The sequence below is a fragment of the Cetorhinus maximus genome, chromosome 16 (assembly GCF_964194155.1).
Source record: "Cetorhinus maximus chromosome 16, sCetMax3.hap1.1, whole genome shotgun sequence".
NCBI lineage: Eukaryota > Metazoa > Chordata > Chondrichthyes > Lamniformes > Cetorhinidae > Cetorhinus > Cetorhinus maximus.
The window spans coordinates 102998851-103070939 of NC_135894.1; the positions used below are offsets into that span (position 1 = coordinate 102998851).

General features: G+C 43.8%; 1 pseudogene; it reads right to left on the minus strand.

Moving 5' to 3' along the window:
- Positions 1–24657: 24657 nt before the first annotated feature.
- LOC144691855 (small ribosomal subunit protein uS15 pseudogene) lies at positions 24658–25187 on the minus strand (annotated as a pseudogene).
- Positions 25188–72089: the final 46902 nt, after the last annotated feature.

Below are 72089 nucleotides of genomic sequence, written 5' to 3' on the forward strand. Positions count from 1 at the left end.
GTGCGTCTGTCATTCGTAGCCAGAGGGCTGTCGGCCATGATTCCTTGTCCGAGAGGGGCCGTAACACTGGCTCACGTGTCCAATTTAAAGTTTGTGAGATGAGCATTAACCAAGATGTCCGCATTCCAGAATGAAAATCCCTGATCTTTGACCTCATCTAAAAAGCATGGCTGTGTTTCCTCTTGGTGTGGTACCTCAGCCTCATGAATCATCTTGGGATCATCTGTGTGCCTGGTCATTTTAGCTTTGCATTGTTTTCCGAAATGTCTGTTGCGATTGCAATTAAAACACTGTGCTAAGACTGACAGACATTGATTGTGCCTGTGGGATCGTTTGGCTCCACAGCTCTGGCATGGTTGTCCACCCTCAAGTGGTAATTAGGGTATTGGTTCCCTTGGCCTGGAGTGTCCACGATCCTCTGCTGTTTTACTAGCTAAGCAGTGGGGGTTGCTCTGTACCATGGTTTGGTTTTGCCTCTTCAGATGAATCTGTGCTGTAAATAGATTTTGGATTGCCTGACAATCTGGATGGCCTTTTCAAGAGTCAAATCTTCCTTAGCTTGAAGTATGACTGAGAGTTTTCTTTTATTCATTCAAGAGATGTGGGTTTCACTGGCTTGGCCAGCATTTATTGCTCATCCCTAATTGCCCTTGAGAAGGTGGTAGTGAGCTGCCTTCTTGAACCGCTGTTGTTTATATGGTGTAGGTACACCCACAGTGCTGTTAGGGAGGGAGTTCCAGGATTTGGACCCAGCAATAGTGAAGGAAAGGAAATATATTTCCAAGTCAGGATGTTGAGTGGCTTGGAGGGCAACTTCCAGGTGGTGGTATTCCCATGTATCTACTGCCCTTGTCCTTCTAGATGGTAGTGATCGTGGGTTTGAAAGGTGCTGTCTAAGGAGCCTTGGCGAGTTGCTCCAGTGCATCTTGTAGATGGAACACACTGCGGCTATTGTGCGTTGGTGGTGGAGGGAGTGAATGTTTGTGGATGGGGTGCCAATTAAGCAGGCTGCTTTGTCCTGGATGGTATCAAGCTCCTTGAGTGTTATGGGGCTGCACTCATCCAAGCAAGTGGGGAGTATTCCATCACATTCTTGACTTGTGCCTTGTAAATTGTTGACAGGCTTTGGGGAGTCAGGAAGTGAGTTACTCGCCACAGGATTCCTAGTCTCTGACCAACTCTTCTAGCCACAGTGTTTATATGGTTAGTCCCGTTCAGTTTCTGGTCAATGGTAACCCCCAGGATGTTGCTAGTGGGGGATTCAATGATGGTAATGCCATTGAATGTCAAGAGGTGATGGTTAGATTCTCTCTTGTTGGAGATGGTCATTGCCTGCCTCTTGTGTGGTGTGAATGTTACTTGCCACTTGTCAGCCCAGCCTGAATATTGTCCAGGTCTTGCTGCATTTGGACATGGGCTGCTTCAGTATCTGAGGAGTTGTGAATGGTGCTGAAGATTGTGCAATCATCAGTGAACATCCCCACTTCTGACTTATGATGGAAGGAAGGTCATTGATGAAGCAGCTGAAGATGGTTGAGAGTGCGTCGTCCACCACTCTGACATTTTGACAACCATTCTGTCCCTGATTAGCCCTGATTTCAGGTCACCATAGTCACAGCCTTCAGCCATTCTATAAGCTCACTAATGAAGGAGTCAACAGGTTCTGCTGGCTGTTAGACATGTTTGTTAAACTTTGCTCTTTCAAGTATCTTGTTACTGTTCAAATTAAAACATGTGTCAAATGATTTTAAAACTTGGTCAAATTTTGCTGAGGATTCATTGATTCCTTGTCTAGCTATTATATCATTGGCTATTGGACCGCAGTATGTTAACCTGTTCAGCTTTTGTCTTTTTGTCTGGACCTGAAGTAATCATGTATCTAAGGAATCTCTTTCCCCAACATCACTAAATTTGTGACTGGTCTGGGCCTTGGATGAATCTAAACTGGTCTGGTTATGTAGATTTTTGATCCATGGTCATTTAAAATTATGTGTGTTTTGCTTTTAAATGCTGTTTGGAAATCCAAGATGGTGCTGCAGTACCCCTCTTCTCAATGAGGTTTCCTGTGTTGTCGGTTTTGGTGGGTTCCTGAAGTAATGGCAATTGCAGTTTCTGTGTTTTAAATTCTCAGCAGCAACTTCCTGGATAGCCCTTTCTGAGTCTTTCTCGTAGTAGCTAAGTATTTTTGGGTTGTGAAACCATCAATTCTGAGTTTTTTAACTGCCAAATGTTTTTTTTAAATTATATTATTTTTCGATCAGAGTGAGCTCAGCTGCCTTGTGTTCAGGTGCTAACTCAGGTCTCAGGCTGTTCGCGCTGCTTTTTTAAACAGCAATCCTGACTGCTGCCGACTTAAAAGCTTTCTTAAACTCATTTTAGCCAAGAGCTTAAGTTTTTTCTTAGCTCATACCCATGCTAGGTCTTCTAACTCTGCACTCTTTGCGTATTGAAACTGGACTTCCATGGGATTCAATGGAGTCTTCTGCTGCAGTGCGGAGTTTTATTTCTACCTTCTGCTTCCAATCCTGCTTCCGAGCTTTTCTCTGGCAATCTCCTTCTGTGCCTTCGCTTCTGGTGCTTTCTGTCAGGTCTGAAAGTTGCTTTTTAAATCTTGCGGGTTTTAAATTTCTTCTCCAGCTTATATGAGGTTCTGGGTTGTTCCGATAGCTGCCACCGTGTTGTAAGATGTTGTGGGTATCAATATATATGATGAAGAGGATATGAGTCTGGTATAGTTTAATTGTGAGTGGTTATTAACTACTCAAAACTATATACATGTATACAGTATGAGATCTAAATTAGGAGATTCCTCCATACTTGCCTCTACACTCGTCTCTGTCCATTACAAGACTGCTCTCTAGACTGGGGCCAGGTGTTTCTTTACATCACAGTGTGGGTGGTACTGTGTGTAGTCCAATGTTAACCCTTTCTATGCCAGACCTTTATACTACAGTGACCACAGTGGGTGGTTTAAAAAAATTATATTTGGAAATTGAAAAATTTCAGTTAGAGAAAATGAACAATTGCATATTCACCCTCCATAAATTCGTTAGACCAGCCCCTACTTTCCCCATATCCCTTAATACCCTAATGTTCCAAGTAAGCATCTATGTCCCTTTTAAACATCTTAACTGTTTTTGTATCGATGGCCGAGCACAATCTCACAACCATTGTTGCAATTTCTTTCTGGATAGTTTTTAGCTCAAGTTCTAAGCTATCTCCCTTACTCAGGCCTTTGAGAGGGACAATTCCATTTGCTAAGAAAAAAAGGAATAAAATGAAAGACACATTTCCAAGGGCGGGATTTTCTGCCTCCGGCCTATGATTCAATTTCTAAGGCACCATACATAACCACAAGAGGTTCCAAGCACTTTAAAACCAATGAAGCATTTTTAAAGTGAATCACCTGTCAATTTCCTTCATTATTTTTAAACATCAGTCTGATCTCCGCTTAACCACCACATGTCAAGTGCACATTACACAAGTGTACATTACACAGGTTTACCCAGTCTCACATCATAGCTCATTCCATATATCCCAGATGCTGGCATGGTGAATTGCATTTAACAAGGGCATTATGTCCTTCCTAGGTTGTGATTCCAAAAGCCAAACATGTTATCCCAAGTAATACTTCAAGGCCAGCAATTTCCGGGGGCGAGGCCCACTCGCCGACAGGTAAAATGACGCAGGGTGACGTCAGGCGTGTGTCCCGACGTCACCCCATGTCATTTAGATTCTCAGTTTGGTGGGCACGCAGCTGAGTCAGCTGCATGCCCACCAAACTGTCAGTGGCCACTTAAGGCTGTATAAAAAGTAATTTACCTAATTAATGGGCCTACCCATCCAACCTTACGGTTGGCAGACAGACGAAGAGTCAGTGTTGGTACCACAACTTTTCACTTTATACATTAATGATCTAGATGAAGGAATTGAGAGCATCCTGGCTAAGTTTGCAGATGATACAAAGATAGGTGGAGGGACAGGTGTATTGAGGAGGCGGGGAGGCTGCAGAAGGATTTGGACAGGTTAGGAGAATGGGCAAAGAAGTGGCAGATGGAATACAATATGGGGAAGTGTGAGGTCATGCACTTTGGTAGGAAGAATAGAGGCATAGACTATTTTCTAAATGGGGAGAGAATCAGAAATCTGGAGTGCAAAGGGACTTGGGAGTCCTAGTCCAGGATTCTCTTAAGGTTAACTTGCAGGTTGAGTTGGTAGTTAGGAAGGCAAATGCAATGTTGGCATTTATTTCGAGAGGACTAGAATATAAAAGCAGGGATGTGCTGCTGAGGCTTTATAAGGCTCTGGTAAGACCACATTTATAATATTGTGAGCAATTTTGGGCCCCGTATCTCAGGAAGGATGTGCTGGCCCTGGAGAGGGTCCAGAGGAGGTTCACGAGAACGATCCCAGGAATGAAAGGCTTAACATATGAGGAACATTGGTAAGGCGATCAAAGGTTATGGGGAGAAGGCTGGAGAATGGAGTTGAGAAACATATCAGCCATGATTGAATGGCGGAGCAGACTCGATGGGCCGAATGGCCTAACTTCTGCTCCTATGTCTTATGGTCTTATGTCTAAAAGCCCAGGTGGCCTCCCGAAAAAGCATGAAACCTCATCCACGGGCAGGATAAGGTTTCATGAGGGATTTATACTGTTTGGAAAATTTTTAAATAAAAGTAATGGACATGTCCCAGCTCATATGACAGTGTCACATGAGGGGACATGTGTCAGGAATATTTTTTTCTGCCTTTAATAACGTCTTCACACTTGAGCCCATCTCCGAGGCAGCACTTTTCAGGGAGATCTGTGCACTCATCCGCACGCATGCGCGAAAGAGCACACTCCCGTCTCAGGGAATCCCCCCCCCCCCAGCCTGCACAGGGAGCACACAGCGCTTCTGGGTGGACATCACGCTGAGCGGACCTTAATTGGCCTGCTCACGTAAAATGGCGGTGCACCCCCAACTGGGGGCACCGATTGGTAACCTGCCCGCCCACGCCCGCTCCCGCACAACTCCCCCGACAGGAGGAAAATGCTGCCCCAAGAATTGTATTCAGTCCAGATATTTTACTCGCATGTTATGGTACTTCAGATTGCAAAGTTTGGAAGATTTTGGTCGTGGAGCATGAAGTGCTTCATTCTTCAGCAGTGTACTTTTGGGAAGCATTAACAGTAACAGTTAGTTTGCCGTTAGGAATTGGAATATGGTATCATCAATCAACATACATTAAGAGAAAGAGTGCTATTCTGTCCTCCCCTCGGTTCCCCTCACCCCCAGAATGAAACACCAATTATCAAAGATGAAGTAACTGCAGCTCAGGAGAAACTCCCTCTTCCACAAATCAAATTTTCCTTTTACTGGAACAGAAGTAAAGTACCGCAGATGTTGAAAACCTGAAATAAAAACAGAAAATGGTCTGGCAGCATCTATAAGGAGAGAAACAGAGTTAATGTTTCAGCTCACCTTATGAAACCAACCAGAAACATTCATTCTTGTTTCTTCCTTTTACTGGATTTATTAATGCTATTTTCCTCTTCTACTTAGCTGGTGACTGCAATTTCAATATTTTGACCCCATTGATTATCTGATATTTCCTTTTGTTGCTTCATCACACCACTTACGAAGCTGATTCTATTTCACATGGGAATCCCACAGATTCACTTCAATTCTCTGAACAATCACATACAAATTTCTCTTAGTCAATGGTGTGCTCTGTAATTCACAGCTTATCTAAAGCCCATAAAGAATTGGGCTTCAAAGGTAAAGATGAATGAATCTTGTAGGTGCCCATTAATAGGCATGCAATAATTGCAGTGTATGAAGTGGCACTAGGGGCAAAGGCACAAGTCAGGGAGAGCTGCCAAGCTATAGAATTAAACATTGTTTGAGGTAATGAAAATAGTAGCAAGATATAATGTGATCTTCAACACCTGTGTTTTTGCAGAATATTACTGCAGTGACCTTGACTGGAACATGTTGAAATGATAGTAGCAGGTTGCATGCTATTTTTAGCCTTGACTTGATACTGAGAACGTGAGGGGACTATATCCTCAGTACAATAAAAGTCAAATTGTGAAAACCTCAGGCAGGTATGCAATCAGACTTGCATGTGGTATAATTATGTTAATCTCAAATGTATAGAATTAGAGGTTAGGCTTTTTTTAATGTGGAAATTTAATAACCTGAAAGACCTTGTGGGTAAATTCTAAACACACACCAGGGGCAATTTGTTGTTTAGGGCTAGTTTTAAAATTAGACAATCTATGGCTCATTTCATAGATGTGTCTTGTTTAGATTGTTCTTAAACAACTGTTGAAATGACCAACTTGGAATTCTGTTTTGGAAGATAATTTTATCACCAGAAAAAATGCAATTGCATTGCCCTTGTACTTATCATTTGTCACATTAGCTGCATGACACCTGACGTACGGTGTAAGAGACTCAGAGCTTTTGCCTGGATTGTAAATGCTCCAACGAATTTCAGGGGGCTTTTTCTACATTAATGCCAGGCATGTAAATTCAGTTAAGTACCAAAATGGTCAAAATACCATTTGAAATGTTTGTTTTCAAATAGATTTATTTATTTAAACTTGGTTTTGATCCAAAAGAACAAGCTGTGCAGTGTTTCAATTTCCAAAGCATGTCCTTACCATTTTAATGACTGGATGCAGCCTCTGAATTTCCAGGGGTACTCCCCACTTACTGAACTGGAAGTATTATTGGATCAGCCCAGAGATACAAGCACTTCAAGTATGTGGCTTTAAATGGATAAGGATGAAAAATATTACAACAAATATTTGTATTTATTTATAATCACACATTGCATGCATCTTTGGAACAGAATTAGCATTTTCACAGAAGTACTTTTCCAGGTTAAGTCCTATTTGCACTTATTGATGCGATCAAATTGAGGCGTAAAGCAATTCAATCAGTTTTATTTATTTTTTTACACTGAAAGTAATTTTAAGACAATTGAGAAATACTAATCAGGGATAATTATCCAAGTTTGTATTGCCCACTACAAGTATGATGTTACATTTACCTTACAGTGACCAACTTGTATTCTGAAACTACAACATCAAGCTTTCAGGTAAACATTAACACATGAAATGGATTTTATTGCCCCAGTTGTGGTCCCTTTGCTTTTTCCTGAATATATTCAATCTTCAGAATTTACATTTTTGTGTGCAGTTCAGGCAAAAACCACTAGACCCATACATGGTGCTGAATTTTCTCTCTGGAGGCAGGAAACAGGAGTCAGGACTGTTTCTGGGCCCTGAACCTGCCTTCATGGGCAAACAGCCACTCTTTGGGGTTTTCACAGAGGGGCCCTCTTAGCTGGCATGCAGACAGGCTCCCTATCAATTTAAGGGTGACAGGCAGGCTCTGGAAGCTGGAGGGCCAATCAGAGGGTGAGTAACTGAGTGGGTGTTTCAACATTTTTTAAAACTTTAAATAAAAAACAGAAAACCATCTTTGACCAAGTTTTTGTTCAGCTGCCCTAATATCTCCTTATATTATACTTATGTTTATAATGCCTCTGTGAAGCGCCTTGGGAAATTTATCACATTAGAGGTGCTATATAAATTCAAGTAGTTGCCATTGTTAAGGTGGTTCATTTCCCAGAAAATAGTTGACCTCTGTATTCTGCCAGATTTACTCAGCTTCACACCTCATTATTGCCTTGGTTCCAGAGCTGAAGTGAAAGTGACTGCTCTTGACATCAAGGCAGAATTTGACTCTCACGAAATAGATGTCAGCATGAATAAGGGGGAAAGCTGTACACTAGCTTGAGTCAGAGCTAGAACATAGGCTGTGATTGTTGGAGGCCAAATTGTTGGAGGCCAAATATCTCATCCCCAGGCCATCACTCATCAGGCTTTCCTCAGGGCAGTGTCCTAAGCCTAACTATCTTCAGCTGCTTCATCAGTGACCTTCCTTCCGTTATAAGCTCAGAAGTGGGGATTATTACTGGTGATTGCACCATGTTTGGTTCCATCTGCAAATTCTCAGATAACAAAGCACTCCATGTCCATATGCAGCAAGACTTGGACAACATTCAGGCTTGGGCTGATAAGTGACAAGTAACATTCACAACACACAAGTGCCAGACAATGACCATCCCCAACAAGAGAGACTAACCATCTGTCCTTGACGTTCAATGGTAGGATTGCTGAATCACGCCACCATCTACATCGTGGGGTAACTATTGAATACAAGAACTTGAGAAATAGGAGCAGGAGTAGACCATATGGCCCGCCAAGCCTGCTCCAACATTCAACATGTTCATGGCTGATCTTTGGCTTCAACTCCAATTTCCTGCCTGCTCCCCACACGCCTTGATTTCCTGAGAGACCAAAAATCTGTCTATCGCAGTCTCAAATGTATTCAACATTGGAGCTTGCACAACCCTCTGGGTAGAGAATTCCAAAGATTCGCACCCTTTAAATGAAGCAATTTCTCCTCATCTCAGCCCTAAATGGTTGGCCCCTTATCTTGAGACTGTGCCCCTGTGTGATAGAATCTCTGACCAGCAGAAACAATCTCTCAATGTTTACGCTATCAAGCCCCTTCAGAAACTTGTATGTTTTAATGAGAGCGACTCTCATTCTTCTAATTTCCAGAGAATATAAGCCCAATTAACTCAGTCTCTCATCATAGGACAGCTCCCTCATCCCAGGGACCAATTTCGTGAACCTTCGCTATACCGCCTCCAATGCAAGTATGTCCTTTCTTAAATGTGGAGACCAAAAATGACCACAGTATTCCAGATGAAGTCTCACCACTACATTTGTATCAAAATGTATTTTATTACTGTACTCCAATCCCTTTGCACTGTGACTACAAGAGCAGATCAGGGATTGGGTACTTTGAGGGGATATTTCACTTCCTTACTCCCCAAAACCTGTCCACCATCTACATGGCACAATTCAGGGCTGAATAATATGCTCCACGATCAGGAGCATTTCCCGCTTCATGGAGCATATTATGGGGCGTGATGATGCCATCACACTGATTTATACAATAATATCGTACACGAGCAGGTCAAAAAGTTGGGAACCATCCACATGAATTAAATGGTGATTTAAAACCCAATTGAGTCAATTACCTACCTATCTCACTGGAATGATACAGCCAGAAGGCAATAAAATGCCTTCCGGGTGAGATTTACAACAGTTGGGAATCCATTTTTTTTAAGGGCAAGCTTGTCTGGGCGGGTTTTTAAACTGCAGCTGAGAGCAGAACCTCAGCTTTGCGGTTCAAAACCCATTGACTGCAGGTACTGCTCATTTCAGTGGGCAGAGTTGCATTTTGGATATTTTCTCATTAGGACTCTCATCTCATTCAGAGAGCTCTTTTGATTGTTCATTGAATATTCTCCTGTTCATAACCCGGGGTGAGGGGTGAAAACTCTTGGAGACAGATGGGGATTGTGGTCTCTGTTGGAGACACAACCTCCAGTGAGGAGGAGAGGAAGATGAGGAGGAGGAGGAGGAGAAGAGTAAGAGGAATAAGGGATCACAGGGAGGCTGAAGATGTTGTGAGTCCTGAGGAAGGGGACAGAGCAGCAACAGATGGTCAGAAGGAACCTAGAAATTCTAAACGGAGGCATAGGTGACCTTCTGCTGCACCAAGTGTATACAGGCAGCGATTCAACTACCTGCAACTGAGTGAGATTCAATGCATAAGATGACTCAGGCTTTCATGGACAACAACGGGTTCAGTGAAATATTTTCATTCCATCTCCCAGTTGCAATGAGAGTCCTGAAGCCCTTACATCCAAATCTCCTCCATCAACCCACATGTTTACACTATTCCTCCTGCCCTCCCTCAATGTTTGATTTCCCACCTCAACCTTCAGACACAAGTCATACAGCCACAGCTATCAATAAGAACATAAGCATGAGGGAATGTGAGTTTTGTGTTCATCCACAAGCCTTCAAGGCATAACAACGTCATCAAAGAAAAATGTCACCCATTTGTGACTAATGTGGATATTTACATACACGCTTAAGAGTGCTCCAGCGCAGTGATTTCCCCCCTTGCTTGCAGCTGCACTGGAGAGAGGTGTCTGATCTGCCACCTCCCTTGCCCTGGATGACTTTGATGGGTGTCCTCTGTGAGGCTGTGGTCTTGAATGGCTGGCCACTCCAGGGAATCTTGCTGAGATGTATGTGAGTCCTGAGTCGATGCGGGAATGGTCAAGTCCTGTGTCAATGGCTGATGAATGGAGGAGATGCCGAGGCTACTCACCTGCTGAGGAGGCCGACGGGCACGGCAGCTGGGCACCCCACAAGAAGGGCCTGGCATGCGTCCAGAGTTGCCACTGGTCTGGAGGGTGGCGCCTCGTCCAGCCGCAGCACGTGCCTAGCCCTGCTTCGCACCCGAGCCTGACCGAACCAGCCCTTAGAGCCAGTCCTTATCCCAAAGTTACAGATCTGACTTGCCAACTTCCTTTACCTACATTGTTCTGACAAAGCAGAGGCTATTTGCCTTGGAGACCTGCTGCAGATATGGGTATGACCCAGCGCAAGATTTACACCGTCTCCCACAGACTTTCAAAGGCCAGAGAGAGCTCATCGGATGCTGCTGGAACCACAACGTTTTCCAAAGCATGGGCCCCTCTCTCAGGTCGAACCAATTCCAGGGTGCCATGCCCTTCACAAAAAAAAGAGAACTCTCCCCAGGGCTCCCACCGGCTTCTCTGGGAACGTTTGTGTTACCGCACTGGACGCCATAAGGCGCCCATCTCTGCCATTCTGGACGCTTGATAAAATAAACAGTTTTTCCCTATTTAATCTAAACTCATAATAAAGCCCTCATAATTTTGAACACCTCTATTAGGTGCTTTCTGCATCTTCTCTGGTGTCTCCCAAGGATTTATCCTTGATCCCATACTATTTCTCATCTACATGCTGCCCTTGGCAAAGCCATTCAAAAACACATCAGGTTTACATGGATGCTGACATGGAGATCTACCTAATCACCACCTCTCTTGACCCCTCTACTGACTCCAAATTGTGAGACTGCTTGTCCAACATGCAGTACTAGGAAGACCAAAGCTATTGTCTTCAGTACTTGCCACAAACACTGCTCCCTAGCCACCAACTCCATCCCTCTCCCTGGGAATTGTCTGAGGCTGAACCAGACCGACCTTCTTCTATGCCACAACCATTCTATAATCCTATGATATATTTTGGCCAGAACACCAGATAACTCCACCGCTCTTCTTTGAAATAATCCCATGGGATTTTTAAAACATTTGCTCCTGGGATGTGAGTGTCACTGATAAGACCAGAATTTATTGTCCATCCCTTCTCTTGAGAAGATAATGGTGATCCACCTCCAAATCTACCTGAGAAGTCAGATTTAATGTCTCCAATGAAAGCACCTCCAACAATGCAGCACTCCCACAGTACTGCACTGGTGTCAGCCTAGTTTATTGTGTTTAAGTCCTGGAGTGCCATTTGAACCCACAACCTTGCAACTCAAAGGTGAAAATGCTACCAACTAAGCCATGACTGACACCAAGTGGATAAGGTGAATTTTATGATATTCAAAATTATTTGGCGTTTTGATAAAGTGGTAGGAAACTGTGGCACCCCACTAATTACAGCTTGCCATCCAGAAAAAGACCCATTTATCCTGACTCTCTGCTTTCTGTTGGTTAGCCAATCCTCTATCCAAGCTAATATATTACCCCTAACTCCGTGTGATCTTATCTTGTGTATTAATCTTTTGTTGCGCACCTTATCAGAGGCCTTCTGGAAATACTACATCTACAGGATCCCCATTATCCACTTTGCTTGTCACATCTTCAAAGAACTCTAGCAAATTACTCAAACATGATTTACTCTTCATAAAGCCATGCTGACTCTGATGGTTTGCATTTTGACTTTCCAAATGCCCCATTACTACGTCATTAATAATGGATTCCAACAATTTCCCAACAACAGACGTTAAACTAACTGGTCTATAGTTTCCTACTTTCTGCCTTCCCACCCCCCCTTTTGAATAAGGGCATTATATTAGCATTTTTCTAATCCACTGGAACCTTTCCAGAATCCAGGGAATTTTGGAATATTATAGCCAATGCATCCACTATCTTTGCTGCCACTTCCTTTAAGACCCTTGGATGTAGGCCATCAGGTCCTGGGGACTTGTCACCCTTTAATCCCAATAGTTTGCTCAGTATTTTTTCTCTAGCGATAGTGATTGTTCTAAGTTCCTCTTTCTCTATACCCTCTGCACTACCTGTTACTATTGGGGTGGTAGTGTCCTCCAATATGAAAACTGAGGCAAAATATTGATTAAGCGCTTTTGCCATTTCTGTGTTCCCCACTATTAACTCCCCAGTCTCACCCTCCAAGGGACCAAAATTCACTTTAGCTACTCTCTCTCCTTTTATATATTTTTAGAAGCTTTTGCTATCAGTTTTTATATTTTGCGCTAGTTTTCTTTCCTAATTTACCTTTGCTCTTTTTATTTTTTTTTAGTAACCCTTTGTTGACCTTTAAAAGTTTCCCAATCTTCCAGCCTGCCACTGACCTTTGCAATTTGGTATGCCTTAATTTTTGCCTTTATGTTATCTTTAGCTTCCTTGCTTAGCCATGGATGCTTTTTCACCCTCTTACCATCTTTCTTCCTCTTTGGAATATATTTTAATTGGGAGGAATTGAATATCTCCTTAAATATCTGTCACTGTTCATCAACTGTCCTCCCTTGTAGTCTTCCTGCCCAGTCCACTAGGGCCAAATCTGCCCTCATGCCTATGTAGTTACCTTTGTTTAACTCCAGAATACTAGTGTGGGACTCAAGTTTCTTGCTCTCAAACTGAACTTGAAATTCTAGCATGCTATGATCACTCTTCCCTAGAGGATCCTCTACTATGAGATCATTAATTAATCCCATCTCATTACACAAAACCAAATCCAGAATAGCCTGCTCCCTGGTTGGTTCCACAACATATTGCTCCAAGAAACAATCTCTAATACACTCTATGAACTCTCCCTCGAGGCTACCTTTGCCAATTTGATTAGTCCAGTCTATATGCATATTAAAATCACCCATGATTATTGCCTTGCCTTTCTTACATGCTCCCAGTATTTCCCGGTTTATACTGTGCCCTACTGCTGAACTACTGTTTGGGGACCTATAGATCACTCCCACCAGGGACTTCTTTCCCTTGCTATTTCTTATTTCTACCCAGACTGACTCTACGTCTTGTTCTCCAGTGCCTATATCATTCCTCACTATAGCACTGATCTCTTCCTTTACTAACAAAGCTACACCACCTCCTTTTCCTTCCTGCCTGTCCTTCCGAAACACTGAATACCCTTGGATATTCAACTCCCAAACCTGTTCTCCCTGTAACCACGTCTCAGTAGTTGCCACCAAATCATATCTATTTATCTCTATTTGCGCTGTTAACTCATTAGTTTTAATCCAAATGCTACGCGCATTCAGATACAAAGCCTTTAAATTTGCCCTATTGTCAATTTTCCCCACTCTTATATGATTCTTTGGTGCAATATGGCATCCACACACTCTGTCCCTTTCTTTCACTTTTTGGTAACAATCAGCCTCGTCACTAACCTGCACTCTTAACCTCTCCTTAAACTTTGATTTTTTATATTTCCATGCAACTGAACCCTCTCCCCCACTATTTAGTTTAACGCCCTATCTACAACCCTAGTTATGCGATTTGCCAGGACACTGGTCCCAGCATGACTCAAGTGGAGCCCGTCCGAACGGAATAGCTCCCTCTTTCCCCAGTACTTGTGCCAATGTCCTATGAATTCGAACCCATTTCTCCCACACCAATCTTTGAGCTACGTGCTTAACTCTTTAATCTTATTGACCCTGTGCCAATTAGCTCGTGGCTCAGGTAGTAATCTGGAGATTATTACCTTTTTGGTTCTATCTTTTAATTTAGCCGCTAGCTGTTTGTATTCCCTCAGCAGAACCTCTTTCCTCGTTCTACCTATATCGTTGGTACCTACGTGGACCACGACAACTGGATCTTTTTCCTCCCACTCCAAGTTCCTCTGCAGCACAGATAAGATATCCTTAATCCTGGCACCAGGTAGGCAACACAGCCTTCGGGACTCTTGATCCTGTCTACAGAGTATCTATTCCCCTAACTATACTACCCTCGATTACAACTACATTTCTCTTTTCTCCCCCCACTTGAATGGCTCCCTGTACCAAGGTGCTGTGGTCAGTTTGCTCATCCTCCCTACAGTCCCCGCTCTCGTCCACACACGGAGCAAGAATCTCGAATCTGTTGGATAAGGGCAAGGGCTGAGGCTCCTGCAGTGCTACTTCCTGGATCCCTCTACCTGCCTCATTCATAGTCACACCCTCCTGTCCCTGACCATTGGCCGAATTTAAGGTAGTTAATCTAAGGGGTGTGACTGTCTCCTGAAACACAGCATCCAGGTAACTCTCCCCCTCCCTGATGTGTTGCAGTGTCCGAAGCTCATATTCCAGCTCATCAACTCTGAGCCGGAGTTCGTCGAGCAACCAACGTTTGCTACAGATGTGGTCACTAGGAACCACAATGGGGTCCACCAGCTCCCACATCATGCAGCTACAACGCATCACCTGGCCCTGCATCTCTATTTTATTTAATTGGTTTTTCAATTTGTTTTTAAATTTCCTACTGGTCTTTAGTTTATCAATCTGTAAAATATTTCCCCTATTTACCTTTAATCTGAAAGCAAATTAGAATAGAGATTCAAAATCAACTGGAACTCGCTCTCTCTGCTGAGTTGAAGCTGAAGTGTTAGGCCTCCGATCCTGGGCCCCAGTAGTCACCTTTAATTTGAAATCAACTTAGAATAGGTAGTTCAAACTAGCAGTTACTTACCAACCAATGAACTTATGATTTTCCTGTGATGTCACTCTTTTTTTTCACTTGGTGACAGTGACTGCAGGGGACACTCTTCCCAGACTGCTTCCTGGCGACGGTACTGCAGAGGACACTCTTCCCAGACTGCTTCCCGGCGACGGTGACTGCAGAGGACACTCTTCCCAGACTGCTTCCCGGCGATGGTGACGGCAGAGGACACTCTTCCCAGACTGCCGGCGACGATGATGGCAGAGGACACTCTTCCCAGACTGCCAGTGACGGTGATGGCAGAGGGCACTCTTCCCAGACTGCTTCATGGTCAGGGTGACTGCAGAGGACACTCTTCCCAGACTGAGGGAATAACATTTGATTTTATAACATTTATAAAATCTTTATTTTTTTTAAAAATCTATCCATCTCCCTGAGGTAGCTCTGTGCCTCAGGGAGATCTGCAAGTGCACACTCATGCGCATGTGCAAAGTTCACGTTTGCCCCGCTTGCACTCTCCTCCCACCCACACAGGCAGCGCTGAGCACTGAAGCTCGTGTTTCACGCTGGGCAGCTTCCCGTTGGGCACCCCTGCCTGCCCCCGCTGAGCCCACCCAACAAGGGCAAGATTCTACCCATTGATGTCAGTTACGGAACTTGTAACGTTAATGGCAAAATGAGTGGTTTTGAGTGCAATTGATGTTAAATGATAGCTAAATGATTGCTTTTGAGCACAGCTGATATCAAATGAGTGCTATTGAACGCAAATTATGTCAAACTTTTCAGGTAGGCTATGCTTTGGTGTCATAAGGTGAACCTGCCAACCACCCGCTATTTAATTAGGCTATTGCTTGGAATGCACAATGGCATGATCTAGGAAAGCTGTACTCTTGTGGAAACATGCAACTTTTGATGAGCAGCCAATCTCAAACACCTACTGCATTCGCTTGTGAGACCTGTATCACAATGAGCCCATACTGATGCCATACTCGCCCTTGCTGACCTCATGAGGTCATTGAGCTTTTGTGGTGCTGGGACAATGTCCTTATCACAACGGCAACACTGTTGACCTTGTCGGCCACCTTCTCCCATGCAGCATGGATCTGCCTAGGCTTCCTCTCCTTCCCAGTGCTCGGAATTAGCTGATCACACCTGTTCTCAACTGCACGCAGGAGGACACCAAGGGCAGTGTCAATGAATCTGGGGGCAGCTTTGCCCCTTTTGGGCCACCTCTCCTCATGCTCCAATGACACAGACATCTATGCATGGAAAATGTCATTAATATACAACTCCTCAATGTCTAAAGGTGGGAGACTTGCTGATTTATGAAAATGTTGCCACCTATGAAGATTGAAATGGTTGGCAGGCATAAGCTCAAATTAAAATAGACTTAGCTGGATAGACTGCAAAATCTTCACAGTTAGCAGTTTCTCCTCTTCAATGGGCATATGATGGGTCACTTGACACTGACCCATGCCAGTGCGCCCCTTTAAAGATCTAGCTGTGACCTTGTTCTAGGTCTTGACCTGCAGCCTCCGAGATTGTACATCCCACTATCCAGCACACATTGGGCAGGATGATGGTCTGTAACCCGCCCTTGCCACTAATTGGTGGCAATTAGCATATTATTGGGCACGAGACTACGGCGGGTCCAGAAGTCGAGAGGCTGCCAACTTCCAGGCGCGGAACCTGCTGTCGGCGTGGGACCATTTTATTCAGTGCCAGGAGTGTGATTGAATACTCCTCATTTGCTTGGATAGTGAAGCTCCAACAATAGTCATGAAGCATCCAGGACAAAGTAGCCCACTTGATCAACAACCCACTGCTTCTTCGACAGCACCTTCAAACCCTGTGATTTCTACTACCTAGAAGGACAAGGATAGCAGGCACATGGGGACACCACCATGTGCAAATTCCCCACCAAGTTACACATCACCCTGACTTGGAACTATGTCGCCATTCCTTTAGTGTTGCTGGGTCAAAATCCTGGAACTCCCTTCCTAACAGCACTGTAGGTGCACTTGGACTGCAGTGATTCAAGAAGGCAGTTCACCACCACCTTCTCAAGGACAATTAGGGGTGGGCCAGCAATGCAAACATCCCATAAAATAATAAAGGATAATTCTTCTTCTTTTCTACTTCTATATGCTAGTGCCCATTCTCCAGCCAATTTACTTCAAGTCACCCTCAACCACACCAGTGAAATTCCCCATGAGGACATTGGCCCCAGTCCAGTTGAGGTGCAACCTGTCACTTTTGAATAGATACCTTTTTCCCCAGAACTGGTTCCAGTGCCCCAAGAATCTGAAGCCCTCCTTTCTGCACCATGCCTCAAGGCACGCATTGATCCTCCCTATCTTTTTATTTCTAGTCTCACTAATGTGTAACTTTGGGAGTAATTTGGAGATTACTACTTTCAATGTCATGTAATTTCATGCAGCTGTTTGTGGAAATTGAATTGAAATGTCTGTAAGCAGATGCAGATCTACAATATAGTGCAGAGATTGTTAAATTATGAGGTACACCTCCACATGGTGAGGTGTGGGGCAGTCCAAAGTAGATGAAGACTTGGGGTAGACACACCCCATGTCACTGCATGTCATTTTACGCGTTGGTGTGCGGGGCCCGTCCCTGCACGCTGAACAGAAGATTTTGGCCTTGATTTTTAATCATGTTTACCAGGCAAAACCATCTAACAGAATCTTCTCCAGCGTGCTTCCATCTGACTAAGTCGTGCCCCTCTATCTAGCCCTCTTCCATCATCTGATTTGAGCCTTACCTGCCTTGTTGGACATCTTCTGGGCATCGCTGGCTAGGCCAGCATTTACTGCCCATTCCTAATTGCCCTTGAGAAGGCGGTGGTGAGCTGTCTTTTTGTACCACTGGAGTCCATGTGGTGTCGGCACCCACAGTGCTGTTAGGGAGGAAGTTCCAGGATTTTGACCCAGCGACAGTGAAGGAATGGCGATATATTTCCAAGTCAGAATGGTGAGTGGCTTGGGGGGGGATCTTACAATATTTATATTGGAAATGCTTTCTCCAGGCTTCCCACCTGCTTGTTGAGTTTCAGAACACTCTAAGCAAGGAACTGTGGGAATAAACTCACCTCCTGCCTCTGTGGGGCCACCCAGGCTGTCAACTCCAATACAAACAACTTTTCACACATTAGCACATAAATAACCTTAGAAACCCAATTCATATCTGACTGAAAAATACATGAATTTTATCTGGTAAATAAGTGACCATATTTTAGCCTAAGCAATCCATTGCATGAAATGGTTATTACTTATAAAGGGTTTTATTGACTGGAACGGCATATAATTTTTTTTCTCCTGATGTTCAAAGCTGAACACCACTACTTTAATCATTACCTTTTAAACAGCAGACCAAAACATCTTCTCTAACATTGAATGTTAAATAAAAATCACACTCTATGATCATAAAAAATTTACAAATCATTGTCGTCTGTGCACATAAATTTCAAAGCAGCAGCAGTTTTCTCAGTGCAGACAGTATTCAAATGCCTCGCATAAAGAAAAATCACGTTGAGGAATTTTCATTAATTCTTTAGGCATCTTCATTGAGTTCAAGAAAAAATTAGTCTTCTAAGCTGGCTCAACGGAAGTTCAAAACCTATTTAATGACATAAATTTATAGCATTTCAATTCAATTTCCACAAACAGCTGCATGACATTACATGAACTGATGGAAAGGTGCCCAATTTACCAGGTTAATGGAAAAGAGACTGTTCATATCATTGTTTTCCATTGAGTACAGTAGGATTCCTATAAACTTAGAAAGCAAGCACCCGTAAGTAAATGCAGATCTACAATATGGTACAGAGATTGTTAAATTATGAGGCACACCCCCATGGTGAGGTGTGGGACAATCTGTGGTAGATGAAGGCTTGATTTTTAATCATATTTACCAGGCAAAACCATCCAACAGAATCTTCTCCTGTGTGCTTCCATCTAACTAAGCCTTGCCTCTCTATCTAGCCCTCTTCCATCACCTGGTTTGGGCCTTGCCTGCCTTGCTGGGCGTCTTCAGTCTTCTGGATTGGTCAGCAAAAGTCAGCTGAGAGGAAAATAATCTTGGGAGCAAAGCAGAAAGTTGCAAGCCAGGTTGTCAGGTCCTGGATTGTACTTCCCATCCATGCAAAAGCTAGGAACACAATAATAGGACTTAGACCATGAGGCAATAAGACATAGGTGTAGAAGTAGGCCATTCAGCCCATTGAGTCTGCTCTGCCATTCATTGAGATCATAGCTGATCTGATAATCCTCAATTCCACTTTCCTGCCTTTTCCCCATAACCTTTGATTCCCTTACTGATTAAAAATCTGTCTATCTCGGCCTTGAATATACTTAACGACACAGCCTCTATAGCCCTCTGCGGTAAAGAATTCCACTGATTCACTACCCTCCGAAAGAAGAAATTCCTCCTCATCTCTGTCTTAACTGGGCCACCTTTTACTCTGAGATTATGCCCTTTGGTCCTAGACTCTCCCACAAGGGAAACAGCCTCTCAGCATCTACCCTGTCAAGCCCCCTAAGAATCTTATATGTTTCAATAAGGTCACTTCTCATTCTTCTAAACTCCAATGAGTACAGGCCCAACCTACTCAACCTCTCCTCATAAGAAAATCCCTCCATGCCCGGGATCAACCTAAGGAACCTTCTCTGGACTGCCTCCAATGCCTGTACATCTTTCCTTTGATAAGGGGACCAAAATTGTTCACAGTGTTCTAGGGGCAGAATTTAGCCCTTTTCGGGCGGGCTCGGCAGGGGTGGGCGGAGGCACCCGGGAAACTGACTGCCGCCCATGATCGGGGCTGGAAGACGATTTCACGCTGGTGGGCCAATTAAGGCCTGCCCAGCGTGAAACATGAGCGGCAATGCTCACTGCCGCCTGTGCAGGCGGGGGGAGGACGGTGAGCGGGGCGAGCGGGAACTTCACGCATTCGCACGAGTGCACACTTCAGAATCTCCCTGAGACACAGAGCTGCCATTAACCTTGTTAATGGATTTAACAGGCCAAAATATTGCGCGATTGCGCATTGACATTGGGACTCTTGCCCGATGTCAACGCGCGTCATTTTATGCTCAAGTGGTACAGGTGTGTGCCTGCCCGCCGAGCTAAAACTTTTGCCTTAGGTGTGGTCTAACTAGTGCCTTGTATAGTTTTAGCAAGACTTCCTTATTTTTATACTCCATTGCCTTTCAAATAAAGGCCAACATTTCATTTGCCTTCCCTGCTACCTGCTGAACTATCTGCTAGCTTTTTGGGATTCATGCACAAGGGTGCCCAAATCCCTCAGTGCTGCAGCTTTCTGCAGTCTTTCTCCATTTAAATAATATTCAGCTCCTCTATTCTTCCTGCCAAAGTGCACAACCTCACATTTTCCCACATTATATTCCATCTGCCAAGTTTTTTGCCCACTCATTTAACCTGTCTATATCCCTCCGTAGACTCTTTGCGTCATCCTCACCGCATGTCTTCCCACCTATTTTTCTGTCATCCACAAACTTGGCAATAGTATCCACTAGTTACAGGTTGCCATCCTGAAAATGCCTCCCTTATCCATCTCTCTGTCTTCTATTAGTTAGCCAATCCTCTATCTATGCTAATATACTACCCCCAACATCATGGCCTCTTATCTTATTAAGTAGCCTTATGTGTGGTACCTTATCGAACGCCTTTTGGAAATCCAAAGATACTACATCTGGTTCCCCTTCATCTACCCTGCTTGTCACCTCCTCAAAGAATTCTAATAAATTTGTCAGCATGATTTCCCCTTAATGACGCCAGGCTGACTCTGCTTGATTATATTATATATTTCTAAATGCTCCGTTATTACATCCTTCATAATAGATGCTAACATTTTCCTAATGACAGATGTTAAGCTAAATGACCTATTTTTACCTGTCTTTTGTCTCCTTCCATCCCTTGATACGACTTCTTTCAGAGTGCAGTATTATGCCTAATATTGATTCCCTACCTTCCTCAGAAAAGCTATTCTTATTCTGAAAGGTGCAGAGAAGGGTAACACGGAAAGGCAATGTCCAACTAAAGTTGATGGAGTGTCTTTCCTCTCTTTCCTCCATTGCTAACTTTTCCCTCTGGAGGTTGAGTTTTTGCATTTCCACTTCTCTTTGAAATACTCTCTCTTTTTCCTTTTCTGTTTCTTTTGCCTCTAATTCAAGTTTTTTTCAGTTCCTTTGCTTGTTCAAGTTCAAGCTTCTTCATTTGTAACTGAAGTCTCACTGCCTCCAGCAGTGACTTACTAGTGTCGGGTATCACTTCCAATTTTAAATGCTGTGCTATCACTTTAAGTATATCTGCTTTCTTTGACCTTACAGGTGATTCTAACCCCAGTTTATCCGCCAATTCCATCAGCTTACTCTTGGTTAATTTTTGTAAACCAGTCAGGGTTACATTTTCCATCTGTAAAAAAGCCTTAGCAACCTCCAAAGCCATTTTGGATTCCAACCCATATAATACCTCACAGCAACTCCAATTCCTATGTCCAGTACCTCTTTATCTCCATGCATTCATTTAAAAGAATTCACAAATCCCATTGTCAAAGATTTCCAATCCCACCTTATAATGATACTCCTGAACCAATTATTATCCTGTGTCCCACCACCCGCTGTCTGCATTTCAAATTCTGGATGAGCCCCCACTTTGTTATGATCCTCGCTGAGGTTATCCCTGGACAAGCCTGATCCCAGAGTGGAACCCAGCTTGATAGATCCTAACATTTAATTTGTTTGTTTAGATATGTGGAGGGTAGCTACTGAACAGACTCACAGGAGTCAGCTGATGAATTTTTAACAAAAAAACAAAACATTTATTCAACAAGAAAAAATGAACTATATTACAATACCCCTTCACCCACAATCATACCTTTACAGATATTTACAGATTTGCAAGGATAACACAAGTTACAAAAGCTATCTTATACTTTGATGTTCACAGTAAGTACACAGTCCATGTATCAATGGGCACCCTGTGGTCAGACACACCACGATCTGGAACCAAGTAACAGATGCAACCTCAACCAGATGCCATGGATCACTCCTCAACTCCCCCCAGACACTTGTCACACCGTGAGCCAACCAGTCTCACAGAACTCCGTCCTTCACATGAGGGTTTCCAACCTCCACTTTCCAAAAACTCACTTTGGAATCTTCTCCCAAACCAATGCTTTCTCTTAGATGCCTTCTGCAAGGATTCACCTTCAGGGTTCCGAACTCTCCTTCTGATGTTACTCTTCCCTGGGTCACCGCATGCATTCATACTCTGTCTTCCACGCATTCTCTCTCACCAACTCAGCCATCAACAATACCATCACATCACATGCCCATAGCAAAGAGTTACAGGCCATTAGTTGTCTCTTTGGACTTTCTTGCCTCTTCTGAAGCCTTTAGCTCTTTAAGCTTGGAGCTTTAAACCTGAAGCTTGGAGCCTTTCTCTGCCCCTCACTCTTAACTTCACTTAACAGAACCTTTTCCAGGTTCCTGTCCTTCCTTTGACTAGAAGGTCTGCTTGGGACTTTCTCTTTTTCCACTCCCCTGGATTGGGGTGTTTTCTTTAGCTTGAGGCTGGCTTTTTGACTCCTTTGCTCCAATCTCTCTCTGGCAGTTGCTTTCAACCAACTTTAGCTTGGAGCTGACTATCTGCCCCTTCAAGGCTGCTCCTGCTTGGCAGGTATCTTCAAAACCTGCTGAACTCCAACAGTTTCCAAAACAAACTACTTTTTCTGTGTGTCTGTGGGAGGGGCCTGCCTCACTGGGCCCCTGTTGCTAGGCAACAGCCCAATTATTCTACTCTTGTTTGTTTAACTTAGCTTACAGTCATAAAAGACCTCATTAGAAATGTAGGCACCTTTTTAAAGTGAAACTAAAACTCGATTTGAACTTTCTTAACATACTAGATATCTATATAAGATGTAGAAATACAAACCAAACTTAAATATTAAAGCTAAAACTCATTCCTAACACCCGTAAAATACAAATATAACTTACTTAAACTCTCTCTATTTCCTAACACCCACCCAAGGCCACAGTATAGTTTCCCAATGTTTTAGCATTTAGACCTCATTTATGAATTTACGAATAATGATGGACAGATGAAGACCTCTGGTCCAACGAACCTTGCACACAATTGTAATACCTTGTGTATCACAATATATACAACCCACCTAAAGCCATGGGCAGAATTTTTCCCTTGGTGGGTGGGCGGGCCCCACCAGCTCGGCAGTGGGTGGGCAGCCAAACCCCGCCGCTGAAACGGGGCCCGCTGCCATTTTGAGTGGGCGGGTCAATTAAGGCCTGCCCAACGGGAAGCACTATGTGCTTCCTGTGCGGTGGGCGGGGGGTGGGGGAGTCCCCAACTGTCAAAGTGCGCTCTTTCGCACATGCCCGTGAAAGAGCGCACTGCTCCTTGAGACCAAGTGCTGTCTCAGGGAGATTAGTGACAGGTTAAAAAACTTTAAAAATAGAAAAATAAAAACATTATTAACATGTCCTCCTCGTGTGACAATGTCATACGAGATGGGACATGTTAATAAGAAGCACTGAAACTTTATTAAAGTTTTTAAACACGAACATGAAACTTCATCCTGCCAGTGGATGAGGTTTCATGTTTTATCAGAAGCCTGCTGGGGCTCCTGGCCTGCCCGCCAGCCTTAAGGTTGGATGGGCAGGGTCTTTAATGATCTTAATTATCCTGTCAATGACCTCAATTGGCCATTGACAGGTCGGCGGGGAGACAGCTGATTTCGCTGTCTGCCCGCCTTCCTTAAAATTTAAATGGACCGGGATGACGTTGGGGGTTCCTCCCGACATCATCCCGCGTCATTTTCCCGTCGGCCTAAATTTCTGGAAAATTCTGGCCTAAGTGATCTCTAGGGAGAGATTAAAAAAACGATAAAAACCTCAGTTCAATTTGTCAAAAAATATCTGGGAAATACCTTTACAATCCATCAAAATGATCAAAACTAGTTCAGGAGATCATTCTGGTCTGGAATGGGCATCACATCTTTTTAAAGATAGGTACTGCTGAGAATTCACTCAGCAGTACCTATCTCTTAAAAAGATGTGATGTCCATCCCAGTTATAAACAGTTCCAGATCTTGCTTGAAAGATTCAATGAATTGACGTCAGCTGCACAAATTGTTATTGACAAGGCCAGCATTAATTACTCATCCTTAATTGCCAATGTATGTCGGTGGTGGAGGGAGTGCTGTGGCTCAGTTCATAGCACCCTCGCCTTTGAATCAGAGGGTTGTGGGTTCATGTCCCACTCCTGTAAAACCAAGAACTGTGATTGTACTCGAAAGAGTTGCAATCTGTGACTGTTGATAACTCGAAAGAGTTTGTTGATGGGGGGGTTAAGCAGTGTCAGCTGTGGCTCAGTCCATAGCACCCTCGCCTTTGAATCAGAGGGTTGTGGGTTCATGTCCCACTCCCGGAAACCAAGAACTGTGATTGTACTCGAAAGAGTTGCAATCTGTGACTGTTGATAACTCGAAAGAATTTTTGTTGATGGGGTGCCAATCAAATGGGCTGCTTTGTTCTGAATGGTGTCGTGCTTCTTGAGTGTTTTCTTTTACTGTAACAACATACACATTTTATTTTTCAGGTCCAATAAAGTCTAAATGAAGAAACTTGAAATAAAAACAGTGCTGGAAAAATTCAGCAGACCCAGCAGCATCCGTAGAGAGAAAAACAGTCAATCTTTGATAATTGATTCAAAAGGTTAACAATTTCTTTCTCCACAGATGCTGCCAGACCCGCCGAGTTCCTCCAGCACTTCTTTTTTCGGATTTCTGGCATCAGCTGTACACTGCTTTTATTTCAATAAAGAAACTTCTTAAGCTACCAGTGCTGAAGCTGTGGAGGATTCATACTTCCAGTTGGGAGGAAGTACCCTCTTGGACTTGTAGTAATGAGCCAGCCTGTGGATTCTGCTTTCAATAAGAATCAAACGGAATTTGGCATCTTTATCCTTCCTGTTCCTCTCCAAGTGTTTGCGGACAGCCACAGCAGTCTTGATCAAGTGATACAAATCCTCTAGAAGGTCTGGAGCAAGTCCCTTAGACTTCAGGATCCTGAGAATCTTGTTCCCAGTCACAAAACGCACCTGGGCAACACTTGGGAATCCCTAAGGATCACACCAATCTGTGATGGGGTCAGGTCCTTCTTTGCCAGTTTGTAAATTTGTTCTTTAACATCATCAGATGTTAGTTTGAGCCATGTAGGCACACTCCGTCGGTAGAGTAAAGCTGACTGGGACAAGCCCTTGCCAGGAGCGTGCATGCGACCCATGGTGGCGACAGATACGCTCATCCAGGCAAGTGGAGAGTATTCCATCGCACTCCTGATTTGTGCCTTGGAGATGGTGGACAAGCTTTGGGGAGTCAGGAAGCAAGTTGTTCACTTCAGAATTCGCAGCCCCTGACCTGCTCTTGTAGCCACAGTATTCATATGGCTAGTCCAGTTGAGTTTCTGGTCAGTGGTAACCCCGAGGATGTTGTTAGTGGGGGATTCAGTGATGGCAATGCTATTGAATGTGAAGAGGAGATACTTAGATTCGCTCTTTTAACTAAAATTAATAGCTTTCAGCTTCTCTCCCATTCTAATTCCTTTATACACCCCAACCCTTTTTCAAGCTCTTTTCCTATTTCTCTTTCTGGCTCTGCTTCCTTATATCTACTTTTGTTTCTGTTCTAAAAATGTTTTCTTTATTGATTTATTGAATTGGTATCTTTTATCTTTTTGGAAAGTCAAGAAATGCAGCAAGATGCTGTCATTGTGTGCTGGCTTAATGATATGTGCCAGAGTCAGTCAGGAAGAGACAATCACAAAAATAAAATACTGCAGGTGCTGGAAACCTGAAAAAAATAGAAAATGCTCAACATACTCTGCAGATCTGACAGCATCTGCAAAGAGAGAAAAACAGGGCTAATGTTTCAAGTCAATGATCTTTCACCTGAACTCTCAGTTCTGTCAGTTTGTGTCAGAATTGAATTCCGTGGAAAGGTCATCAACTGGAAACATTAACTGCTTCTGTCTATAAAAATGCAGTCACAGCTGCTGAGTATGTCCAACATTTTCTTTTATTTTGAGAAAGACCGTCCAATGAAACACACAGAGATGAGAGAGCAACTGAGGGCGGGAGGGAGTGAAGATCTTCAGCAGAAGAGAACTTAGATCAGGAGGGAGAGAGAAACTGTGAATGCAGAGTTTTGCATCTTGCTTCAGTAAATGTGTTTATTTTAAGGAATGTATTCCAATTGGGAAAATGCCCTGGAGATTTTTTTGCAAACTAAGGAATACTTCTAATAGAACAGCTATGAACAGATTGCAGGCAGTAGAGAAATAATTGGTCAGGAAGACTTACATTTTCAAACAGCTGTGGTACACCATTTTACAGCTGGGAAAAGTTGATACTGGACAGACATTTCCAGATGTTATTTATTTTCAGTTATGCTGATGAATATTATTCAAGACTCATTTCTACAGATTTCCTGTGAAAAAATAATAAATAGATAAATGAATCACTGATACAGTCTTTGAAAAAGACTTTCAAAAGGAGCAGAGGCTGGGGTATTTACATAGCAGAATAGTATCTCTATCCTTGAGTCCACACTCCCCACCACCACCACCACCACCCACCCCCTTGCTAAAAGTACAAAATCAATGAATTTGCTCAATGGAATACCATCCATCAAGGATCTTGGTTTTCTTCTTTAGAGACGTAATGAATAAGAGGTGGTATCCACCTTTCCCATTCATGGTTCCTCTCTAGTGAATGCTGGCAGGTAATTCGACTGTGGTTTTCTAGATTGTGGTCAAAAGCAATACATTGCATATTTATAGAGCCTGTAATGTGATAAAATATCCCAAGGCTTTTCACAGGAATATAATCAGACAACATTTGAGATGGATCCGCATAAAGAGATATTTGGATTGCTGACTTAGTCAAAGAGGCAGATTTTGAGCAATGACTTGGAGGAAGTAGAGAGCTGGAGAGGTTTAAGCAGGAAATTCTTGAGTTGACGACCGATGCAGCTGAAGGCACAGCCATTAATGTGGAGCCAATGAAAATGGGGTATTGGTGAGAGGCAAGAATTGGAGAAACTTAGAAATCAGAAGTGAAACCCTGCCTGATTTACTTCTCCCTTGATCTAGTCAATCTATGATTAGGTCAGCTAACTCAGTACAGACCAAAACTCAAACATAAGACCATATGATCTGAATGACTTGATTTCAAGCTGACTTTGCCAACTGAGTTAACTGAGCAGCTGTAATGCCGTTATTCCTTAATTTGCATGACACCTGCTGCTAACTTAATCTGGCGCAATGCGTCATGACCCTACCAGCAGGATAGAAAAATAATATTTCCCATTTCTCTGAGCGTGAGCAGATGGATGACATGTCTTTCATTCTTCCTTTCCATGCAAACTCCATTATAGCTTAAATGTAGCTGTATTTTTCAAAGTAAATTCTACCCTACCTTACTGCCTTTTGCATGGACTGTCTGACCATGAACATAATATTAATATTGCATGACCTAATTTCTGCTGACATTGAACGGACTTTGCAGGGGGAGGAGTAGAGAATGCTTCAATGATCTCTGAGCCAGAAGGATCATTCATGGGATCATCAAGTGTTGCACACACGCCATGTTTTAATTATATAGTTGTAATTAATGTAATGAGAGCCTTCTGTCAGCGATAGTACTTCAACATACTGATTCTTTGCTAGTTGGAAACTTGTAATAATACCTAACAACAGGGAAACAGAGTCTACCAGCTCACTATTGACAGCAGTCTCTAAAATAATTACAGCTCATTTCCAATACAGTCAACATATTAAATGAAAAAGGCTAATGTAGCAATAAACATCTAACAAATGTTGTGGGTTTGTGATGATCTGAACGAGGATTTTGCTGTTCAGTGCATGTATGAGCATTGGCTGAAAGGGCACAAGTTGAGCATTACCATTATATGTCATTGCCATTAATATTAACAGATTAGAGAGGTGCTAACGTTGCTATATGTTTTTAAATGTGATTTTTTTTTCATTTGTTCTTGGGATGTGGGCATCACTGGCTAGGCCAGCATTTATTTCCCATCCCTGATTGCCCTTGAGGGCATTTAAGGGTCAACCTCATGGCTGTGGGTCTGGAGTCACATGTAGGCCAGACTAGGTAAGGATGGCAAATGTCCTTCCCTAAAGGACATTAGTGAACCAGGTGGGTTTTTACAGCAATTGACAATGGTTATCATTAGACTTTTAATTGCAGATTTTTATTGAATTCAAATTCTACCATCTGGTGGGATTCAAACCCAGGTCCCCAGAGCATTGTATTGGGTTGCTGGATTACCAACCTAGTGATAATACCACTACCCCACCAACCCACCACCTCCCCAGCAATTGACAAATTGCTGCTTTGACAATAACCCTCAGTTTTGATTCAAATGTCAGAGTTAAAGATGTCTTTCCTACTTTTTCCTTTTTTTATGCAGAGTCGCCAGCATCTCCTTGATACCTCTTCCAAATGGCCACCTTTCATATCTAAGTTTTGACAATGAGTGCAGGCAAGATAGTGGCTTATCTCACCCAATGTCCTTATATGCACAATTTCCAGTAGGAGTCATTAGACAGTGCTGTCTGGGAAGGTTTAAACTGGAATGGCAGGGGGACTGGAACCTGAGCAGAGGGACAGAGGAGGGGGAAACAAGGATAGAAACGAAAGACAGAAAAGTAAGAAGCAAAAGTGGAAGGCAGAAAAAGCAAATGGGGCCATAGTGCAAAATAAAAAGCTAAGGTGACTAACAAGGTAAAAAAGACAAGTCTAAAGGCATTGTATCCTAATACATGGGGCATTTGCAATAAGGTAGATGAATTAATAGCGCAAATAGATATAAACAGTTTTGATATAGTTGCAATTACAGAGACATGGCTGCAGGGTGATCAAAGATGGGAACTGAACATCCAGGGGTATTCAATATTTAGGAAGGACAGACAAATAGGGAAAGTAGGTGGGGTAGCATTGTTATTAAAGAAGGAAATCAATGCAATAGTGAGGAAGGATATTGGCTTGGAAAATCATGATGTGGAATCTGTTTGGGTGGAGATAAGAAACACCAAGGGACAGAAAACATTGGTGGGGGTTGTCTATAGGCCCCCAAACAGTAATGTAGATGTAAGAGAAGTCATTAAACAGAAAATTAGAGATGTATGCTATAAGGGTACAACTGTAATCATGGACGACTTTAATCTACATATAGATTGGACAAGCCAAACAAGCAATAACACTGTGGAGGGGGATTTCCTGGAGTGTGTACGTGATGGTTTTTTGGACCAATACGTTGAGGAACCAACTAGAGAGCAGGCTATCCTAAACTGGGTATTGTGCAATGAGAAAGGATTGGTTAACAATCTTGTTGTGCAGGGTCCCTTGGGGAAGAGCGACCATAAAATGATAGAATTGTTCATTAAAATGGAGAGTGAAGAAGTTGAATCCGAAACTAAGGTCCTGAATCTAAATAAAGGGAACCACGAGAGTATGAGGCTCGAGTTGGCAATGATGGATTGGGGAACCTTACTGAAAGGGTTGATAGTGGATAGGCAATGGCTAATATTTAAGGAGCATGTGCATGAATTACAACAATTATTCATTCCTGCCTGGCGCAAAAACAAAGCAGGAAAGGTGGCTCAACCATGGATTATAAAAGAAATTAGGGATAGTATTAGATCCAAAGAGGAGACATTTAAAATTGCCAGAAAAGCAGCAAGCCTGAGGATTGGGAGCAGTTTAGAATTCAGCAAAAGTGGACAAAAAGATTGATCAAGAAGGGGAAAATGGAGCATGAGAGTGAACTTACAGGGAACATAAAAACTGACTGTAAAAGCTGCGATAAACATGTGTGGAGAAAAAGGTTAGTGAAAACAAATGTAGGTCCCCTACAGGCAGAAACGGGGGAAATTATAATGAGGAACAAAGAAACGGCAGAGGAATTGAACACATATTTTGGTTCTGTCATCACAAAAGAGGACACAAATAATTTCTCAGAAATGTTAGGGAACCAAGGGTCTAGTGAGAGGGAGGAACTGAAGAAAATCAGCATTAGTAAAAAAATGGTGCTAGAGAAATTAATGGGGTTAGAGGCTGAAAAATCCCCAGGGCCTGCTAATCTACATCCCAGAGTACTAAAGGAAGTAGCCCTGGAAATATTAGATGCTTTGTTGGTCATCTTCCAAAATTCTATAGACTCTGGAGCAGTCCCTTCAGATTGGAGATTGGCAAATATAACCCCAATATTTAAAAAAGGAGGGAGGGAAAAAACAGAAAATTACAGACAAGATAGCCTAACATCAGTAGTGGGGAAAATGCTATAGTCTATTATAAAAGATGTGGTAACAGAACACTTGGAAAGCATTAACGGGATTAGACAAAGTCAGCATGGGTTTATGAAAGGGAAATCATGCTTAACCAATCTACTGGAGCTTTTTGAGGATGTAACTAGTAGAATAGATAAGGGAGAACCAGCAGATGTGGTGTATTTGGATTTCAAGAGGGCTTTTGATAAGGTCCCACATAAGAGGCTAGTGGGCAAAACGATAGCACATGGGGATTGGGGATAATATACTGGCATGGATTGAGAATTGGTTGACAGACCGGAAATAGAGAGTGGGAATAAATGGGTCTTTTTCCGGGTGGCAGGCGGTGACTAGTAGGGTACCATAGGGATCAGTGCTTGAGCCCCAGCTGTTCAAGATATATATAAATGATTTGGATGAGGGAGCCCAAATGCAATGGGCGGGATTTTCTGCACCCGCCTGCTGCCGTGATCTTCCAGTCCCGCCGCAAGTCAATGAACTTCTGGCTGGAGTGCCGCCTTGCCCGCGTCATGTACCACCCGCGACAGGGCCGGAAAATCCCGACCAATATTTCCAAGTTTGCTGATTACAAAAAACTGGGCGGGTTTGTGAAGAATGTGCAAGGAGGCTTCAGGGCGATTTAGACAAGTGTGTGTGGGCAAACATGGCAGATGCAATATAACGTGGATAAATGTGAAGTTATATGCTTCGATGTGAAAAACAGATATGCAGAATATTATTTAAAAGGTGATATATTGGGAAATATGGATGTATAAAGGGATATGGGTGTCCTTGTACACCAGTCAATGAAAGTAAACAGGCAAGTGCAGCAAGCAATTAGGAAGGCAAATGGCATCCTGACCTTCATTGCAAGAGGATTTGTGTTCAGAAGTAGAGATGTCTTACTGCAGTTATGCAGGGCCTTGGTGAAACTACACCTGGAGTATTGCATGCAGTTTTGGTCCCCCTACCTAAGAAAGGATACACTTGCCATAGAGGGAATGCAGCGAAGGTTCACTAGGCTGATACCGGGGATGGCAGGACTGCTGTATGAGGACAGATTGGCTCGACTGGGCCTGTATTCACTGGAGTTTAGAAGAATGAGAAGGGACCTGATTGAAACGTATAAAATTCTAACAGGGCTAGACAGACTAGATGCAGGGAGGTTGTTTTCCCAGGTTGGGGAATCTAGAACCAGGGGCCACAGTCTCAAGGTACGGGGCAGGACATTTACGACTGAGGTGAGGAAAAATTTCTTCAATCAGAGGGTGGTCAACCCATGGAAATCTCTACCACAGAAGGCTGTGGAGGCTGGGTCACTGAGTATATTCAAGAAAGAAATTGATACATTTTGGATATTAGGGGTATCAAGGGGTATGGAGAGAAAGCAGGAATATGGCATTGAGATAGAGGATCAGCCATGATCATATTGAATGGTGCAGCAGGCTCAAAGGGCCAAATGGCCTACTCCTACTCCTAGTTGCTATGTTTCTAAACAGAACCAAGAATCCTGGTTAACTTTTTCCTTTATTAAATCTGGAATATGCGAACCAATTGGCTGAGGACAGGTAACTCAGAGATTCGAATTCTACACGTCATGCCATCCAATTGCCCATGAGTCATTCCACTTTGCTTTTTTTAGTGTCTGGATGATGGAAGTTAGTGCTCAGGACTTAGCACATACATCAAGCATTCCCATTGGACTGTGTCCATTCATTCTGTACCAACCTCACAAGACCATCCTTCACACCAGTGTAGTACTTATTCCTAACCAACTAGTGTTAGACTTGAGTGACATTATGAGGCAGAGGTAGTGGTATTGTCACTGTCTAGCATTCCAAACTCCAGAGACCCATGGCAGATGGTGAAATTTGAATTCAATAGAAATCTGGAATTCAAAGTCTGATGGCGACCATGAAACCATTGCTGATTGTCATAAAAAAAAACATCTGGTTCACTGATGCCCTTTAGGGAAGGAAACCTGCTGTCCTTACCTTGTCTGGCCTACATGTTACTCTAGACCCACAACAATGTGGTTGACTCTTAGAAATGCTCTCTCCCAAGGGCAATGAGGGATGGACAATAAATGCTGGACTAGCCAGCGATGCCCACATCTCATGAACAAATATTTTTTTTAAATTAGCAGGTAAAGCCAAAGAGCAATTTGGGTGGGATTTTTCTGGCCTTGACACCAGCAGGCATTGTCACGGGCAGGAGGGGAAAATTTGGAGAGCCACAATGGCTGTCCAAATTTTCCCATCCTGCCCATGATGATGTCCTCTGGTGGCGGGGCCAGAAAATCCCAACCTTTGTGTTTTAAACCTATGTGGAATTGAAAATGGACCGAGACTCATTTCACATTGGGTCCTTTGCACCAAAATACTGAGGAGACTTATCTATTCATTTAGGGCTGGATTTGAATTCAAATCCTAAAAGTGAATTGCCAGTGCCTAACCTAATTCACTATCCAGTTTCCTACCACCCTGAAATCTTATGCACTTTGTATAATTTTGATAGTTTTTTTAGCATAAAGTACACAGTCTTAGGAAGCTGCAATAACAATGCCATACTGGAGCTGTTACCTATTTCATGCGCAAGTAATGACATCACCCACCAATCCATTACAACAAAAGTGATGATATACAGAGCAATTGTCCTTCCCACTCTTTTGTATGCTTGTGAGATGTGGGCAGTTTATTCCAGGCACACAAACAAGCTACATTATTTTCTCATGATCCACTTGCAGAGACCACGCAAGATCAGATGGCAAGGCAAGGTTCTTCATATGAGATTCTCTCCCTGCCTGACATGCCTAACATCCACATAAAGCTGAAGAGAGCTCAGATAAAAATGGGCAGAACATGTTGCCAGAGTACCTCATGGCACTTGTCAAAAAATCTCTTCTATGCCAAGCTAATTGAAGGGAAGTGTTCACATGGAGGCCAGAAAAAGTGCTTCAAGGGCACCCTGAAGGTCATAGTGAAGAGTTTGCCCTGAGACATGGGAGAACCTTGCACAGGATTGATCCAAATAGTGTGATCTCATCAACAAAGGTGCTACCTCCTATGAATAGATCAGAGGCATACTTGTCAACAGGAAGCATGAACTTCATAAATCCAGAGCCACAAGTACTTCTTCCTCACCAACAATACATGTGTGCCCAACAGACAACTGATATTTTTATGCTCAAATTGGGCAGGATAGTCATCATTGAACACATCCAACTTGAAGCTTAACTCAATGGATTCTTGCTGATGTCATGGTCATCTTCAACAATGAAGAACGAATATGATGACGAGATGTACCTACAGAAAATCTCATGCTTACTCTTTTGATAGAAAAGCTGTCACACATATCCATAATATTTAAACGTTGCTGAGTTTCTGTCACTGCAAATGAATTTCAGCAAAATTCCCCAACAAAGAGGCATACAATTGCTGATACCATAAAATGACACACACTCTAATCAGCCTTTTGAAAATAGCATGCAATTGTGAAATATATGCCATTTACACAATTGTTACCCGCATTGACCTGAAATGTTTAAAATTCAAGCCTAAGTTAGTAAGAATTTTCAAAAATAAGGTCTTTCATTTCTATGTTCCTTAATATACAAAAATGATGATTTGCCATAGATGTATTTGAGATTATGGGTATTTGATTGGTACAAATTTTAACCCTGCAAATGAGTTTAAATGCTGAGTGGGAGGTGATCTATAAATGCTTTACAGTTGTCATGTGAGTTGGAACATTCTTAAAGAGTTGAAATTATCTTGTCAATTTCACAGTATTAGGAGTTTCAGCAGGTAGAAACTACACTTTTTCCTGTGTTAAATTTTCATCTATTATTTATTCTGAAGCTGACAGCATACATTAAGCAGCAATGAAGGCTTTTAGTAAATTCACAATCCAAATGTATTTCCCAGAGCCTGTGCAAGACTCTGCAGTATCAGTTAGCATTACAATTGCTCAGTTATATGAGATACTAAGTGAACCTTTTTGGAAAGAATTGTAGCATGAAAATTTGTAGAAAGTTTGAGGATGGAATCGTCCCAGATTTGCACTAAGTGCAGTAGCGGGCGGGAAAAAGGACGTGTTACCCGTTGGCTGCAATGGTGGCTTTTAATGCCATATCATCCCATTCCCAACTCATCAATTATGTACTTCCGGGAAACACACCAGCTCACTGGCGGGGCAGCCTCTGATTGACCAGCCACGCTGTCAATTCGCTGCTTCTTCACGCTGGGCGCCATATTTGAGCTGCAGCTGCGCACACAGCTCTCAATGCTTGCAGTCCAGGATTGCTGCACAGAAGACATGGCCCTGAAAGGCAAGCAGACTGCAGCCCACCATTTTTTTGACGTGTCCCTGGAACACCTTTTGGATGCTGTGGAGGACTGCCGCAATGTCCAGTATTCCCATTCTGGCTGCAGGAGGCCCATCAGTGTCACCACTCTGGCTTGGGAGGCGGTGGCAATGATGGTCAGTGCCAATGCTGCACAGACAAGGTTCGCCATCCAATGCAGAAAGAAAATGAATGATTTCAGCAGTGCTGCCAGGGTAAGGCAACTGTCTCATCACTCTAAACTCACATACTCACAAGCCATCACACATTCACTGACATCCTACACACTGCCAGCTCAAGGGACATCACCACTCACTCTTTCACACACACCCTCACATCTCCATCTGGCCTCATTTCCTCTGGAGACTTCCTCCTCAGCCCCCACCCTCTTGAGGCCACTTGCACAGATCAACATATGTCCCCACACATACCCTGGGATACCCCCCTTCCCCAGTACTGCTCTCATCCCACAGCCTCTTCCTTTGCCTAAGGCCACTGCTCCCCCTTCCCCAAGCAAGCCCTAGCCCTGTAGCTGTTGAAAAGCCACCCCCGCCTTACGGTTGGTCTGGTAAGTAGAGACCTGCCCATGAACCCCCCCCCCCCACTAAAAGTGGTGCGGTGCTGCATGTGAAGCCTGGTACTGATGACCACAAGTGCTGCCCGAAGCAAGGTAGGCAAACAAACCTCAAAGTCCTGAGTGAAAAGCAGCTCGCCAGCTGCACGTCGCTTTTGTTCAGTTGTGAAACATGTTGGCGTGCAATCATGCCAACATGCAAGAATGATCCAGCTTGGAGGGATTATTCTGGCAGGCAGGCAATTTGATGAAATGCAAATGCATTGTGGGAATGTATGTTTTTGTTTTAACTCTTGTGGAATATTGTGTTATTCAGTAAAGAAGGCTGGGAGTGTTTGTGTGCGTGTGTGTGTTTAAATGAATTAATTAATCTGGGCAAAGGTTATTGGAGACAAATTGTTAGGGATTTAAAACATGAAAAAGATAGTGGTGTAAGGTTTCAGATACAAGTGAAGTGTTTGTTTGAAAATCAAAGAGAAGTCAGAGGTATCAAGAAACATGTTTGCATGTTACATAGAAACATCGAAAATAGGAGCAGGGGTAGGACATTCAGCCCTTCGAGCCTGCTCCGCCATTGATTATGATCATGGCTGATCATTCAACTCAATAGCCTGCTCCCGCTTTCTCCCCATATCCTTTGCTCCCTTTCGCCCCAAGAGCGATGTTTAACTCCTTCTTGAAACCATACAATGTTTTGGCCTCAACTACTTTCTGTGGTAGCGAATTCCACAGGCTCACTACTCTCTGGGTGAAGAAATTTCTTCTCATCTCAGTTGCATGAGTTCCATAGATAAATAGAAGAGGGGATATTATATTTTATTGACCCGAAAACAAAGACAAAACAGAGACATGAAAGATTTTATGTTGGGTTTGAGTTTCAAAGGGGTGTGAGAACAATGGAAACTGAGATGAAAGGGGGAAAAAAAGTATTTTAGAGTTACCGTGAAGAGTTTAGGGTAACTGTGAACTAGAGCTGAGCTGTGAGATGTAGCTATTAGCTGGAGTTGAGCTGGGGAGCTGCTGGAGCTGGTAGCTCTTGGCTGGGAGAAGATGCAGTTTGAATCAGCCATCCTGTCAAGCCAGAAAAGTCTTGGGTTGCAACAAGTAGTTTTGTCCCAAAGTCTTGGATTTCCACAACAGAGTGGAAGCGAGTTGGCAGTCATGTAGTATGCCTTTATTAAAGCTACAGCAGTTTGCCTTGGGTAATATTACTGGATTTTTATAATTAAACATCAATAAGGGAATGTTGCTTGGAAGGTGTTTACTTATGGGTCTAACCAAGTGGAGTCTTTTGGGGCAATGTTTCATAAGACTAATTTTTAACTATGTAAGTGTAATCTTGTGTGCTTAAGTTTTCCTTTCTTCTTGTTCATAATACTTTTACTTTTTATTTTTAAAATCCCAAAAGTGTTACTGGACTTCTTGCTGCTGAGATCAGTATGTCTTCTTCTCATTTTCAGAATACAAAAAAAAGGTATGGCCCATAAGCCAAGTTTCTCGCTGGGATTTGTTTTTCACAGCAATTAACATCGCATGTGGTCATATAATGCATATAATGGGCAGAGTGGACGATCGCAAACTGGTTTCACGATGATGTAAAACTGATTTTTGGCCTTCTCATCATATTGTCCGCTCACATCTGCCATGCCGCCCAATGGGGGCAGAAAATTCCCACCTGATATTGTGTAGCTAAAATCTTCCACAGATGTGGCCATTAATTTTTATCTACATGGGTTTAGGTTACTCTATGAGGAGATGTCATTCTAAAGTAATTTGCTTGAGATTTATTTACTGTAATCAAAAAAACATTATTCTAGTAATTCAACTCCATAATCTGTAAATTCAAAGGCAGGATTTTGCCTTCTGGATCAGGACTTTGACATCGGGACCAAATGGGTGTCCCGACTCAGTGCTGTGTGAGAAGTAGTCACCCAACAATGATTTTCCCTGATTTGGCCAATGTGGTCCAGGGGCACTCTCACTATCCAAGAGCAGCAGGTGTGTTTTGGAAGCTAGAGGGCCAATAGGTGACCCTTCAGCATGGAAGAAGTTGTAGCCTGCCATCACAGGTAAGGGACAGAGTGAGCACGTACATCTTTAGGCACCTTCTCAACATCTTTAAAAATATTTAACATTTAAAAAATGGCCACAGTAGCCAGGCCACCATTGTGGATGGGGAGACCCTCCACAGGGCAGCCTGTGTTCCCAGTTGTGACCAGGTAAAAAGGAAGGTCTCATAGGCTTCCTAGAGCTCCTGATCCACAGTCTGCCACTGGGACCCACCCCCATGCAGCCAGCCTGTTCCCTACACCTTGGTTGGTCTGCAGTTCAACTGGAAAATTCCAGTCAGCCTCTGATAACTGGCCTTAATTTGCCATTAACCTACCTGAATTGGGTTACCCGCCACTGGCGGCATGCCAGCTGGCATTTTTGTGCCTGCTCGCCTTTGTTCTCATCCATATATGATGTGAAAATTCTGCCCATTGACAGTTAGAATATATAAAGTATAGAATAATAAAATGTTACTCAGTCCATCATTGCTATAGGATGCCTGAAATGTACACCAATGCAGATGATGAAATTTGAATTCAATAAAATTCTGGAATTAATAGTCTGGTGATAACCATGAAACCATTGCCGATTATTGTGAAAACCCACCTGGTTCACTAATGTCCTTTAGGGAAGCAAATCTGTTGTCCTTACCTGGTCTGGCCTACAAGTGACTCTAGACACACAGCAATGTGGTTGACTCTTAAATGCCCTGTGAGCAAGAGCAATTAGGAATGGGCAATAAATGCTGGCCGAGCCAGTGACACTCAGATCCCATAAATGAATTAAAAAAACTTAATTTTTTGATGGAGTTAAGTAAAATGAAGTAATACTTCCTTATCTCCAGAAGTAATTAGACAAATAGAATTTGTATCTATGGATGACATTCTTATTACACGAGAATGATTGAGCTCTTCAGGCTATTTATTTACCTATATTTATATTTGCTTCTCTGTGGGGGTCAGTTAGTTCAGTCGGCTATATGGGTAGTGTGATTTATAATCATATCAATGGTATGGGCTTCATTCCGGTATTGGCTGTGGTAATTCATGGAGGCGCTGCCCCATGCTTGTGGAGTGGTGCCCCTCAGGCTATGAGTAGCCATATTGAGCCGTAACTTAAGAGCTCCCCAGCGTCAGATTTAGGGTTATCCCAAAGATACACTGGGGAATCCCTCTGGAAAGTTCCTAGGTAAGGGTTTGCACGGCAATTGCCCAGAATGTACACTTCCTCTGAACAATTGCGCTGCGCTGGGAACCATCCGAAAATGTGGTTTAAATCGCAAACTTCGGATGGTTCCAACAGGGTTACACCAAAGGCAGAATTCTTAGGTTGGCATGTGGGTGTGCGCCCAACCGCTTGAGCATAAAATCCCGACGTCATCCCATGCTCGCACAATATTTTGGTCAGCGGGTGCGTGGAAAAGTCAGAAGCACACCCACTGATAATTAAGAGGGCAATTAAGCCCATTAAAGTTGTAATTGTCCCCGATCTTTCGTGGTCCATCCAACCTGATTGGTTGGTGGACGGGCGAATCTGCCAGGCGAACTTTGCATTTTTGATGAAACCTCATCCAAGGGCGAGGTGAGATTTCCGTCATTAAATAAAATAAAAATAAAAATGTATGGACAGAATTTTCATTCTGTTTATGTTCAGACGACTGATTCTGATGCGTGGACATTTTTTTCCAGATTTTAAAGTCTTTATATATTGGTTTTAAACTCTTCAGCTCCCTGAGGCAGCTCTCTGCCTTCAGGGAGCTTTCACTCCGTGCTCCCCCATGCCTGTGCTTACATCAGTGCCCGCCCTTCTCCTGCTCCCACCCTGGCAGCACTGAGCATTTCAGCACGCACTTCACGCCGGCTGGCCGTTAATTGGCCAGCTAGCGTGAAATCGCAGTCGGGAGCCACTCGTGGGCGGTGGTCCGTTACCCGGCAGCTCCACAGCCCGCTGATCGCTCCCATGCACTGACCTAAAAATCCTGCCCAAATAGTTAGGCAGAAAACTTTGAAGAATTAAAACCTCTTCTAACTTCTGAGTAACAATTGTAAAGGCTCAGACCGAATCCCCAGGACTCCCCACACTGTCCAAACACCCCCTCCCCAAATGGGACTCGCCCCACTCCCACCCCGATTCCACCGACACTTCCATCTTTTCGACCTCCAACACCCCTCAACCTCTGACAGCCCCTACCCCGCCGACCTCTGACACCCTCACCTTTCTGACCACCGAACCCCCACCCACACGACACCCTCCACCCCCAGCCTCCAACAGCCCCCCAACCCGCCTGACTTCCAACACACCCCATGCCCCCGACTTCCAAACTCCCACACCCCGACACACCCCACCCCCAACCTCTGACACCCCGCCCCCCCCAACCTCCAACAGCCCCCACTCTTAACACCTCCCAGCCTCCCACCTCCAGCCCCTGACACCCCCATCCCTCAACCTCCAACTGCCCCCATCCCCCAACCCCCCCTGACCTCCGATCTCCCAACCCCCGACCTTTGACACCCCTCTGCTCCTGATTCTTCACCCCCCTGACCTCTCAACCCCCACCCCACCAACCTCGGACCCCCCCACTCCCCAAGGCCTCCTGACCTCCCCATCGCCTCCATTTCCCCAGACTTCAGGCACCCCCTGTTGCCCCCGGACCTCGGAAGCCACCACGGACATCCGACCCCCTCCCCCCGCACTGGACCTCCCACCAACACCCCACCCCACCGGACCACCACCCAACCCCCCCCGGACCTCCACCCAACCCCCCTGACCATGTCTGGTCAACCCACCCCCACAAATGCTATCCAGCTACCTTTGCAACTTACCTTCCCCTGGCCTGTCATGTTCCCTGGCCCTTTAAACTTATCTGCTTCACAGCAGCATGTGCTGTAAAAAAGGGGGTGTGGCCTCCTTGAATCCACCAGAGCTAGACTTCACTGGGGTCTGCGAGGAATCTTTCGAAGCAGGCCCAAGCAGCTCCGGCAATCGGAAGGGTCAGTGTAATTTTCAAGAGCAGGCCAGTGTGCATTTATTTCTTCTAGTTACTGCGGGCCAGCCCTTTCCAATGATAGTTGGAAGTTACAGCCCATTGTCTCATCCTAATGGACCGACATGCGCGTGGTCCTTTGGGACTATGGCTAGATGATGATGATGATGATGATGATGACTTACTTCTCTTACTTGCTTCACCAGATATTCATCCAACTCCATTTCAAGTGGTTCATCAAGATGCCTTTAACTGATGTGCCTTCTGCTTCCTATTTTTCTCAATAGCAAGTACATGGCAGATGCAGAGTCACATGTATAAGTGTGAAGTTATCCACTTTGGTAGGAAAAATAGAATGGCAGAGTATTATGTAAATGGTGATAGATTGGAAAATGTTGATTTGCAAAGGAACCTGGGTGTCCTTGTATGCCAATCACTGAAAGCAAGCATGCAAGTTCAGCAAACAGTTAAGAGGACAAATGGTATGTTGGCCTTCATTTTGAGAGGACTTGAGTACAGGAGCAAGGATGTCTTACTGCAGCTGTGCAGCGCCTTGGTGAGACCACACCTGGAGTATTGTGTGCAGTTTTGGTCTCCTTACCTAAGAAACAATATACTTGCCATAGAGGGAGTGCAGCAAGGGTTCACCAGACTGATTCCTGGGATGGCAGGATTATCGCATGAGGAAAGATTGGGCTGACTAGGCCTGTATTCACTGGAGTTTAGAATAATGAGAGGGGATCTCATTGAAACATATAAAATTCTGACATGGTTGGACAGACTGGATGCAGGGATGATGTTTCCTCTGGCTGAGGTGTCTAGCACAAGGGGTCACAGTCTCAGGATATGGGGTAGACCATTTAGGACTGAGATGAGGAGAAAATTCTTCACTCGGGGTGGTGAACCTGTGGAATTCTCTACCACAAGCTGTGGAGGCCAAGTCACTGAATATATTTATGAACGAAACAGGTGCATTTCTGGACTCTAAAGGCATCATTGGGTACAGGGAGAGCGCAGGAGTACGGCGTTGAGATAGAGGATCAGCCATGATCATATTGAATGGTGGAGCAGGCTCGAAGGGCCAAATGACCCACTCCTGCTCCTATTTTCTATGTTTCTATGGCCTGAATTTTTACATCTGTGGGCGGTCGCAATTGGCAGTCCCGGGAACGGACTGCCGACCGTGATGGGCTCCCAACCGCGATTTCACACTGGCTCGCCAATCAATGGCCAGTCAGTGTGAAATGCGCGCTGAGAGGATCAGCACTGCCGGGGTGGGGGTGAGAAGAGTGTTGGCGCTGACTTCAGCACGGGCGTGGGCAAGCTCAGACAGAAAGCTCCCTCAAGGCAGAGAGCTGCCTCAGGGAGCTGAAGATCTCAAAAGCATTAAATAAAGTTTTTGAGATCAGGAAAAAAATGTGCAAGCATCACAATCAGTCACCTGAATACATGCATTATAAAAATGCTGCCCATAGATTTTTATTTGTCTTTCATTTAATAACGGAAACCTCAACCTGCCGTGGATGAGGTTAAATGAAAAATGCAAAGTCCACCTGGCCGATTCGCCTGCCGGCCAACAGTAAGGTTGGACGGACCACGAAAAATCGGAGACAATTGCACCTTTAATTACCTTAATTGGCCTCTTAATTGTCGGCTGGCGCACTTCTGACTTTTGCGCGCACCTGCCAACCGAAATATTGCGCGAGTGCGGGATGATGTCGGGATGCTTGCTCGATGTCATCTTGCGCAACTTCACGTCCGATCGGGTCGGGCGCACACCTGCCCACCGAGCTAAAAATTCTGCCCTATGTTTCCATGTACTCACTACACTATGGCACAAGAAGAATTCAGAATTATATTGACTATATTATGTGCTTTCAGAAACTGGGACACTAATATTGATAATTTTTTAAAACATTGATGAGAAAACAGATATTTTGTCGAAGCTTTTCAACTTGCACTCAACAGGACAATTCCCAAGAATACAATGTAAGGGAAATCAACAAATTTATACTATGTGAGAAGAGAGTGCTGATTGGTTGGCAAGTGGACTCTGATTGGCAGAGACTTTGCCATGGAAAAATGCACCAGTAGATGGCAACTGACAGTTAACTGCCAAGCAGTGTTTGAAATTTAAGCCAGGCAGCTTGACTCTGATTGGTCAAGGCATTGTCCTGAGGAATGAACCAGCGAATGGCCGTCACTTATTTTGTTTAGTTGAAACAGGCACAATGTGTGTACATGTTCTTTCTGTCTTCAAAGAACAGGGCCCTATGTATTAATATATGTAGCTTCCAGTACATGCAAATGCACCACATGGTGAACTCGACTGACAATCTTAAATCAGTTGCCAGCATAATTCATAACACATTGAGGATTATTTAGCAAATGTTGTCCATCAAGGAATCACATCTATTGTTGGACACTGTTTTTTGAGTTTTGCAAGCACGGGTTGGCTAAGGACTTTGCCCGTTATGAACAACAGAGGGACATGCTGTTTGATACGATCTGCCAGTCTTTGGGATGTCCATCTAACATACCTTGCATCATACTGGCACTGAAATTCACATACCACAGTACTCATTGTGTGGTGGGCAGAATGTCTGTTTGGCTTGACGGCAGCATCCTATTAGTGGTGAATACTGCTCATGTTGCCACTGCATAGTGGCAACATGAAACAGCTAGCTTTGCCTGTTGCTCAAATTTTTGAGATACCTTGCTCTTCCAGGGTAATCTGAGATAGACTGGGCACTTTCCAGGGCCAAAAGTGATGGCGTTTCATGAGTTTGTGCAATTATACAGCGCAAAGTGATCTGATCAGGGTAGCCATTGTCCTGCAGGATGCCTTCGATTCCCTATTTCAGCATCAAATTTGCATGGTGAGCAAATGGCTCAGGCCCTATTTATGAGTTTGCCGATAAGGCAAATCTTATGGTGCGCGTAAGTGTAAGAATCCCAGTGTGTATGTTGCAGTGAAGATAGGCTTGTGGTAAACCGTGGTAGAGAAACCCTTGGTAGGGTTCTCAACTAGTTCATTTGACTGCTCCATTTCAAATGTTGAAATCCTGGAACACTACTCCCCCCCCAACAGCACTATTGGTGTACCCCACATGGACTGCAGCGGCTCAAGAAGCCAGCTCATCACCACCTTCTCAAAGGTAATTAGGGATGGGCAATAAATGCTGGCCTAGCCAGTGACACCCAAATCCCATGAATGAAGAGAAAAAAATGAATTTGAGCTGTCAAGAAGATATAATAATTCTCAGAATGTTATTGGAATTTATTATAAAATAGCAGTATCTGTGTCTGTACGTGTCTGTGTGTGTGTATGTGTGTGTGAGACTTAATTGGATTAAAGGCAGCTGGTCTGAAGGCTTTGATGTAAACATGGTAAACATGGGGGAAGTTTAGAATGTAAGAATGTAAGGTGTAATGGCCGTGGGCTTTGCTGGCTGGACCAGCATTTATTGCCCATCCCTTGAGAAGGTGGTGGTGAGCTACCTTCTTGAACAGTTGAACCATTGCAGTCCATGTGGTGTAGGTATACCCACAGTGCTGTTCGGAAGGGAGTTCCAGGATTTTGACCCAGTGACAGGGAAGGAACAGCGATATGTATCTAAGTCAGGATGGTGAGTGACTTGGTGGGGAACTTCCAGGCATTCCCGTCTATCTGCTCCCTTGTCCTTCTAGATAGTTGTAGTCATGGGATTGGAAGATGCAGTGTAAGGAGCTTTGGTGAGTGCCTGTAGTGCATCTTGTAGATGGTACGCACTGCTGCTACTGTGCACCAGTTGATGGCGACTGACAATTAACTGCCAAGTCAGTGGTGGAGGGAGTGAGTGTTTGTGGATGTGGTGCCACTCAAGCAGGCTGCTTTGTCCTGGACAGTGTCAAGCTTCTTGAGTGTTATGGGAGCTGCAAGTGGGCAGTATTCCATCACACTCCTGACTTGTGCCTTGTAGATGGTGGACAACCTTTGGGGAGTCAAAGGTGAGATACTAGTCCCAGGATTCCTAGCCTCTGATCTTCTCTTGAAGCCACAGTATTTATATGGCTAGCCCAGTTCAGTTTCTGGTCAATGGTAACCCCCAGGACGTTGATAGTGGGGAATTCAGTGATGCTAATGCCATTGAATGTCAAGGGGCGATGGTTAGATTCTCTCTGGTTGGAGATGGTCATTGCCTGGAACTTGTGTGGCACGGATGTTACTTGCCACTTGTTAGCCCAAGCCTGGACATTGTCCAGGTCTTGCTGCATTTGGACATGGACTGCTTCAGTATCTGAGGAGTCGCGAATGGTACTGAACATTGTGCAATCATCAGCAAACATCCCTACTTCTGACCTCATGATGGAAGGAAAGTCATTGATGAAGATGGTTGGGCCGAGTACACTGCCCTGAGGAACGCCTGCAGTGATGTCCTGGAGCTGAGATGACTGACCTACAACAGCCACAACCATCTTCCTTTGTGCTAGGTATGACTTCAGCCAGCGGAGAGTTTTCTCCCTGATTCCCATTGACTCCAGTTTTGCTTGGGCTCCTTGATGCCACACTTGGTCAAATGCAGCCTTGTTGCCAAGGGCAGTCACTCCCACCTCACCTTGGAGTTCATCTTTTTTGTCTATGTTTGAACCAAGGCTTTAATGAGGTAAGGAGCTAAGTCACCCTGGCAGAACCCAAACTGGGTGTCAATGAGCAGGTTATTGCTAAGCAAGTGCTGCTTGATAGCACTGTTGATGACCTCTTCCATTACTGATGATCAAGAGTAGATTGATGGGGTGGTAATTGGCCAGGTTGGATTTGTCTTGCTTTTTGTGTACAGGACATACCTGGGCAATTTTCTGCATAGCCGGTTAGATGCCAGTGTTGTAGCTGTACTGGAACAGCATGGCTAGGGGTGCGGCAAGTGTTGGAGCACAAGTCTTCAGTACTATTGCTGAATATTATCAGGGTACATAGCCTTTGCAGTATCCAGTGCCTTCAGCTGTTTCTTGATATCACGTGGACCGAGTCAAATTAGCTGAAGACTGGCATCTGTGATGCCGGGGACTTCCAGAGGAGACTGAGATGGATCATCCACTCGGCACTTCTGGCTGAAGATTGTAGCAAATGCTTCAGCCTTATCTTTTGCATTGACACGCTGGGCTCCTCCATCATTGAGGATGGGGATATTTGTGGCACTTCCTGCTCCAGTGAGTTGTTTAATTGTCCACCACCTTTCACCATTGGATGTGGCAGGACTGCAGAGCTTAGACCTAATCCGTTGGTTGTGGGATTGCTTGCTCTATCACTTGCTGCTTATGCTGTTTGCCACACAAGTAGTCCTGTGTTATAGCTTCACCAGGCTGACACTTCATTTTTAGGTATGCCTCGTGCTGCTCCTGGAATGCCCTCCTGCACTCTTCATTGAGCCAGGGTTGATTCCCTGGCTTGATGATAATGGTACAGTGGGGGATATGCCAGGCCCTGAGGTTACATTTTGTGTTCAAGTATAATTCTGCTGTTGCTAATGGCCTACAGCGCCTCATGGATGCCCAGTGTTGAGTTGCTATATCTGTTTGAAATCAATCCCATTTCGCATGGTTGTCATACCACACAACAATCCTCAATTTGAAGGCGGGAATTCATCTCCACAAGGACAGTGCAGTGGTCACTCCTACAGATATTGTCATGGACAGATGCACCTATGGCAGACAGGTTGTTGAGGATGAGGTGAAGTATGTTTTTCCCTCTTATAAAAGCGAAATACTGCGAATGCTGGAATTCTAAAACAAAAACAGAAAATGCTGGGAAAACCTAGCAGGTCTGACAGCATGTGTGGAGAGAGACACAGAGTTTCTTCCTCAGAGCCATGCAGACTCAAAATGTCAACTCTGTTTCTCTCCCCACAGATATTGTCAGATCTGCTGAGTTTTTCCAGCATTTTCTGTTTTTGTTTTTCTCTCTCATTGATTCCCCCACCACCTGCCGCAGACCCAGTCCAGCAGCTATGTCCTTTAGGACTCGGTCAGCTTGGTCAGTAGTGGTGCTACCGAGCCACTCTTAGTGAATGGACATTGAAGTTCCCCACCCAGAGTACATTCTGTACCCTTGCCACCTTCAGTGCTTCCTCCAAGTGGTATTCAACATGGAGGAGCAGTGATTCATTAGCTGAGGGAGGGCCGTACATGGTAATCAGCTGGAGGTTTCCTTGCCCACGCTTGACCTGATGCCATGAGACTTCATGGGGCCTGGAGTCGATGTTGAAGCCTCCCAGGGCAACTCCCTCCTGACTGTATTCCACTGTATGGCACTGCTGTCTGCGACATTATCTGTAAGATATAATTCCGTGAGGATGACTATGTTAGGCTGTTGCTTGACTAGTATGTGAGACAGCTCTCCCAATTTTGGCACTAGCCCCTAGATGTTAGTAAGGAGGACTTTGCAGGGTCGAGAGGGCTGAGCTTGTCATTGTCATTTCCGGTGCCCAGGTCAATGCCGGATGCTCCATCCAATTTCATTCCTTTTTAGTGCCTTTGTAGCAGTTTGATATAACTGAGTAGCTTGCTAGGCCATTTCAGAAGGCATTTAAGAGTCAACCACATTGGTGTGGGTCTGGAGTCACATGTAGGTCTGACCAGGTAAGGAGGACAGATTTCCTTCCTAAAGGACATTAGTGAACTAGATGGGTTTTTACAACATTTGACAATGGTTTCATGGTCATCATTGGATTTTTAATTCCAGAATTTTATTGAATTCAAATTCCACCATCTGCCATGGTGGAATTCACACCCAGGTTCCCAGAACATTACCCTGGGTCTCTGGATTACTAGTCCAGCGACTATGCCATTGCCTCACCCAACTTAACATTCAAACCTAACTTTTTTTCTAATACATCACTGCCTTCAGATCAGTTGTCTCACACACACACACACCAAATAGACACAGATCCCACTATTACTTTACTTTACAATAAATTCTAATAACACAGAATGTTAGCAGATTAGGGACACGTCATAATACAGTAAAACAATCAAGTCAGAGGGAGTACAGCTGCAATAAGCTTCAAGTGAATAAGGCAAGGCTGGATGGCCTCTACTTTATTGCCAGGAGCATTACAGGTAAAACGGATGAGTTAAGAGTGAGGATTGACATGTGGAATTGTGGTATAGTAGCCATCACTGAGACGTGGTTGAGGGAAGGATTGGCAGCTCAACATTCCAGGAGACGGCGGGGAGGTGGGGGGGGGTGGAGGAGAGAGAGGAGGAGGCGTTGCATTATTAGTTAAGGAGTCAGTTACTGCAGTAAGGAGAGATGATATCTTGGAGGGGGCATTGAATTAAGCTTTGTGGGTAGAGTTTAGAAATAAAAAAGGGGCAACCACATAATTAGGTGTTTATTATAGACCCCCAGATAATCAGTGGGAAATTGAGGAGCAAATATGTGCACAATTTGCGGAGATGTGTAAAAACAATAACAATAGGGTAATTATATTAGGTGATTTCAACTTTCCCAACATTAATTGGGATAGACATAGTGTTAAGGGCTTGGATGGAGTGGATTTCTTGAAATGTGTACAGGAGAACTTTTTAGGTCCGTATGTAGAGGGTCCAACAAGGGACGGTGCATTGCTGGACCTAATTCTGGGGAGCAAAGCCGGACAGGTGGCTGAGGTGGTGGTAGGCGAGCATTTTAGCGATAGCGACCACAACATTGTACAGTTTAAGTTTGTTATGGACAAAGAAATCAACAAGTTGCAAAAAATGTTTTGGATTGGGGGAGAGTGGATTTTAGTAAAATAAGGCTGGATCTGGCCAAGGTAGACTGGGAACAGTTACTTGTGGGGAAATCTACAGAGGAACAGTGGGGGGTGTTCAAAAAGGAAATGGTACAAGCTCAACATGTTCCCTCTAGGGTGATAGGAAGGAGTAACAAGCTCAGAGAACCATGGATGACCAGAGATATTCAGGTTACGATGAGAAGGAAAAGTGAGGCCTTTAGCAGGTACAAGGGAAGAAAATCAGCAGAGGCATTAGTGGAGTCCAGACAGTGCAGGGTGGAGCTTAAGAAAGCAATTAGGAGAGCAAAGAGGGATATGAGAAAGTTCTGGCTGGTAAAAGTAGGGAAAATCCCAAGGTATTCTATAAGCATATCAATGGGAAGAGGATAACCAGAGAAAGAGTAGGGCCCATAAGGGTCCAAGGGGGCAATCTATGGGTGGAGCCAGAGGACATTGCTAGAGAGTTGAATGAATACTTCATGTTCGTCTTTACCCAAGAGAATGAGGATGAAAGTATCGAACTCGGGGAGAGAGGCTGTGAGGTTCTTAAGCAAATTGATATAGGGACTGACAAGATATTAGAGGTGTTGGCAGACTTAAAAGTGGACAAATCTCCAGGTCCGGATGATTTGTGTCCCAGGCTGCTGAGGGAGGCAAGGGAAGAGATTGCAGGGGCTCTGACCCGAATTTTTAATTCCTCTCTGGCTACAGGGGAGGTGCCAGAGGACTAGAGAACAGCTAATGTGGTTCCGCTATTTAAGAAGGGTTGTAGAGATAAGCCAGGGAACTACAGGCCAGTGAGTCTCACGTCAGTGATAGGGAAGCTATTGCAGAAATTTCTGAAGGAGAGTATCTATCTCCACTTGGAGAGGCAAGGTTTGATCAGGGATAGTCAGCATGGCTTTGTCAGAGGGAGGTCATGCCTAACAAATTTGATTGAATTTTTTGAGGAGGTGACCAGGTGTGTAGATGAGGGTAGTGCAGTTGATGTAGTTTATATGGATTTCAGCAAAGCCTTTGACAAGGTCCCACATGGGAGACTTATAAAGAAGGCAAATGCACATGGGATACAGAGTAATTTGATAAGGTGGATTCAAAATTGGCTTAGTTGTAGGAGGCAGAGGGTGATGACAGAAGGATGCTTTATTGACTGGAAGCCAGTGTCCAGTGGCATACAAGGATCTATGCAGGGTCCCCTATTACTTGTCATTTATATAAGCAACATAGATGACTATGTGGGGGTAGGATTAGTAAGTTTGCGGATGACGCAAATATTGGCCGGGTGGTTAACAGTGAGGTTGACTGTCTTGGGCTACAGGAAGATATAGACGGGGTGGTCAAATGGGCAGATAAGTGGCAGATGGAATTTAACTCTGAAAAGTGTGAGGTGATACACTTTGGAAGGAGTAATTTGACAAGTAAGTATTCAATGAATGGCATGGCACTCGGAAGTTCCGAGGAACAAAGGGACCTTGGCGTGTGTGTCTATAGATCTCTGAAGGCAGAGGGGCATGTTAGTGGGGTGGTGAAAAAGGCATATGGGACACTTGCCTTTATCAATCGAGGAATAGATTACAAAAGTAGGGAGGTCATGTTGGAGTTGTATAGAACCTTGGTGAGGCCACAGCTGGAGTACTGTGTGCAGTTCTAGTTGCCACAATATAGGAAGGATGTGATTGCACTGGAGAGGGTGCAGAGGAGATTCACCAGGATGTTGCTTGGGATGAAACATTTAAGTTATGAAGAGATGTTGGATAGACTTGGGTTGTTTTTGTTGGAGCAGAGAAGACTGAGGGGCGACCTGATTGAGGTGTACAAGATTATGAGTGTCATGGACAGGGTGGATAGGGAGCAGCTGTTCCCCTTAGTTGAAGGGTCAGTCACAAGGGGGCATAAGTTCAAGGTGAGGGGCAGAAGGTTTAGGGGGGATGTGAGGAAAAACTTTTTTACCCAGAGGGTGGTGACGGTCTGGAATGCACTGCCTGGGAGGGTGGTGGAGGCAGGTTGCCTCACAGCCTTTAAAGAGTACCTGGACGAGCACTTGGCACGTCATAACATTCAAGGCTATGGGCCAAGTGCTGGTAAATGGGATTAGGTAGGTAGGTCAGGTGTTTCTCACATGTCGATGCAGACTCGATGGGCCGAAGGTCCTCTTCTGCACTGTGATTCTGTGATTATGAGAATTATTATTATATCTTCCTGACATGGGACTCTTACTCTTCCTGATATATATATTAATGACCTAGGCTGTGGTGTTCAGGCCAGGATTTCAAAATTTGCAGATGATATGAAGATTGAAAATGTTGTCAACTGTGATGAGGATAGTCTTGAACTTCAAAAGAACATCAACATGTTTGGTGGATTTGGCAGATAAGTGGCAGATGAAGCTCAATGCAGAGAAATGTGAGGTGATCCACTTTGGCAGGAAGAATATGGAGAGACAGTGTAAAATAAAGGGAGAAACTCCAGAGGAATTTCAGGGGCAGAGGGACCTCGGTGTATGTGTACATAAGTCATTGAAAATGGCAAAGCATGTTGAGAGAACAGTTAACAAAGCACATAGTTTCTTAGGCTTTATTAAAGGGGCACAGAGTACAAGAGGAAGGAGGTCATGTTGACTTTGGATAAGACACTAGTTTGGCCTCATCTGGAGTACTGCACCCAGTTCTGGGCACGATACTTGAGGAAGGATGTGAAGGCTTTTGAGAGAGTACAAGGGAGATTCACAAGAAGATTCCAGCAATAAAGAACTGTAGCTATGAAGACAGATCGGAGAGGTTGCGACTCTTTCCCTTGGAGAAAAGAAGGCTGAGAGGAGACTTGATAAAAGTATTCAAGATCCTGAGGGGTATGGACAGGGTAAGTAATGAAAAACTTCCCACTCAAGTGAGCATCAAGAACTAAAGGGCAGAGATGTGAGGAAAGTTTTTTCACCCAGAGGGTGGTTGGAGTCTGGAACAAACTTGCTGATAGAATGGTGGAGGCAGGTTCGATTGAGGTATTCAAAAGGGAATTGGATTGCTACCTGCAAAGAACGTGCAAGGTTACTAGGATAAGGGAGGGGAATGGGACTAGGTGGAATACTCTTTCAGAGGGCCAATGCAGACTCGATAGGCCAAATGATCTCCTTCTACACTGTAAAGATTCTGTGATTCTGTTCTGTGTCATCCACATATCATAAATATGCAAGGGGTAGGAGGTTGGGTGTCATTCCATTGAAGGCACATTTCTCATGGAACGCAACAAATATGTTAGTGAGAGCTTGGCCTGGAGGGGATCCCATGGCAATACCATCTATTTGGACAAATTGTATTGTTAAAATTGAATTCAACTGCACAAGTTGTCGAGTTCATAAATTCAATGAATACTGATTTACTCAATGGTGGCAGGTCTAGATCGCCATGATATAGTGCTGCAGCGCAAATATCTTAAATGGAACATTGGTGAATAGGCTAGCAATGTCAAATGTGCACATGGACACAGCATTGCTATCGATATGCAGATTCTTTATGGCCTTCACAAATGTGAAGGAATCCTTCACTCTGTGGAAAGCTTGCTCAAAATTGGGTATCGTGACCATTTGGCCAATTCATTTTGTGCAGGACTGGTCAAAGATAAGAACGGGTACAAAGGGACATCACTTTTATGCGTCTTGGGCTGCCCATACATACGTGAACACAGTCATATATATCACGCCTGTCATATATATCACAGCAGCTCATTGCTCTTACACAAGTCCACAAATGTTTTTTTTGGTGTCAGTCCCCAACAACTCTTCAAGGCAAAGCTTCTACCAATCAGAGTCCACTTGCCAACCGATCAACAATCTTCTCACATGGTGTAAATTTGTTGGTTTCCTTTATAAACAAAAACAGAATTACCTGGAAAAACTCAGCAGGTCTGGCAGCATCGGTGGAGAAGAAAAGAGTCGACGTTTTGAGTCCACATGACCCTTCAACAGAACTGAAGTATCGTTAGGAGAGGGATGAAATACAAGCTGGTTTAAGGTGGGGGCAGGGGGAGAGAAGTTGAGGGTGGGGTGGTTGTAGGGACAAGCAAGCAGTGATAGGAGCAGATAATCAAAAGATGTCACAGACAAAAGGATCAAAGAGGTGTTGAAGGTGGTGATATTATCTAAGAAAAGTGCTAATTTCCTTTAGTTTTTCTTTTAGTTTCCTTTATGTTGTATTCTTGCGAATTGCCCTGATGAGTGCAAGGCTTTGACAAAATGTCTGTTTTTTCAGCACCGCTCAGGTTCTGTGTTACCAAACAACAATTTTAAAATTAAAACATTTCATGACAGTGAATATAAATGGTATCTTCCTTCTGTTTCTCACCAAGAGGAGTTTGTAGCAAATTCATATTTTGTTGTTAATGTCAAAATTATGGCCAATATCTGTGTATCTAAGGACCTTAATGACTACAAATGGAATCAAATCACTCGATGTATTACTTTTAACAGCAGTTATTTGACAAAACTTTTACATTTGTTATTTTAATACAGTTTGTTAGATATTCTATTGATTACTGAAGATAAACCATGGAGATATACCTAATTTTGTGCAGTTCTGTAGTATTTATGATTCACACCAATGTAGTCCCATGATGGTATTTATTATTAGGCTGCAGAAGATAACCTGAAACTTGCTGACCTGGTGAACTCTGTTTCAACCATGTTGAAGTTACGTAAAAATGTTCCATGACCTCCAAAAAGCATTCAGGTAAGCCAACAAGATATACAAAGAAATACCTCTGGGGTCAAGCATTCTGAAGTTGACTCTAGTTAATGGAAATGTCTATGCCCTGTTACTATAACAATGAGATTGGAATATTTTTGCAACTGACTAACTACAAGCACTAACAAAATCTCTGTATGGATGTCAGCAGTTATTTTCTTTGAGTCGAACGCTGGACTGCACTGAAACGTTACTGGCAAGTGCTCACACAATTTTTAGTGCTGATCGAGAGCCTGCATGAGCAGCGAAGGGAAAAATTTAGCTGTAACATCTGACCAACTTAAGTTTTTGCTTTACTGTATCATATTTTAAATCCTGGGGTTGATTTTCTAAGTATAAGTTGGTAGCAGGGGACCTCACTCAGCACCAGCATGTATCAACAAATCATAGGTCCATTGCCCATGAGACTCTTCATTACTGGAGCTTACTGGGAGTCTAACTTAGGAGTGATGTGATATCCATAAACAGCTCAACTCAAGGCAGTACCCTCAAAGCTATTATCATGTGCAGATAAAGATAGCTGCAGGGATAAACAAATGACAAACATATCCAAACACCAGGCAGTACTACTACTTTTGTTACTCCATTCTTCTTCTTCCCTTGGATCCCAAAAGTTTTAACACAAACCTTTGGAAGTTCTCATGGCATGTTTTCCATTTATGAGCACATTTTTCTTTTTAAAATTCATTTTCAGGATGTGGGCATCGCTGGCTAGGCCAGCATTTATTGCCCATCCCTAATTACCCTTGAGAAGGCGGTAGTGAGCTGCTGACTTGAACACCTGCAGTCCCTGTGGTTTAGGTGCACCCACAGTGCCGTTAGGGAGGGAGTTCCAGGATTTTGACCCGAATTACCTCAAAAGCAAGAATTCCATAAATAATTAAAATATATTCCAGTTTCTACATTGACCATTACATTGTTAATACATTATTGGGGAGATGGTGGTGTAGTGGTATTGTCACTTGACTGGTATGTAAGAGACCCAGTGTGATGCTCTGGGGAGACCCAGGTTCAGATCCCACCATAGCAGATAGTGAAATTTGAATTCAATAAAAATCTGGAATTAAAGGTCTGATGATAACCATGAAGCTTTTGCTGATTGTCATAAAAACCCATCTGGTTCACTAATGCCCTTTAGGGAAGGAAACCTGCCATCCTTACCTGGTCTGGCCTACATATGACTCCCGACCCACAGCAATGTGGTTGACTCTTAAATGCCCTCTCAACAAGGGCAATTAGGGATGGGCAATAAACGCTGGCCTAGCCAGTGACACTCAGATCCCATAAATGTATTTTTAAAATATGTTTCTATGACATCGTTGGAATGCAGAATGATGGGAATGTCAAACAAATGTGTTCCTGGACCACTGGATCCCAATATTTATATGGTCCTCTGGTGAATTACATTGAAGATAAGAACTAATGGCTTATCATCTCTGCTGTTGTTTTGTTGCAATATTTTTAATGAACAACATGGTTAGATAGGCAGGACCAAAAATACACTTTTGATGTCATGTATTACTGACTGACATCTTGGTGAGCATATTATTAAAATATAGCTGTCAACAACCTGTGTTATGAATTTGTTGGTTATTGCTCAGCTCCAATCACAATTCTTTGGATAATGAAGCAGCCCATGTTCACACCCATCACAACATCCAGGCTTCGGCTGATAAGTGGCCACACAAGTGACAGGTAATGACCATCTCCAACAAGAATGCCATACCACTTACCTTTGACATTCAAGCATTATCATTGCCAAATCCCTCAACAATCTAGGGGAGGCACCAGTAATCAGAAACCCAAATGGCCCAGCCGCAAAAATGTCATGGCTACTAGAGGTCAGAAACTAGATATTGTGCAGTTAGTTGGTTAACTCCTGATTCCACAAAGCCTCTCAACAAGGCATAAGTCATGAGTTTGATGGAATATTCTAAACTTACATGGATGGGCGCAGCTGCAAAAACATTCAAGAAGCTCAATGTCAAAGCAGTCTGCTTGATTGGCACCTCATCCACCAGTGTAAACATCCAGTTCCTCAACCACTGGTGCACTGCAGCAACCTTCCAGAACTGCAAGCTCTGATAAAGTGTTCCAGCTACAAAGCCAATTTATTTTTTAGATGCTAACAACTTCCATGTTCTTCCAACATTTTCAGTTTTCTGATATTCCCATTTTTTAAACTGATTTATTTTAGGGATATTTCCATAAACTGCTGCTCCAAGTCTGGAATGACACTCACTGGGAGCATGTCTCATGAAACCATGAACTTAGAATCATTCCTTGATGTTACCGCTACTTTAGGGCTTGCTTCAATGTTTCTGAGACACTTTAGGGATTTGCACATTAGCATAATATGTCACAATGAAAAAGTTATTCAAGGAGATAACTTACGAAAAACATAGACCACTGACTTACATTACACAAAAGCTGACATGGAGCTTCTCCAGTGGCTCTAAGCTTGGAGAGTTTCTTGGACTGACCTTACTGCCACTAGCCTAGGAAGAGGAAAATGAGCTGGTATACCTAATGCTAATCAATGTCTGGCAGCAGCTACTGGAGTTGAGGGCTGGGACATTAAATGATGTCAGGATGTGTCTAAGTTGTAATGTCAACACTTTTAAATAATGTATTGATACTAAAAGGTATGTTTTCTCATTGCATTAATGGATGGAAAATCATGAACATCCTGCAGGATTTCCCAATATGTTTTGTGTCAGCAGTGTGTGGTCAGAAAATATATCTTCCAATGCCAATACTTACAAGCTTGCTTCTCAGACTGGAGGTCTGTGACTAGTGGTGTGCCTCAGGGATCTGTGCTGGACCATTGTTTTTTGTTGTCTATATCAATGATTTGGATGATAATGTGGTAAATTGGATCAGCAAGTTTGCTGATGACACTAAGATTGGAGGCATTGTGGACAGCGAGGAAGGCTTTCAAAGCTTGCAGAGGGATCTGGACCAACTGGAAAAATGGGCCAGAAAATGGCAGATGGAATTTAATGCAGAAAAGTGTGAGGTGTTGCATTTTGGAAGGACAAACCAAGGTAGGACATACACAGTAAATGGTAGGGCACTGAGGAGTGTGGAGGAACAAAGGGATCTGGGAGTTCAGATGCATAATTCCCTGAAAGTGGCGTCACAGGTAGACAGGGTTGTAAAGAAAGCTTTTGGCATACTGGCCTTCATAAATCAAAGTATTGAGTATAGGAGTTGGGATGTCATGGTGAGGTTGTATAAGACATTGGTGAGGCCAACTATGGAGTATTGTGTGCAGTTCTGGTCGCCTAACTACAGGAAGGATATCAGTAAGATTGAAAGTGTGCAGAGAAGATTTACTAGGATGTTGCCGGGTCTTAAGGAGTTGAGTTACAAGGAAAGATTAAACAGGTTAGGGCTTTATTCCTTGGAGCGTAGAAGGATGAGGGGAGATTTGATAGAAATTTACAAAATTATGAGGAGTATAGACAGAGTAAATGCGAGTAGGCTCTTTCCACTTAGATTAGGAGAGATAAACACGAGAGGACATGGCTTTAGGGTGAAAGGGGAAAGGTTTAGGGGGAACATGAGGGGGAACTTCTTCACTCAGAGAATGGTGAGAGTGTGGAACAAGCTGCCATCTGATGTGGTAAATGCGGGCTCACTCTTAAGTTTTAAGAATAAATTGGATAGATACATGGATGGGAGAGGTCTGGAGGGTTATGGACTGGGTGCAGGTCAATGGGATTAGCGGAATAATATTTCAGCACAGACTAGAAGGGCCGAATGGCCTGTTTTCTGTGCTGTATTGAGGCAGCATGGGAGCATTTACATAGAATTCATGTTGTACCATAATTCTAAGCCACTCTTAAAACAAAACTCATTACCATGTTATTCACATAATGCCACCTGTACAATAACACAATAACAGAGCAAATACCATTATTTTGAAAAATGCTATCATCTCTTAGACAATCCTGCACCTTTACACTTCATTCTCATTTCTGAGTTTATATCACACAAGTAATTGGCAAGTTACACAATCAATTAAATCTTAAGAGCTGCAATCAACAACCAACAAACTCTTTCTCTCTCATTCTTTGATAGACTGAAAAGTGGGCTGATAAGCAGCAGATGTCACTTAATGTGGAAGCACGCAAAGTCACGAGATTGGTAAAGGCTAAAAAGCAACAAATTAAGCTAAGTGTACAGCAATATAGTGTATAGTGGTAATGTTACCAGTCTAGTAATCTGGAGACATAGACTACTGATGCAGAAACATTAAATCCCACTACTGTAGCTAGGGAATTTAAATTCAGTTAATTAAATAAATCTGGGATCAAAACTGAGGCCTGAATTTTCTCACAGAGAGGCTCTCTGCCAGCACGAAAATGCCAGCAGAGGCCTGAATTTGGAAGTCTTACCTCCAAACCCAGCCTCCGCCCCTTTTGCGGGGAGGGAATGGGTTGGGTTCAAAATTGCACCTCCGTGGTTCAAAGAGGCAGCTGCCCATATAAAGGTAGATGCCTGAAACCCAAAGTGTGCAGATTAGATTTGACAGGTCTGAACCTTGTGGATTTGTTTGGATAGCCAGGATACCCTTTTGGAGAGATAAAGTACCCCTTTGCATATGGCCTTGGAACACCTTTGAGAGAGGTCAAGGGCCCTTTGAAAGACTTAAGGTACCATTTAGGAGAGGTAAGGTGGCCTTTGGGATTGTTAAAATTAGACATGAGTATATGCACAAACTCATTGGAACTGCCAAAGTTGTCAAAGAACTGTCAAGCTGTCAAAGGACTGATAAGCTATCACAGATCTTTCAAAGCTGTAACAGAGCTGTAAAGGCTGACAAAGAACTGTCAAAGCTGTCAAAGAACTGTCAAAACTCATTGGAACTGTCAAGGTTGTCACAGAGCTGTCAAACTGTCAAAAAAACTGTCAGTCTATCAAAGTGCTGTTAAGGCTTTCAAAGAACTGTCAAAGCTCATTGGAACTGTCAAAGCTGTTAAGGGATTTAACTCTGCTAGGCTTTAAATTTTTTTTTTAAATGTGTGGAGTTTAAAAAAAAGTAAGTGCTGGTTATTTCATTGACATAAACCTGGGGACTTTCATTATAGGATTTGTGCTGTGTGACTGATTTTACAATATAACATTATCACAGTAGGGTGCCTGTTAAGTGAGCAGCTTGATTGATAGCTCCAAGTGGTTATAGAATGAAGAAGTTTGTTTTCATAAGAGATTAGATGAGGGAATTTCAATATATTGAATGGTTCATTTTTTGAAGAGTGGCATCATCAATAGACATTATTTTATGTTAGCATGGCTCCTGAGGTTCTGCTATGGTGGATACTAGGTGAGTTGGCATAGAGGGGGTAAGGACAATGGGTGGGGTCATGAGTTGGCACTACGTTGACATAGGGGCTATAAACGGCCATGAGGATGAGTGGGGGCATGAGTTGGAATAGGGTGTATGAGGGGCCATGTGGGTGGGTACATGGACATAGGTTGACATGGGGATATAAATGTCCATGAAGGTGGTACAGAGCCACAGGTTGGAATGGAGAGTATGGGGTTCATGGGGGAGTCGGTGGGGGGCATGAGGTGGCATGAATGGGGGGTGTGTGAGGGGTGATGGTTGGAGGAACTTTTTTGGTTTTAATGTGTTTTTTTCAATCTTTTACACAGTGCCAGTACACAGAGGCAGGCCTTCCGGCCAGCCCGCCTTTGCACCTGGCAGCCTCTACACTCGTTCCAGGGATGGTGGGCCCAATTTCTAACCCAGCCCGCACCCCTGGACTGAAAATCCCAACTTCCAGGCCGCTTTTTCCCAGGTTGGGTTTGCGGAGCTGGGAAATGTCCCAACTCTGCTCACCTGAACCGGGAGCAAAAATCTGGGCCTTGGTCTCAGTAATGGTGACCATGGTATTACTGGGTTGTTGTAAAAATTCATCAACCTTACCAAGTTTGGGTTTTGCCAGAACCGCTTGACTCCAGACCTCATTACAATCATGCTTCAAACATGGACAAAAGTACTGAATTCTAGTGGCTGTTACCATTTAAACTGGCTTCTGATTTTTCCTATAAAATAGTCACTGTAATAATGCATTCTCTCTTGAGATTTTCTTTTAAACTTCTAACATGGCAAATCTTGATAACACCTCTTCATAAGTCAGAAGAAGCCACGATGTCATAATTTATTGAAGAAAAAGTTTTAATAGGAGGAGGAAATGGATCAAAGGCAATCATTTGCTCTTTTTGCCATTATTGCTGATATCCAGAGTTTCTGTCAGTTGTAAAAAGCTGTGCTACATTAATGAAAACAAAACATTTCTTAGTTAAACTCGTAAAATCCTGTTAATGGTCTAACATGAATGAATAATGCAGTTTCCTGAGGGAAACATCTGCAGAAGGGGACATTTACTCTCATGTACAGTAGTAACTGAACTGCAAGACTGCAATGTACAAGAACATTGGGGTCAGTAAAGCGATAAAGCTTATACATTCATATTTGAGGGGATTTCTAGCTGCTGAAGTTTGGCTTGCTTCTGCTATCTTATACCAACCAATCCAAATTTTATCAACGTTTACAATGCCAACATGCAAATTACTGAGTTAATGAGTTTTAAAAATCGAAAATACTAGAAATGCTGAGCAGGTCTGGCAGCATCTGTAGAGGGAAACAGAGCTAATGGGCTGGATTTTACAGGCCGCCTGTGGGCAGGAAAGCAGGTGGATGGAGCTATAAAATAGGGCCCGATTCCATTGCTGGCATGCCTGCCATTGGCCTGCCCGCCACAATTTTACAAGCAACAGGCAAGGTATCAGGCAGGCTGCAGTCTGTGGCCCAATTGTGGCCCTGAACTGGGCACAAAGGGGCATCAGGCTGCTTCTGCTCAGATTTAATGGGCAGTGGGAGAGGCCTGAGCCCAACATACAGCCTGGAAGGTTTGGCCCTGCAGGCTGTTGGCCAGTGAAAAGGGGTTGCTTTTTTTCTGGGTTCCCAGTGCCAATCAGAAGGCCCCTTCCCCACAATGTTATAATCTATTGAAGAAAAAGTTTTAATAGGTGGCAGAAATGGATCAAAGGCAATCATTTGCTCTTTTTGCTATCCAGAGTTCCTGTCATTTGTAAAAAAGTGTGCTACCATTAATGAAAACAAAATTTTCCCTCCCCATGTCCATCTTTCCCCCCACCCACCCCCCTCCCCACCAGCTCTGTCCCACATGCCCCACCATCCCTCTCGTCAGGGCCTGCCAGCCAGCCCGGCGAGATCCCAAACTTGCTTGTGTTCCAGGGCACCCATGGTTGATCTACCTTCTAGTGGTGCTGCCAGTACTGCAGAGCTGTAGCCTCTGAATGGCCAGCAGCTCTATGAGATGGGATATCCTCCCAGACAGGAAGTCTCTCTTCATAATAATTAAAGCCTTGTTGGCTGAAAAGTTAAAGTGGGCAAACTGGCTAACTAGAGGTGGGCTCAAACCCGACATTGACTCTGGGGTGTGGGGAGCCCACCCTCAGTGTATAATCAGCCCAGTGTTTCATGTCTGTCACCTTCAGGTTAATAGGTTAACACCTTCTTGATCAAAATGATTAAACAGGAAACCAGGCCTTGGAATCCTGAACAGCAAGAGTGTGGGGGTTCCCATTTTCCCTCAGAGACCCACCCACACTCAAGTTCGTGACACCAGATTCACAATTGTGTGGCTTGGACAGAATGACCAGCAAGACACGTTTCTTCTGATAATTCACAATTGCTTATTGAATCACCCACAACCCCACAGTATAAAACTCCAAAATTTAAAACAACCCATTCCCAGGACCTGACTTGAAGTCATCATGACTTGGGCTTAAATTTACAAAAATGCTAACTCCACGCAAAGTCCCCACGACTCGGTTTAAACTTACAAAAACACAGGCAAAACACCACGACTTATCCTGAAACCTTAAGAAAAAACCCTCATACCAACATCATCGAGATATGGCTGAAACAAGTTGTAAGGTACTGGCAAAAAACACCAAGTTTTTGCCCCAAACCTTCACCAATATCACTACAATTTGGCTGAAAACACTTACAATCCCCAAGACAGCTAATCTGTCCGGTGTAGAATGTAGGCCTGAGTCAAGGTGACCAGCCCTAACCCTCCTTCCAACTGCAGCCCAGATACTTAGATTTGTTCTTCTTATATAATAATTTAACTCAGACATGTCAAAACATATTTCCTATTGTTCCAATGTCCATTTAGTTGGTTCCACACAAAGTCCAGACAAATGTCATCAGCTCCTGCCAGTTGAAACAATGCGGTGTTTTCTGTGGAAGATGTATCTAGATGAATATTATCACTTCTCATTGCATGAGTAATTTTTCTGCTGTTTGAGGTGGCACTGTAACAGCATAGTAACAGCACCTGGCTCCAAAGTTAATGAGGATTTGAATGACCCTATTCCAGTACTATTGTCTGCAGTGCATAACTTAGTTGCATAATTCCTTGAGTGTATTGTATTGATGATGTCTTTTATGCCATTGTATTGAGTAATCGGACTTCTTGATTGCATTAGTTGATGGCAGGTAATGGCATTTCCTTGGTACGATTGTTCCCTGATAGCAGTCAGTCAATGCCCAAACCCTTTTCATCAGTCACTGTTTTTTCACTAAATGTCCGAATTAACCCCTTGCTGCCCTGTCCTGTGCTGCTGACTGCAGTTTATCTTTGTGTAATTTATAGTTGCAATCATGAGGTCAAAACATGTCCGTGGGTATGAAATTGTTCCATAGATTTCCCAGTTGGAGGAGGTTTCAATCCTACAAGAGGTGGTGGCATAGTAGCATTGTCAATGGCCTAGTAATACTCTGGGGATCTGGGTTTGAACCCAGCCATGTCAGATGGTGAAATTTAAGTTAAATAAAAATCTGGAATTCAAAGTCTAATGATGATAATTATTGTAAAAACCCATCTGGTTCATGAATGTCCATTCTGCTGGTCTGGCCTACATGTGACTCCAGACCCAGAGCAATGTGGTTGATTCTTAAATCCCCCCTGAACAAAGGCAATGTCCAAATCCCATGGATGAATAAAAAAAATATTTCATGGAATTAATAAATGAGGTTACCAAAGCAGCTTGAGTGTAGCACATGAACTGGACCTTATTTATTTCAAAATTATGTTTCACTGGAGACTGACATAAAATCACCAAGTTAGTTTAGCTTAGGCTCTGTGTATATCCATTCTGCAGCAACTTGCATTTATACAGAGCCTTGATATAGGAAAACATATTAAAGTGTAATTAGTTCATTTTATTGCTTGGAGCTTTAGCAATTATTTCTGGATCTTTTACAACCTTGTTCTTCTAAGTCAGTTTGGCTGGGTCGATGGTCTTAACTCCATCTGGGAAGCTTGGGTCTATCTGCATCCAGAGTGTCAGCATGATGAATCTCCTTTTGTTATTTTAATAGTTAAGCATTCTACTGATGTATTCTCCTTTAGTAACACTAACTATGCTTCTACTCTCGGAAACACAACTCCTATTTACAAGTTTTTTTTAATCATCCACAGGATGTGGGTTTCACTGGCTGGGTCAGCATTTATTGCCCATCCTGAATTGCCCTCGAGAAGGTGGTGGTGAGCTGCCTTCTTGAACTGCTGCAGTCCATGTGTTGTAAGTACACCCACAGTACTGTTAGGAAGGGAGTTCCAGGATTTTGACCCAATGACATGAAGGAACGGCAACATATTTCCAAGTCAGGATGGTGAGTGACTTGGAGGGGAACTTCCAGGAGGTGGCGTTCCTATCTATCTGCTGCCCTTGTCCTTTTACATGGTAGTGATTGTGGGTTTGGAAGGTGCTGTGTAAGGAGCCTTGGTGAATTCCTGTGGTGCATCTTGTAGATGGTACACACTGCTGCTACTGTGTGTCAGTTGTGGAGGGAGTGAATGTTTGTTTGTGGATGTGGTACCAATTAAGCGGGCTACTTTGTTCTCGTCAGTGTCAAGCTTCTTGAGTGTTATTGGAGCTGCACTCATCCAGGCAAGTGGGGAGTATTCCATCACACTCCTGGCTTGTGTCTTGTAGATGGTGGACAGGCTTTGGGGAGTCAGGAGGTGAGTTACTGCAGGATTCCTAGCCTCTGACCCGCTCTTGTAGCCACAGTATTTATTTGGCTAGTCCAGTTCAGTTTCTGGCCAATGGTAACCGCCAGGATGTTAATTATGGGGAATTCAGTGATGATAATGCCATTGAATGTCAAGGGGCGATGGTTAAATTCTCACTTGTTGGAGATGGTCATTGCCTGGCACTTGTGTGGCATGAATGTTACTTGCCGCTTGTCAGCCCATGCCTGAATATTGCCCAGGTCGTGCTGCATTTGGACATGGACTGCTTCAGCGTATGAGGAGTTGCAAGTGGTGCTGAACATTGTGCAACCATCGGCGAACATCCCCACTGCTGATCTTATGATGGAAGGAAGGTCATTGATGAAGCAGCTGAAGATGGTTGGACCGAGGACACTATCCTGAAGAACACCTGCAGTGATGTTCTGGAGCTGGGATGACTGACCTCCAACAACCATAACCATCTTCCTTTGTGCTAGGTATCACTCCAACCAGTGGAAAGTTTTCTCCCTGATTCCCATTGACTCCAGTTTTGCTAGGGCTCCTTAAAGCCACACTCAGTTAATTGCTGCCTTGATGTCAAGGGTGGTCACTCCCACTTCACCTTGGGAGTTCGACCCTTTTGTCCAAGGCTGTCATGATGCCAGGAGCTGAGTGGTCCTGGTGGAATGCAAACTGGGTGTCAGTGAGCAGGTTATTGCTAAGCAAGTGCTGCTTGATAGCACTGTTGATGACCGCTGCCATTACTTTACTGATGATGGAGAGTAGACTGATGGGGCGGTAATTGGCCGAGTTGGATTTGTCCTGCTTTTTGTGTACAGGACATACCCGGGCAATTTTCCACATAGCCGGGTAGATCCCAGTGTTGTAGCTGCACTGGAACAGCTTGGCTGAGGGCACAGCAAGTTCTTGAGCACAAGTCTTCAGTACTATTGCCGGAATATTGTCAGGGCCCATACCCTTTGCAGTATCCAGTGCCTTCAGCCGTTTCTTGATATCACGTTGAGTGAATCGAATTGGCTGGAGACTGGCATCTGTAATGCTGGGGACCTCCGGAGGAGGCCGGGATGGATTATCCACTTGTCACTTCTGGTTGAACATTGTAGCAAATGCTTCAGTCTTATCTTTTGCACTGATGTGCTGGGCTTCCCCATCATTGAGGATGGGGATATTTGTGGAACCTCCTCTTCCAGTGAGTTGTTTAGTTGTCCACTACCATTCATAACTGGATGCGGCAGGAATGCAGAGCTTAGATCTGATCCATTGATTGTGGGATCGCTTAGCTCTGTCTATCACTTGCTGCTTATGCTGTTTGGCATGCAAGTCGTACTGTGTTATAGCTTCACCAGGCTGACACTTCATTTTTGGGTATGCCTGGGTCTGCTCCTGGCATGCCCTTCTGCATTCTTCATTGAGCCAGGGTTGATCCCCTGGCTTGATGGTAATGGTAGAGTGGGGGATATGTCGGGCCATGAGAACACTGATTGTGTTCGACTACAATTCCGCTGCTGCTGATGGCCCAAAGCACCTCATGGATGCCCAGTCTTAAGTTGCTAGATCAGTTCAAAACCTATCCTCAATCTGTAGCACCACACAACACGATGGAGGGTATCCTCAATGTGAAGGCGGGACTTGCCTCCACATCGACTGTGCAGTGGTCACGGCTACCGATGCTGTCATGGACAGATGTGTCTGCAGCAGGCAGGCTTGTGAGGATGAGGTCAAGTATGTTTTTCCCTCGTGTTGGTTCCTTCACCACTTGCCGCAGACCCAGTCTAGCAGCTGTGTCCTTTAGGACTCAGCAAGCTCGGTCAGTGGTGGTACTACCGAGCCACTCTTGGTGATGAACATTGAAGTCCCCCACCCAGACTATATTCTGCGCCCTTGCCACCCTCAGTGCTTCCCCCAAGTGGTGTTCAACGTGGAGGAGCACTGATTCATCAGCTGAGGAGTCAATCTTGAGGACTCCCATGGCAACTCCCTCATGATTGTATACCATAGTGCCGCCATCTCTTCTGGGTCTGTTCTGGGGATGGTGATGGCGGTGTCTGGGGCATTATCTGTAAGATATGATTCCGTGAGGTTGACTATGTCAGGCAGTTGCTTGACTAGTCTATGAGACAGCTCTCCCAATTTTGGCAGTAGCCCCCAGATATTAATAAGGAGGATTTTGCAGTCAACAGGGCTGAGATTGCCATTGTCCTTTCCGGTGCCTAGGTCGATGCCGAGTGGCCCATCCAGTTTCATTCCTTTTTTGTGACTTTGTAGTGGTTTGATACAACTGAGTGGTTTGCTAAGCCATTTCAGAGGGCATTTAAGAGTCAACCACATTGCTGTGGATCTGGAGTCACATGTAGGCCAGACCCAGTAAGGATGGCAGATTTCCTTTCCTAAAGGACATTAGTGAACCAGATGGGTTTTTACAACAATTGACAATGGTTTCTTAGTCATCATTAGACTTTTAATTCCTGATTTTTATTGAATTCAAATTCCAACATCTGCCATGGCGGGATTCAAACCCGGGCCTATACTGAATTCTGCTACACTGAATTATCTGTCCATCTCTGGTTAGTTCAACAGGAAGTTTCTCAAAATTCTAGCTTCTGCCTCTGACTTTTTTCTGATTGACTTTCTTCTGTTATTTTCTGGCAAAAACATCATCACTTATACCTTTTATTCTCAAAGCAAAACTTTTTTCTAACCTATTCATAAATTGACCAATCTGAGATACATTTCATGGTAATTATTTATTTAGTCGCAATACCTTACAGGTTGATTTGATGCCCCCAGTGTGTTGATAAAGAGAGTTAGCATGCTTTCTACTTTTGTCTAGTTTGCTCCTAATTTTAAGCTAGCAACAATGCGAAAAAGAGAACCAAATGCATAGGTCTCTCCGTGTCAGTTAACAGCTTCTTCAAGTCCTCTGCTGTGCCTCCTGATGGCAACACACAGAAACTTGGTCTCTCACAACCCCAGGCTAAAGCTGCAGAGGAACACAGAGGAGACTTGGCCCCAGGCACATGTCCATGCCCTGGCACTCATGAACCAAACTATGGATGAACAGCTCCACTGCCTTGTGGATATCTCGGGAGAGTTGAAGGCTAAGTGAGTAAATCCTGACAAAAAATCTGGAGTGTAACCCAAAGGTGGACTGATGGCCAAACATGTCATTTTTCTGGCAAATCCTGCAACCAAGACAGTTCCAAACATAGCACTTTGCATTCCTTTGGACTCAGCAGGGGAGCTCAAAACCCTGACATTTGAGCAGCCCAGGATCTCCATAAGTTTTGCCCAGGCTTTCTCCCTGGCAATGACACTCCAGTTTTGCTGCAGAGCATTAACACAGTATGAGAGACAGAAATTCCGAGTGATAAGCCCAACTCCATTGGCGTAGAGAGCAGGTGCTATGGGCTGTTTCTGATGGTAGGAGGGATCATTGTGTCCTAGTGGTCATCAACTGCCCACCTTAAGTCCATCAGCCCTAACTAGTACGGTACTGACCTGCCACAGTCCTTCTCATTCAATGAGTGCTTGGAGCCATAGAGCCTCTCCTCAACAAGTAGACTGAATCCATCACACTGGGCAAACAAAAAGTAGATGCAAACTCTTTGACTGGAAGCTGAAATGTCAGGATCATATACCCAGGATTGACAGATGACTTGCAGCTGGTCAGTATTGCACGCATGACAGTTGTGATTGACATGGGACTTGATAGTCTGAACATTGACATAGCTTCCCTACAAGAGAACAAGCTTGCTGAGAGCGGATAGCTTAAAGAAAAACATTACACATTAATCTGGCTAGGGAAAAGTACAGAGGAAACATGTGATCAGGGTTTAGCTTCACCGTGAGGGAACTGGCTATTCTCAATGCTAGAACCCCCCACAAATGGTTCAGAATCTGTTCTCTCTATCCACCTCACAACTCAAACAGGGCTAGTTAACTTAATGAGTATCTATGCTCCAATGTTGTGCTCCACTACAGAGCTGAACAACCAGTACTGTGAGGAGCTCGACACTGCTATCAACAGAATTCAGAAGTCAGAACATTCTTACCTACTGGGGGATTTCAGTAAAGAATGGACCATAAGGTATGGTCGTCCTACCTCGGACCTCACGGTCCGGGAAAGATGAATGATAACGGACAGAGGCTACTTGATCTTTGCTGCTACCACAAACTTTACGTAACGGACACCTTTCAGAACAAACCATGCCACAAGGTGTCCTGCAGACATCCAAGATCAGGGCATTGGCATCACCAGAGGTAACTTTCTCAACAACATTTTCATTATATGCATCTACCACAGCGCTAACCATGAAATAGATCATTCTCTAGTCCACCAGTGGTAGGATGCAACCCTTGAAGTTTTTTCATTCAAAGCAGAAATGCCGTCCTTGTATCAATGCCATCTATACTGCCTACCCAGATAAAACCTGCAACTTGATTGAACAGGCACTCTCTGGCATTCCCACATAGAATGCAGAAGCAAAATGGCATGTACATTGAGACACTATGTACAATACTGCACTCTCAACATATGGTAGCTTGTGTGGAAAAATGCTCACTTTTTGAGGTTAACATCACTGTGTTGGAACCTGTCATTGAAGCCAAGCAGTCCACTCTCATCAATTACAAGAGAGATCCCAGTCAGAACACTCTGAATACACTATGACTTATATTCAGCCTGATTTTCACTTGTATTATGAGCCTCACATATGTCATAGGCAACCTTTTTCTGCTTCATGTTACTCTTCATCTCTTTCATCATCCAGGGAGCCTTTGGTTGTCTTTGGTTGCCTTACCTTTTGCCCTTGACTGTACCAAAACCATCCCTTCTTTAAAGTCAGCCCATTGTTCAGTTTTAATTTTACCTCCCAATCTTTGATTCCAATATTCCTGGGCCAGATCTCTTCTCACCTCATTGAAATTGCTCCTCCTCCAAGTATTTTACTCTAGATTGCCCCTTGTCTTTTTTCATAACAAGCCTAACCCTATTCCCTACATGTTCCGCCAGCTGACACTTCATTCACTTGACCCACTTCATTCCCCATAAACCAGGTCCAGCAATGCCTACTTTCTCATTGGTGGATGACACCAAATTGGGGGGTGATAGTCAGTATTGAAGGGGACTGCAACAAATTACAGGAAGATATTAATAAACTTGTTGATTGGGTAACTAATTGGCTCAACACAGCTAAATGTGAGGTGTGCATTTTGGTAGGAAAAATAGAGAGGTCACCTATTACTTTTTTTTATTCATTCATGGGATGGGGGCATCGCTGGCCAGGCCAGCATTTATTGTCCATCTTCAGGGGGCATTTAAAAGTCAACCACATTGCTGTGGGTCTGGAGTCACATGTCGGCCAGACAATTTCCTTCCCTAAAGGGCATTAGTGAACCAGATGGGTTTTTTTTATGACAATCAGCAATGGTTTCATGGTCATCATCAGACTTAATTCCAGATTTTTAGTGAATTCAAATTTCACCCTCTGCCATTGTGGGATTTGAGCTCTGACCCCCACAGTATTACTCTGGGTCTCTGGAATACTAGTCCAGTTACAATACCACTGTGTCACTGCTTCCCCAAGGTGCAAGTCTAGGTGGGGTAGGGGAACAAAGGGATCTTAGAATACAAATACATCAATCACTAAAAGTTGCGCCACAGGTTAGCAAGGCCATTAAAAAAAAACTATGCACTAGGCTTTATTTCTGGAAGGATAGAAGTGAAAAACAGAGAAGTTATGCTAAACCTGTATCAAACCTTAGTTTGACACACATTTAACAGTGCTTGGGTCTGATTATCGCTGCAAAGCATACTGAAGAGATGAAAGAGGGTGCAGAGTCCCTGCTGTCTCTGTCTGTATCTAATGCTGATGGACTTGTGTGTTGCCAGGGCTATCATTTGCCAGGGCTGTCATTTCATTGATACTTAATGTGTAGGGCACATTGACAAGCTGCAGTTATTGTCCATCTCTAATTGCCACGAGAAAGTGGTGGTGTGCCATCTGCTGCTGATCTTTTGATGATGGTGCTCCCATGATCGTGTTAAGTCAGCAATTCCAGGAAACTGATCCAGCAACAATGAAAGGACGACAATACATGTCCATGTTGGGATCTTGTTTGGTTTGGAGGTTGGAGAAAATTTCAACTCTTCAGCCATGAAAGGAGATGAATGAGTGGAACGTTGTAGAGATATATAACAATTGCAAAATTCTCAGAATTTTGAATTCCCAGAAACATTCTCAGAACCTCTTTCCAGCCAAGATCAGCTTTACCCACTTCCCAGATCTTGCTGCAAATGCTATTGATGAGATTTGCCAGTTTTCCTTTTGTTCCAGAAATAATTTTCTTTCTAGATTTAGTCAGTACCTCAGTGGTGAGTCAGTAAACTGGGCTTTGGGAGTTCACAGCTTTTTGTGAATATTTACCTGTCTAATTCCTGTGCCTAGGCAATAACAGGGATGAAAGGTTACTTTGTAACTGGCAAAATGAGAAAATGAATATTAGGAAGGTTAATTGTGTTGTGTGGCAACTCACATTGTGAATGGTGGTGGACAATTAAACAACTCACTGGAGGAGGTGACTCCACAAATATCCACATCCTCAATCCATCACATCAGTGCAAAAGACAAGGCTGAAGCATCCACAACAATCTTCAGCCAGAAGTGCTGAGTGGGTGATCCATCTTGGCCAGTGCGGAGGTCCCCACCATCACAAATGCCAGTGTTCAGCCAATTCGATTCACTCCACGTGATATCAAGAAATGGCTGAAGGCTCCAGAACTCTCCGCACCCTTAGCCAAGCTGTTCCGGTACAGCTACAACACTGGCATCTATCCGGCTATGTGGAAAATTGCCCAGCTGTGTCCTGTACACAAAAAGCAGGTCACATCCAACCCGGCCAATTACCGCCCCGTCAGCCTACTCTCGATCATCAGTAAAGTGATGGATGTGACAGGACTGCAGAGCTTAGATCTGACCCATTGGTTGTGGAATCGCTTAGTTCTGACTTCTATCACTTGCTGCTTATGCTGTTTGGCACACAAATAATCCTGTGTTATAGCTTCACCAAGTTGACACCTCATTTTTAGATATGCCTGGTGCTGCTCCTGGCGTGCCATCCTGAACTCTTCATTGAACTAGTAATCTAGAGACCCAGAGTAATGCTCTGGGGACCTGGGTTTGAATCCCACCATGGCAGATGGTAGAATTTGAATTTAAGAAAATCTGGAATTAAAAGTCTAATGATGACCATGAAACCATTGTCGGTTGTAAGAAAAAAAAATCTGGTCCACTAATGTCATTTCGGGAAGGAAATCAGACATCCTTACCCCATCTGGCCTACATCTGACTCCAGCCCCACAGCACAGATGGAAGGAGTCATCAACAGTACTATTAAGCAGCACTTGCTCAGTAATAACCTGCTCATTGATGCTTAGTTTGGGTTCTGCCAAGGTCACTCAGCTGCTTGGCCCCATTATTATAGCCTTGGTTCAAGCATGGACAAAGAAGCTTAACTCAAAAGGTGAGGTGAGAGTGACTGCCCTTGATCAAGGCAGCATTTGACTGAGTGTGGCATCAAGGGGCCCTAGCCAAACTGGAGTCAATGGGAATCAGGAGGAAAACTCTCTGCTGGCTGGAGTCATACCTAGCACAAAGGAAGATGGTTGTGTTTGTTGGAGTTCATCATCTCAGTTCCAGGACATCGCTGCAGGAGTTCCTCAGGGCAGTGTCCCAGACCCAACCATCTTCAGCTGTTTCATCAATGACCTTCCTTCCCCCAAAAGGTCAGAAGTGGAGATGTTTGCTGATGATTGCACAATGTTCAGCACTGTTCATGACTCCTCAAGAAACTGAAGAAGTCCATGTCCAAATGCTGCAAGAGCTGGACATATCCAGGCTTGACCTGACAAGTGGAAAGTAACATTCGTGCCACACAAGTGCCAGGCAATGACCAACTCCAAGAAGAGAGAATCTAACCATCGCCCCTTGACATTCAATTACCATCACTGAATCCCCCACTATCAACATCCTGGGGGTTACCATTGACCAGAGACTGAACTGGACTAACCATATAAATACTGTGGCTACAAGAGCAGGTCAGAGGCTAGGAATCCTGTGGCGAATTACTCACCCCTGGTACCCCAAAGCCTATCCACCATCTACAAGCCACATGCCAGGAGTGTGATGGAATACTCTCCACTTGCCCGGATGGGTGCAGCTCCAACAGCACTTAAGAAGCTTGACACTGTCCAGGACAAAGCAGCCCATTTGATTGGCACCCCATCCACAAACATTCACTCCCTCCACCATATACGCACTGTGGCAGCAGTGTGTGCCATCTTCAAGATGCACTGCAGGAATTCACTAAGGCTCCTTAGACAGCACTTTCCGAACACACGACCACTACCGTTTAGTAGGTCAAGGGCAGCAGACAGATGGGAACACCACCACCTGAAAGTTCCCCTCCAAACCATTTACCAGCCAGTCAGGTACCATCCTGACTTGGAAATATATTGGCGTTCCTTCACTGTCACTGGGTCAAAATACTGGAACTTCCTCCCTAACAGCACTGTGGGCATACCTACACCAAATGGACTGCAGCAATTCAAGAAGGCAGCTCACCACCACCTCCTCAAAGGCAATTAGGGATGGGCAATAAATGCTGACCTAGCTAGCGGCACCTACATCCCATGAATGAATAAAGAATAAAATTTTCCTACTGACACGCTGGCAGTAGATGCTGCTTGTACCAACTTCAGGGTATGTTCAAATTAGCACTAGACCATGAAGCAATGTTTAGTCTGTGGTTGTCTATAAATAAGAAACAAAGAAATAATTTATATAGTGCCTTTCACAACCTCATGATGTCCCAAAGCACTTTATAAAGTACTTTTGAAGTGTAGTCACTTTCGTAATGTAGGAAATGTGACTGCAAATTTCTGCACAGCAAAATCCCACAAAGAAATATATTTTTACTTTTCAAATAATGGCAACACTGGGGAGTTTTTACATGCAGTAGTTTTTAGGTGGTAAAGCAGAGGCTCCAATCACTGAGCAATTAGCTTCTTAAAACAGCAAAAGTATCAAAAATAGTTTGCTTAAAACAATATAAGGAAAATATGTAATACATTTCATACATTTTTTTATTCGTTCATGGGGTGTAGGCATTGCTGGCTAGGCCAGCATTTATTGCCCATCCCTAATTACCCTTGAGAACTGAGTGGCTTGCTTGGCCATATATGAGTCAAGCATATTGCTGTGGGCCTGGAATCACATCGGCCAGACCAGGTAAGGACGGCAGATTTCCTTC